We start from the raw sequence: 69,061 nt of genomic DNA on the forward strand, positions 1-69,061 counted from the left end.
TGCACGCATGCACACGTGTGCAGGCGGGGCATGCTTCCATGCACCCCTGTTTGCATGCACGCATGCACATGTATGCAGGCGGGGCACGCCTGCACGCGCCCCGGTTTGCATGCACGCGTGCACACGTGTGCAGGCGGGGCACGGTTCCACGCACCCCTGTTTGCATGCACGCATGCACACGTGTGCAGGCGGGGCACGCTTCCACGCACCCCTGTTTGCATGCACGCATGCACACGTATGCAGGCGGGGCAAGCTTCCACGCGCCCCGGTTTGCATGCACGCATGCACACGTGTGCAGGCGGGGCACGCCTGCAAGTGCCCCGGTTTGCATGCACGCATGCACACGTATGCAGGCGGGGCACGCTTCCACGCGCCCCGGTTTGCATGCACGCATGCACACGTGTGCAGGCGGGGCACGCTTCCACGCGCCCCGGTTTGCATGCACGCATGCACATGTGTGCAGGCGGGGCATGCTTCCACGCACCCCTGTTTGCATGCACACATGCACACGTGTGCAGGCGGGGCACGCTTCCACGCGCCCCTGTTTGCATGCACGCGTGCACACGTGTGCAGGCGGGGCACGCTTCCACGCGCCCCGGTTTGCATGCACGCATGCACACGTGTGCAGGCGGGGCACACCTGCACGCGCCCCTGTTTGCATGCACACATGCACACGTGTGCAGGCGGGGCACGCTTCCACGCGCCCCTGTTTGCATGCACGCGTGCACACGTGTGCAGGCGGGGCACGCTTCCATGCGCCCCTGTTTGCATGCACGCGTGCACACGTGTGCAGGCGGGGCACGGTTCCACGCGCCCCGGTTTGCATGCACGCGTGCACACGTGTGCAGGCGGGGCACGCTTCCACGCGCCCCTGTTTGCATGCACGCGTGCACACGTGTGCAGGCGGGGCACGCTTCCACGCGCCCCGGTTTGCATGCACGCATGCACACGTGTGCAGGCGGGGCACACCTGCACGCGCCCCTGTTTGCATGCACACATGCACACGTGTGCAGGCGGGGCACGCTTCCACGCGCCCCTGTTTGCATGCACGCGTGCACACGTGTGCAGGCGGGGCACGCTTCCATGCGCCCCTGTTTGCATGCACGCGTGCACATGTGTGCAGGCGGGGCACGCTTCCACGCACCCCTGTTTGCATGCACGCATGCACACGTGTGCAGGCGGGGCACGCTTCCACGCGCCCCTGTTTGCAAGCACGCATGCACACGTGTGCAGGCGGGGCACGCTTCCACGCGCCCCTGTTTGCATGCACGCGTGCACACGTGTGCAGGCGGGGCACGCCTGCACGCGCCCCAGTTTGCATGCACGCATGCACACGTATGCAGGCGGGGCACGCTTCCACGCGCCCCGGTTTGCATGCACGCATGCACACGTGTGCAGGCGGGTCACGCTTCCACGCGCCCCGGTTTGCATGCACGCATGCACACGTGTGCAGGCGGGGCACGCTTCCACGCGCCCCGGTTTGCATGCACGCATGCACATGTGTGCAGGCGGGGCACACCTGCACGTGCCCCTGTTTGCATGCACGCATGCACACGTGTGCAGGCGGGGCACGCTTCCATGCACCCCTGTTTGCATGCACGCATGCACACGCATGCAGGCGGGGCACGCTTCCACGCGCCCCGGTTTGCATGCACGCATGCACATGTGTGCAGGCGGGGCACGCTTCCACGCGCCCCGGTTTGCATGCACGCATGCACATGTGTGCAGGCGGGGCACACCTGCACGTGCCCCTGTTTGCATGCACGCATGCACACGTGTGCAGGCGGGGCACGCTTCCATGCACCCCTGTTTGCATGCACGCATGCACACGCATGCAGGCGGGGCACGCTTCCACGCGCCCCTGTTTGCAAGCACGCATGCACACGTGTGCAGGCGGGGCACGCTTCCACGCGCCCCTGTTTGCATGCACGCGTGCACACGTGTGCAGGCGGGGCACGCCTGCACGCGCCCCAGTTTGCATGCACGCATGCACACGTATGCAGGCGGGGCACGCTTCCACGCGCCCCGGTTTGCATGCACGCATGCACACGTGTGCAGGCGGGTCACGCTTCCACGCGCCCCGGTTTGCATGCACGCATGCACACGTGTGCAGGCGGGGCACGCTTCCACGCGCCCCGGTTTGCATGCACGCATGCACATGTGTGCAGGCGGGGCACACCTGCACGTGCCCCTGTTTGCATGCACGCATGCACACGTGTGCAGGCGGGGCACGCTTCCATGCACCCCTGTTTGCATGCACGCATGCACACGCATGCAGGCGGGGCACGCTTCCACGCGCCCCGGTTTGCATGCACGCATGCACATGTGTGCAGGCGGGGCACGCTTCCACGCGCCCCGGTTTGCATGCACGCATGCACATGTGTGCAGGCGGGGCACACCTGCACGTGCCCCTGTTTGCATGCACGCATGCACACGTGTGCAGGCGGGGCACGCTTCCATGCACCCCTGTTTGCATGCACGCATGCACACGCATGCAGGCGGGGCACGCTTCCACGCGCCCCGGTTTGCATGCACGCATGCACATGTGTGCAGGCGGGGCACGCTTCCACGCGCCCCGGTTTGCATGCACGCATGCACATGTGTGCAGGCGGGGCACACCTGCACGTGCCCCTGTTTGCATGCACGCATGCACACGTGTGCAGGCGGGGCACGCTTCCATGCACCCCTGTTTGCATGCACGCATGCACACGCATGCAGGCGGGGCACGCTTCCACGCGCCCCTGTTTGCAAGCACGCATGCACACGTGTGCAGGCGGGGCACGCTTCCACGCGCCCCTGTTTGCATGCACGCGTGCACACGTGTGCAGGCGGGGCACGCCTGCACGCGCCCCAGTTTGCATGCACGCATGCACACGTGTGCAGGCGGGTCACGCTTCCACGCGCCCCGGTTTGCATGCACGCATGCACACGTGTGCAGGCGGGGCACGCTTCCACGCGCCCCGGTTTGCATGCACGCATGCACATGTGTGCAGGCGGGGCACACCTGCACGTGCCCCTGTTTGCATGCACGCATGCACACGTGTGCAGGCGGGGCACGCTTCCATGCACCCCTGTTTGCATGCACGCATGCACACGCATGCAGGCGGGGCACGCTTCCACGCGCCCCGGTTTGCATGCACGCATGCACATGTGTGCAGGCGGGGCACGCTTCCACGCGCCCCGGTTTGCATGCACGCATGCACATGTGTGCAGGCGGGGCACACCTGCACGTGCCCCTGTTTGCATGCACGCATGCACACGTGTGCAGGCGGGGCACGCTTCCATGCACCCCTGTTTGCATGCACGCATGCACACGCATGCAGGCGGGGCACGCTTCCACGCGCCCCGGTTTGCATGCACGCATGCACACGTGTGCAGGCGGGGCACGCTTCCATGCACCCCTGTTTGCATGCACGCATGCACACGCATGCAGGCGGGGCACGCTTCCACGCACCCCGGTTTGCATGCACGCATGCACACGTGTGCAGGCGGGGCACGCTTCCATGCACCCCTGTTTGCATGCACGCATGCACACGCATGCAGGCGGGGCACGCTTCCACGCGCCCCGGTTTGCATGCACGCATGCACACGTGTGCAGGCAGGGCACGCCTGCACGCACCCCTGTTTGCATGCACGCATGCACACGCATGCAGGCGGGGCACGCTTCCACGCACCCCGGTTTGCATGCACGCATGCACACGTATGCAGGCAGGGCACGCTTCCACGCACCCCTGTTTGCATGCACGCATGCACACGTGTGCAGGCGGGGCACGCTTCCACGCGCCCCGGTTTGCATGCACGCATGCACGTCCGCACACACGCGCGCGCCCCGTGTCGCCACGCGGTGCCGGGGGCGGCCGCGGGAAGCCCCGTGACTCAGCGGCGCCGGCGGGAAGCGGAGGAGGCGGCCGGATTTCCCCCCGGCACCGCGGAGGCAGCGCCGGGAAACGTGGGGAGCAGTCGGGGGGCTCCGCAATGGGGCAGGAGCAACGCGAAGCGGAGCCGGGGCCCGGATGCGGCGGCTCCGTGCGGATGTGGCACTTGGTGGCCGCGTGTGGCGGGTGCCACGTGGCTTGTGGCCGCCACGGGTATCACGGGGTGCAAGCGCGTGCTGCAGCGTGCATGCGCTGCGTTTGCACTGCAAGAGTGCGCTGCACTGTGCGCACACTGCGGTGTGCATGCACTGAAGCGTGCGAGTGTGCACTGCAGCATTCGTGCACTGGGTTTGCACTGCAGCATGTGTGCACTGCAGTGCGCATGCTCTGCATTTGCACTGTGGCGAGCAAGTGTGCACTAGTGTGCAAGCGCGCTAACTGAGGTTGCACTGTGGCATGCTTGCATTGAGGCGCGCACTGCAGTGGGCTTGTGCTGCGTTTGCACTGCAAGTGTGCGCTGCACTGTGCGTGCATGGGATTTGCACTGTGGCGTGCATGCACTGAAGCATGTGTGTATTGCAGCATTCATGCACTGGGTTTGCACTGCAGCATGTGTGCACTGCAGTGCGCATGCTCTGCATTTGCACTGCGGCGAGCAAGTGTGCACTAGTGTGCAAGCGCGCTAACTGAGGTTGCACTGTGGCATGCTTGCATTGAGGCATGCACTGCAGTGGGCTTGCGCTGCAAGCGTGCAATGCAGTGTGCATGCACTGAGGTTGCACTGCAGCATGTGTGCATGCTCTGCATTTGCACTGCTGCGAGCAAGTGTGCACTAGTGTGCAAGCGTGTATAGAGTGCTTGCATTGAGGCTTGCACTGCAGTGGGCTTGTGCTGCGTTTGCACTGCAAGTGTGCGCTGCACTGTGCGTGCATGGGGTTTGCACGGTGGCATGCATGCACTGAAGCATGTGTGTATTGCAGCATTCATGCACTGGGTTTGCACTGCAGCATGTGTGCACTGCAGTGCGCATGCTCTGCATTTGCACTGCGGCGAGCAAGTGTGCGCTAGTGTGCAAGCACGCTAACTGAGGTTGCACTGTGGCATGCTTGCATTGAGGCATGCACTGCAGTGGGCTTGCGCTGCAAGCATGCAATACAGCATGCATGCACTGAGGTTGCATGCTTGCATGTGTGCATGCTCTGCATTTGCACTGCGGCAAGCAAGTGTGCACTAGTGTGCAAGCGTGTATAGAGTGCTTGCACTGCGGCGTGCTTGCATTGAGGCGCGCACTGCAGTGGGCTTGTGCTGCGTTTGCACTGCAAGTGTGCGCTGCACTGTGCGTGCATGGGATTTGCACTGCGGCGTGCATGCACTGAAGCATGTGTGTATTGCAGCATTCATGCACTGGGTTTGCACTGCAACATGTGTGCACTGCAGTGTGCATGCTCTGCATTTGCACTGCGGCGAGCAAGTGTGCACTAGTGTGCAAGCGCGCTAACTGAGGTTGCACTGTGGCATGCTTGCATTGAGGCATACACTGCAGTGGGCTTGCGCTGCAAGCATGCAATGCAGCATGCATGCACTGAGGTTGCATGCTTGCATGTGTGCATGCTCTGCATTTGCACTGCGGCGAGCAAGTGTGCACTAGTGTGCAAGCGTGTATAGAGTGCTTGCATTGAGGCTTGCACTGCAGTGGGCTTGTGCTGCGTTTGCACTGCAAGTGTGCGCTGCACTGTGCGTGCATGGGATTTGCACTGTGGCGTGCATGCACTGAAGCATGTGTGTATTGCAGCATTCATGCACTGGGTTTGCACTGCAGCATGTGTGCACTGCAGTGCGCATGCTCTGCATTTGCACTGCGGCAAGCAAGTGTGCACTAGTGTGCAAGCGCACAATGGAGTGTGTGCATTGAGGTTGCACTGCAGTGGGCTTGCGCTGCAAGCGTGCAATGCAGTGTGCATGCACTGAGGTTGCACTGCAGCATGTGTGCATGCTCCACATTAGCACTGCGGCAAGCACGCATGCACTAGTGTGCAAGCGTGTATAGAGTGTGTGCATTGAGGTTGCACTGCGGCGTGCTTGCATTGAAGCGTGCACTGCAGTGGGCTTGCGCTGCAAGCGTGCAATGCAGTGTGCATGCACTGAGGTTGCACTGCAGTGAGCAAGCGTGCACTAGTGTGCAAGCATGCTACAGAGTGCATGCACTGAGGTTGCACTGCGGCGTGCTTGCATTGAGGCGCGCACTGCAGTGGGCTTGCGCTGCAAGCGTGCAATGCAGCGTGCATGCACTGCAGCATGCATGCACTGTGGAGCGTGCACCAGCACACCAGCTTCGTCTGCAGCGCTGGCATCTGCCCACCCCTTCCCGGAGGCTTCGGGATCCCAAACTGCGGGATAACATTCTCCCGGGAATCCCGCGGATGGAGCGCACAAAGGACACGGAGGCCGATGGAAAAGCGAGGATTTAATGAGCGCGTCCTACAGGTCCCGGCGGCGGCTCCGCGGCGCCGGCGTGGGTGGCGCGTGGGGACACATATGCACGTGGGTGCACGTGGGTTAATGTATGTACAACTGGATGCACGGGGTGCACACGCATGCGCATCCAGGTGCAATTTACACCTGTAAGTGCACACACGTGCAGAAATGCACACGCAAATGGATGCACGCATGCAGTTTTGTGCACGTGTGCATGCACATGGATATGTGCACAGATGCATGCGCACGTGGGCCCATGCACATGCATGTGTGCACACAGTGGCTTATGCACAAGCGTGCACGCACATATGCGTCTGTGCACACATGGGCAGACACACGTGTGCACTTATGCACATATATAGAGACTTAAACATGTGTGAACACACTCACACACATGGGCCCACACATGTGCATGCGTGTGCATGCATGCAGACGTTTGTGCACGTATAGGCACATGCGTGCATGTACACAGACATACGCATGTTCATGCAAACATACATCCACACACAGACATATACATTCACACACAAACACATAGATTCACATACATGTACACAGACCCGTGCACACAGATTTATTCACACGTGTGCACGCGCAGGCATGCACACAAAGGCTTATGCACAAACGTGCACACGTAATGCATAGACACATGGACACAAGCATGCACACATACACATGCAGAGGCTTATGCACACGCATGCACACATATGCATGCACAGAGGCGCATGCACACATGTGCACGCATGTGCATGCACACATTGCCTTATACACACACATGCACACATATGCACGCATGCAGAGGCTTATGCACACGCATGCACACATATGCATGCACAGAGGCCTATGCACGCGTGTGCATGCACATCAACGTATCGGCTTATGCACATGCATGCACACATACGCATGCACAGAGACATATGCACACGTGTGCATGCATGCACATCCACACATCACCTTATGCACACGCGTGCACATATATGCACGCACAGAGGCTTATGCACACGTATGCACACATATGCACACATTGGCTTATGCACACATGTGCACACATGCATGCACAGGTTTATGCACATGCGTGCACACGCGTGTGCATGCACAGCGGCTTATGCACGCATGTGGATGTACATGCATGCACACATCAGCTTATGCACATATGCATGCACAGAGGCTTATGCACACGTGTGCACACATCGGCTTATGCACACGTGTGCACGCATCGGTGCGTGCACATGCGTGCACACGCGTGCATGCACAGAGGCTTATGCACACGTGTGCATGCACACATCGGCTTATGCACATGCGTGCACACGTGTGCACGCACAGAGGCTTATGCACACGTGTGCACGCGTGCACACATCGGTTTATGCACATGCATCCACATATGCATGCACAGAGGCTTATGCACATGTGTGCACACGTGTGCATGCACAGCGGCTTATGCACGCATGTGGATGTACATGCATGGACACATCGACTTATGCACACGCATGCACACATGCATGCACAGAGGCTTATGCACACGTGTGCACACATCAGCTTATGCACATGCGTGCACACATATGCACGCACAGAGACTTATGCACGCATGTGCATGCATGCACGTGCACACATCGGCTTATGCACACGCGTGCACACATATGCACACACAGAGGCTTATGCACACATATGCAGACATTGGCTTATACACGTGTGCACACAGGCATGCACAGAGGCTTATGCACACGCGTGCACACATCGGCTTATGCACACGTGTGCACACATGCATGCACAGAGGCTTATGCACATGTGTGCACACATCGGCTTATGCACATGCGTGCACACGCATGCATGCACAGCGGCTTATGCATGCATGTGGATGTACATGCATGCACACATCGGCTTATGCACACGTGTACACACATATGCACACATTGGCTTATACACGTGTGCACACAGGCATGCACAGAGGCTTATGCACACGCGTGCACACATCGGCTTATGCACACGTGTGCACGCGTGTGCATGCACAGAGGCTTATGCACACGCGTGCACACATATGAACACACAGAGGCTTATGCACGCGCATGCACACATTGGCTTATACACGTGTGCACACAGGCATGCACAGAGGCTTACGCACATGCATGCACACATCGGCTTATGCACACATATGCACACATGCATGCAGAGGCTTATGCACACGCGTGCACACATGCGCATGTGTGCACGCATGCACACATCGACTTATGCACATGCATGCACACATGCATGCACAGAGGCTTATGCACACGTGTGCACGCGTGTGCATGCACAGAGGCTTATGCACACGCGTGCACACATCGGCTTATGCACACATATGCACACATGCATGCAGAGGCTTATGCACACGTGTGCACGCGTGTGCATGCACAGAGGCTTACGCACATGTGTGCACACATCAGCTTATGCACACATATGCACACACGCATGCACAGAGGCTTATGCACACGCATGCACACATCGGCTTATGCACACGCGTGCACGCATGCACATGTGTGCACGCATGCACACATCGGTTTATGCACACGCATGCACACACGCATGCACAGAGGCTTATGCACACGCATGCACACATCAGTTTATGCACATGCATGCACACACGCATGCACAGAGGCTTATGCACACGCGTGCACGCATGCACATGTGTGCACGCATGCACACATCGGTTTATGCACATGCATGCACACACATGCACACGTACCAAGGCTGCGCACACCCCCCCGTACCGCACGCCGCGCCGCTCACACCGACGTGGTGCAGTCCCCCACCGGCCCCACTGCCAGCGGCACCGGTGGCACCGGCGGCGTCCCCCGTCCCCCCGCGTCCCCGCGCCGCCGCCGTTGCCGCCGTTGCCAGCAGCAGAGCATCCTGCGGAACTCGCGCCGCATGTCCTTGCTGCGCAGCGTGTAGATGAGCGGGTTGGCGGCCGAGTTGAGCGTGGCGAAGGCGAACACGTAGTTGGCGCGGCGCAGCAGGCGCGCGGCGCGCGCCGGGCAGCACGCGTCCAGCAGCAGCACCACGAAGGCGGGCAGCCAGCACACCACGAAGGCGCCCAGCACCAGCGTCACCGTCTTGAGCAGCGGCAGCGCCGGCGCGGCGGCGCCGCGGCTACCGCGCACCACGCAGTAAATGCGCCCGTACAGCGCGACCACGGCCAGCAGGATGAGCGTGAGCGCCGCCGCCACGAACAGCACGTAGCGGCGCGAGTAGAGCGGCAGCACCGTGGAACAGTCGGCGCGGTCGCGGAGGCAGTTCCATCCTAACGCCGGTAGCCCGCCGACCGCCGCCGCCACGGCCCAACAGGCGGCCACCAACAGCGCCACGCGGCGCCCGCCGCCGCCGTACAGGCGCACGCGCGTCACCGCCACGTGCCGCTCCACGGCGATGGCCAGCAGGCTGAACACGGAGGCGGCGAGCGCCGCGAAGGCCGTGCCCTCCCGCGCGAACCACTGCAGCGGCGTCAGGCGGAACGTGGCCGCGCCGGACAGCAGCACGTTGGCCATGAAGGCCAGGCCGGCCAGCAGGTCGGAGGCCGCCAGGTTGCCGATGAAGACGAACATGGCCGAGCGCAGGCGCTTGCTGCGGCACACGGAGGCCAGCACCAGGAGGTTCTCCAGCACCACGAGGCCGCACAGGAGGAGGATGAGCGCGGAGGCGGCGCGGCGCGCCGGGCCCGCGGCGCCGTCGGGGCCGCGCCGGGTGTAGTTGTAGTGCTCCCGGACCTTGTCCGGGTCCAGGTATTCCCGGTAGATGCTGCCCATGGCGGTGGGTGGGGGTCAGCGGCGCATGGCGGAGGCGGGATGGAGGGGAGGGCTGGGCCTCCGGGAGGGTGGAGTGGATGGAGGGGCTGGGGGGAAAGAGGGGAAATGTGGGAATGGGAATGGAGATGGGGACGTTGTGGGGATGGGGACAGGGACACCATGGGGATGGGAATGGAGATAGGGATGGGGACAGGGACATTGTGGGAATGGTGGGATGAGGGTTGAGGGCTCGGCCTCCGGGAGGCTGAAGTGGATGGAGGGGCTGGGGGAAAAGAGGGGAAATGTGGGAATGGGAATGGAGATAGGGATGGGGACACCGTGGGGATGGGAATGGAGATAGGGATGGGGACAGGGACACTGTGGGGATGGGGACACCGTGGGGATGGGAATGGAGATAGGGATGGGGAAAGGGAGACCATGGGGATGCGGGATGAGGGTTGAGGGCTCGGCCTCCGGGAGGCTGGAGTGGATGGAGGGGCTGGGGGAAAAGAGGGGAAATGTGGGAATGGGAATGGAGATGGGGAGACCGTGGGGATGGGGACAGGGAGACCATGGGGATGATGGGATGAGGGTTGAGGGCTCAGCCTCCGGGAGGCTGGTGCGAGAGGGAGGAAATGTGGGAATAGGAATGGAGATAGGGATGGGGACAGGGACACTGTGGGGATGGGGACACTGTGGGGATGTGGGATGGTGGGATGAGGGTTGAGGGCTCGGCCTCCAGGAGGCTGGTGTGGATGGAGGGGCTGGAGGAAAAGAGGGGAAATGTGGGAATGGGAATGGAGATGGGGATGGGGACAGGGACACCGAGACTGTGGGGATGGGGACACCGTGGGGATGCGGACACCGTGGGGATGTGGGATGAGGGTTGAGGGTTCGGCCTCCAGGAGGCTGGCGCGAGAGAGAGGAAATGTGGGAATGGGAATGGAGATGGGGAGACCGCGGGGATGGGAACACCATGGGAATGGGAATGGAGATAGGGATGGGGACAGGGAGACCATGGGGATGATGGGATGAGGGTTGAGGGCTCGGCCTCCGGGAGGCCGACGTGGATGGAGGGGCTGGGGGAAAAGAGGGGAAATGTGGGAATGGGAATGGAGATAGGGATGGGGACAGGGACACCGAGACTGTGGGGATGGGGACACCGTGGGGATGGGGACACCGTGGGAATGGGAATGGAGATAGGGATGGGGAAAGGGAGACCATGGGGATGATGGGATGAGGGTTGAGGGCTCGGCCTCCGGGAGGCTGGTGTGGATGGAGGGGCTGGGGGAAAAGAGGGGAAATGTGGGAATGGGAATGGAGATAGGGATGTTGTGGGGATGGGGACAAGGGGACCGTGGGGATGGGGACACCCTGGGGATGGGAATGGAGATAGGGATGTCATGGGGATAGGGACGGGGACACCATGGGGATGGGGACACCGTGGGGATGGGAACGGAGATAGGGATGGGGACAGGGAGACCGTGGGGATGGGGACAGCATTGGGATGGAGATGGAGGTGGGGATAGGGAATCCACAGGGATGAGGACACCATTGGGATGAGGATGGAGATACAGATAGGAAATCCATGGGAATGGAAACACTATGGGGATGGGAATGGAAATAGGAACGGGGACAGGGAGACCACGGAGACGGGGACAAGGAGACCATGGGGATGGGGACACCACTGGGATGGGGATAGAGATGGGGATAGGGAATCCATGGGGATGGGAATAGAAATAGGGCTGGGGACAGGGAGACCACGGGGATGGGGACAGGGAGAGACCATGGAGATGGGGACACCATTGGGATGGGGATAGGGAATCCATGGGGATGGGAATGGAGATCATGGGAAGGGAGATCATGGGGATGGGGACAGGGAGACCACGGAGATGGGGACCCCATTGGGATGGGGACAGCATTGGGAGGAGGATGGAGGTGGGAACAGGGAATCCATGGGGATGGGGATAGGGATGGGGACACCATTGGGATGAGGAAGGAGATGGGGACAGGGACACTGGGGGATGGGGACAGGGACACCATGGGGATGGGGACAGGAAAGGGGACATTACGGGGACAAGGACAAAGACGAGGTTGGAAACGCCATGGGGATGGGGACAGGGACACCGTGCGGATGAGGACCGGGACGGGGACACCGTGGGACGGGGACATCACGGGGATGGGGAGGGAGATGCCAGGCGGATGGGGACACCATGGGGACAGGGATGAGGCCAGCGGGGTGACAGGGACACCATGGGGACAGGGACACCCTATGGGGACAGGGACCCCCTATGGGGACAGGGACCCTCCATGGGGACAGGGACCCCCTATGGGGACAGGGACCCCCTATGGGGACAGGGATGAGGCCAGCAGGGTGACAGGGACACTATGGGGACAGGGACACCCTATGGGGACAGGGACACTCCAAGGGGACAGGGACACTATGGGGACAGGGACACCCTATGGGGACAGGGACCCTCCATGGGGACAGGGACCCTCCATGGGGACAGGGACCCCCTATGGGGACAGGGATGAGGCCAGCAGGGTGACAGGGACACTATGGGGACAGGGACACCCTATGGGGACAGGGACACTCCATGGGGACAGGGACACTCCAAGGGGACAGGGACACTCCAAGGGGGGGACAGGGACCCTCCATGGGGACAGGGACAGTGCAAGGGGGGGACAGGGACCCTCTATGGGGACAGGGACCCCCTATGGGGACAGGGACCCTCCATGGGGATGGGCAGGAAGCCCAACCCCCCCCCCCATTCCAGCCATTCCAGCCCCATCCCGGCAGCTCCCGGGATCCGGAGGAGGAGGAAGGGGGAGGAAGGGCCCCCGCCCCCGCCCCGCGGGCCCGTTCGGGTCCCGGCCCCGCCCCGAGGCCCCCCCCGGGACCGGGAACCGAACCCGGACGGAACCGGGACCCCCCCCCCCCGCCCCCGGTACCGGGAGGGGGCGGCTGGATCCGAACGGAGCCGCCGCCGTCGGAACCGGGATCCCGGGTGGAGGGGTCCGTCCCCCCCCGCCCCGGTCCCGTCGGGGGTCCCGGTACCGTCGGGGTCCCGGTCCCGTCGGGGTCCCGGTACCGTCGGGGTCCCGGTCCCGCCGCGGGTCCCGGTCCCGTCGGGGGTCCCGGTCCGTTAGGGCCGTTGGGCTCTTGCACAACCCGGGTCCGCTCGGGAGCGGGAAGTTCCCGGTGGCGGCGGCCGCCGCTCGGGCTCCCGTTTCCCGCCGCGGGACGGAGCGGGAAGGAGGGGAGCGGGCCGGACCGAACCGAACCGAACCGGGAGGGGCGGAACCGGCGCGGAGGGAGCCGCCACCGGAGGCCCCGGTACCGGGAGCTCCGTCCCGGTACCGGGAGCCGCGCGGGGATGGGGGGGGGGGTACGGGGTGGGGGCTCTTACCGGCCCCGGTAGCAGCGACGCTCCCGCCCGGCGGCCCCGGTTGCAACATGTGCGGCGGGGGCGGCGGGCGGGGCGGCCCCGGGCCCTCCCCCCACCCCCCCCCACGGCCCGTCCCGTCCCCGGACGCCTGGGCCCCCGAGGAGGGGGGAGGGGCGGGAGGGGGCGGGAGCGCCCGGACGCCGGGGCCCCCTGCCCGGGGCGGGGGGGGGGGGAGAGAGGAGGGAGGGGGGGGGAGCCCGGACACCGGGGCCCCTCGGGAGGTGGGGGGAAACGAGGGGGGGGGGGGGGGCCGGACACCGGGGCCCCTCGGAACGGGGGGGGAAACGGGGGGGGGGGGTCCCGGACGCCGGGGCCCCTCGGGGGGGGGGGTGGAGGGGGCGGGGGAGGGGCCCCGGACGCCTGGGCCCGCCCCCCCCCCTTCCTTGGTCCCCGGGACCGGGGGCGGGGCCGCTCTTCCCTCTCCCCCCCCCCCCGCGGGATCGGGCGCTTCTTCTCGCCACGCCCCCTCCTGCTCGCCACGCCCCCCTCTGGTTGCTCCGCCCCCGCCCTCCTCTCCCCGCCCGCCTCGTTCGCCCCGCCCCCTTCTAAGCCCCGCCCCCCCGCTCCCTCCCCCGCCCCCCTCCCCTCGCAGGCCGGAAGCGGCGCCCAGCTGACGTCATCGCCGCGCGACGCGGCGCCCCGCGCGCTCCTCGCCGCCCGCCTGCGCCGAACCGGAACCGGATCGCAGCGGACCGGAACCGGACCGGAACCGGAACCGGAACCACGATGCTGGCGAGGCCGCGGGCCGCGCTCTGGGCCTGGGCCAAGGCCGCCGCCTCCCGCCTGAGCAGCGGGGGGGCGGCGGGGCCAGGGGTCGGAGGTCAGGGGTCAGAGGTCAGCCGGTCTCCCCCCTCCCCGGCTCCGAGCGGCCCCCCCGGCCCCCCCAGCGCCCCCTGGAGCCGTGAGTTGGGGGGGCGGGGCCAATAGCGGGGGGCGGGGCTATGGGGCTGGGGGCGGGGCTATGGGGCTGGGGGGGCTCTGGGGGGATCGGGGGGTTCTATGGGGCGGGGGGGGATGGAGGGGGGATCTGTGGGGCTGGAGGGTCCCTGGGGGGATAGAGGGGGGGTCTATGGGGCTGGAGAGGGGTCTATGGGGCTGGGGGAGTGGAGGGGAGTCTATGGGGCTGGAGGGGGTGAGGGGGCTCTGGGGAGGATGGAGGGGGGTCTATGGGGCAGGGGGTCTATGGGGGGCTGGAGGGGGGGTCTATGGGGCAGGGGGCTTCTGTGGGGCTGGAGGGGGGATCTGTGGGGCTGGGGGGATGGAGGGGGGATCTATGGGGCTGGGGGTCTATGGGGGGATGGAGGGGGGTCTATGGGGCAGGGGGGATGGAGGGGGGTCTATGGGGCTGGGGGGCTGGAGGGGGGATATATGGGGCAGGGGGTTTCTGGGAAGATGGAGGGGGGTCTATGGGGCAGGGGGTCTGTGGGGCTGGAGGGGGATCTGTGGGGCTGGGGGGATGGAGGGGGGATCTATGGGGCTGGGGGTCTATGGGGGGATGGAGGGGGGTCTATGGGGCTGGGGGTCTATGGGGAGATGGAGGGGGGTCTATGGGGCTGGGGGGCTGGAGGGGGGATCTATGGGGCAGGGGGTTTCTGGGAAGATGGAGGGGGGTCTATGGGGCAGGGGGTCTCTGTGGGGCTGGAGGGGGGGGTCTGTGGGGCTGGGGGGATGGAGGGGGGATCTGTGGGGATGGGGGTCTATGGGGGGCTGGAGGGGGGGTCTATGGGGCAGGGGGTTTCTGTGGGGCTGGAGGGTCCCTGGGGGTATAAAGGGGGGGGGTCTATGGGGCAGGGGGTCTGTGGGGGGCTGGAGGGGGGAGTCTATGGGGCTGGGGGTTTCTGTGGGGCTGGAGGATCCCTGGGGGTATAAAGGGGGGGGGGGCTATGGGGCAGGGGGTCTGTGGGGCTGGAGGGGGGATCTGTGGGGCTGGGGGGATGGAGGGGGGATCTATGGGGCTGGGGGTCTATGGGAGGATGGAGGGGGGTCTATGGGGCTGGGGGTCTCTGTGGGGCTGGAGGGGGGATCTATGAGGCAGGGGGTTTCTGGGAAGATGGAGGGGGGTCTATGGGGCAGGGGGTCTCTGTGGGGCTGGAGGGGGGGGTCTGTGGGGCTGGAGGGATGGAGGGGGGATCTATGGGGCTGGGGGGATGGAGGAGGGTCTATGGGGCTGGGGGTATGGGTGGTGGTCTATGAGGCTGAGGGTCTATGGGGGGCTGAAGAGGGGGTCTATGGGGCAGGGGCTGGAGGGTCCCTGGGGGTGTAAAGGGGGGGGGTCTATGGGGCAGGGGGTCTCTGGGGGGCTGGAGGGGGATCTATGGGGCTGGGGGGATGGAGGGGGGTCTATGGGGCTGGGGGGGTCCCTGGGAATGGGGTCCCGGGATCCGGGCGCTCCATGGGGCAGCGGAACAACCGGCAGGGACGGGGGTCTGGGCAATCTATGGGGCAGGGGGACCAACAAGGGGGTCCCGGGGGGGCCCCGGGGGTGTCGCTGTCCAGGCAGGGGGGGCAGCACCGGGATGTCCCCCCCCCGCAGAGCGGCCCCCCCCGGTGCTGCGGGGCTGCTCCGCCCCCCTCCCGCCCGGACGCCGGGGCCCCGCGCAGGCCTGGGTGGAGTCGCTGCGGAGCCCCCGGGACACGCGGAGCGGCCTGGCCGAGCTGCACCCGGACGTGTTCGCGGTGACACCGCGGTGAGCGGGGACATGGGGGGACATGGGGACATGGGGACACCATGGGGACATGGGGACATGGGGACATCATGGGGACATCATGGGGACATGGGGACATCATGGGACACCCGGAGCGGCCTGGCCGAGCTGCACCCGGACGTGTTCGCGGTGACGCCGCGGTGAGCGGGGACATGGGGGGACATGGGGACATGGGGACATGGGGACATGGGGACACCATGGGGACATGGGGACACCATGGGGACATCATGGGGACATGGGGACACCATGGGGACATGGGGACATGGGGACATGGGGACATGGGGACACCATGGGGACATGGGGACATCATGGGGACATGGGGACATCATGGGACACGCGGAGCGGCCTGGCCGAGCTGCACCCGGACGTGTTCGCGGTGACACCGCGGTGAGCGGGGACACGGGGACATGGGGACACCACGGGGACACCATGGGGACATGGGGACATCATGGGGACACCATGGGGACATCATGGGGACATGGGGACATCATGGGACACGCGGAGCGGCCTGGCCGAGCTGCACCCGGACGTGTTCGCGGTGACACCGCGGTGAGCGGGGACACCATGGGGACACCATGGGGACATGGGGACATGGGGACATGGGGACATGGGGACATGGGGACATCATGGGACACCCGGAGCGGCCTGGCCGAGCTGCACCCGGACGTGTTCGCGGTGACGCCGCGGTGAGCGGGGACATGGGGACAGCATGGGGACATCATGGGGACACCATGGGGACAGCATGGGGACATCATGGGGACATCATGGGGACATCATGGGGACACCATGGGGACATCATGGGACACCCGGAGCGGCCTGGCCGAGCTGCACCCGGACGTGTTCGCGGTGACACCGCGGTGAGCGGGGGGACCATGGGGACATGGGGACACCATGGGGACATGGGGACACCACGGGGACATGGGGACATCATGGGGACATCATGGGGACATCATGGGGACATCATGGGGACATGGGGACATGGGGACATGATGGGGACATCATGGGACACCCGGAGCGGCCTGGCCGAGCTGCACCCGGACGTGTTCGCGGTGACACCGCGGTGAGCGGGGGGACCATGGGGACACCATGGGGACATGGGGACATCATGGGGACACCATGGGGACATGGGGACATCATGGGACACGCGGAGCGGCCTGGCCGAGCTGCACCCGGACGTGTTCGCGGTGACACCGCGGTGAGGGGGGACATGGGGACATCATGGGGACATGGGGACATCATGGGGATATGGGGACATGGGGACACCATGGGGACATGGGGACACCACGGGGACACAGGGACATGGGGACATGGGGACATCATGGGGACACCATGGGACACCATGGGACACCCGGAGCGGCCTGGCCGAGCTGCACCCGGACGTGTTCGCGGTGACACCGCGGTGAGGGGGGACATGGGGACACCATGGGGACACAGGGACATGGGGACACCATGGGGACATGGGGACATCATGGGACACGCGGAGCGGCCTGGCCGAGCTGCACCCGGACGTGTTCGCGGTGACACCGCGGTGAGCGGGGACATGGGGACACCATGGGGACATGGGGACAGCATGGGGACATGGGGACATGGGGACATCATGGGGACATCATGGGGGCATGGGGACACCATGGGGACATGGGGACATCATGGGACACGCGGAGCGGCCTGGCCGAGCTGCACCCGGACGTGTTCGCGGTGACACCGCGGTGAGAGGGGACATGGGGGGACCGCGGGGACACAGGGACCGCACAGGGACACCGGGACCCGTGGGGACACCTGGGGACACCTGGAACCACAGGGACCGCACAGGGACACCGGGATCTTGGGGACACCTGGACCCACGGGGACCCCAGAGACACCCCCGCAGAGCCCCCACCTCGTCCCCACGGCCCCCCTGTCCCCATGTCCCCCCCCCGTGTCCCCATGCCCCCGTGGGGACCCCGTGTCCCTCCCCGCAGTCTGGACGTGCTCCACGCCGTGGTCACCTGGCAGAAGAACTACAAGCGCATCGTGAGTCCCCCGCGTGTCCCCATGTCCCCTCCGTGTCCCCTCCGTGTCCCCTCCGTGTCCCCGTGTCCCCCTCGTGTCCCCTCCGCATCCCCGAGTCCCCCCCGCGTCCCCTCTGCGTCCCGCTGTGTCCCCATGTCCCCTCCGCGTCCCCATGTCCCCTCCGTGTCCCCTCTGTGTCCCCTCCGCGTCCCCACATCCCCGAGTTCCCTCCGTGTCCCCTCTGTGTCCCCTTCTGTCCCTATGTCCTCCCATGTCCCCTCCGTGTCCCCTCCGCGTCCCCACATCCCCGAGTCCCCTCCGTGTCCCCTCTGTGTCCCCTTCTGTCCCCATGTCCCCATGTCCCCTCTGTGTCCCCTCCGCGCCCCCATGTCCCCCTGCGTCCTTGTGTCCCCTCTGCATCCCCGTGTCCCCCCCGTGTCCCCTCCACGCCCCCCCATGTCTCCCCCGTGTCCCTGTGTCCCTTTCTGTCCCCGCATCCCCTCTGTGTCCCCTTTGTGTCCCCTCCAGCCCCCATGTCCCCCCACATGTCCCCGTATCCCCCCTATGTCCCCGTGTCCCTGTGTCCCCCCCATGTCCCCGTGTCCCCATGTCCCCCCCACGTCCCCGTGTCCCCTCCATGTCCCCGTGTCCCTCCATGTCCCCGTGTCCCTTCCGTGTCCCTGTGTCCCCGTGTCCCTCACCGTGTCCCCATGCACCTTCATGTCCCCGTGTCCCCCCACATCCCCGTGTCCCCGTGTCCCTCCATGTCCCCATGTCCCTCCATGTCTTCATGTCCCTGTGTCCCTCCACGTCGCTGTGTCCCCTCCCCACGTCCCCATGTCCCACCATGTCTCCATGTCCCCATGTCCCTGTGTCCCCCCCCACATCCCTGTGTCCCTGTGTCCCTCCCCGTGTCCCCACGTTCCCCCGTGTCCCCGTGTCCCTCCACGTCCCCGTGTCCCTCCCATGTCCCCGTGTCCCTCCCATGTCCCCGTGTCCCTCCATGTCCCCATGTCCCCGTGTCCCCCCCACATCCCGATGTCCTTCCACGTCCCCGTGTCCCCACGTGTCCCCGTGTCCCTCCACGTCCCCATGTCCCCATGTCCCTCCATGTCGCCGTGTCCCCCCCATGTCCCTGGGGCCCCCCACGTCCCCGTGTCCCCCCCATGTCCTCCCCACATCCCCTGTCCCTCCATGTCCCCGTGTCCCTGTGTCCCCCCCGTGTCCCCACGTCCCCGTGTCCCTGCACGTCCCTGTGTCCCTTCATGTGCCTGTGTCCCCCCTGTGTCCCCATGTCCCTCTACATCCCCGTGTCCCCCCATGTCCCCGTGTGCCCCCATGTCCCTGTGTCCCTCTATGTCCCTGTGTCCCCTCATATCCCCCCATGTCCCCGTGTCCCTCCATGTCCCTGTGTCCCCCCATATCCCCCCATGTCCCTGTGTCCCCCCATGTCCCCGTGTGCCCCCATGTCCCCGTGTCCCTCCATGTCCCTGTGTCCCCTCATATCCCCCCATGTCCCCGTGTCCCTCCATGTCCCCGTGTCCCCCCGTGTCCCTGTGTCCCCCCATGTCCCTGTGTCCCCCCATATCCCTCCATGTCCCTGTGTCCCCCCATATCCCCCCATGTCCCTGTGTCCCTCCATGTCCCCGTGTCCCCCCCATGTCCCTGTGTCCCCCCATATCCCTCCATGTCCGCGTGTCCCCCCATGTCCCCGTGTCCCTCCATGTCCCCGTGTGCCCCCATGTCCCTGTGTCCCCCCCATGTCCCTGTGTCCTCCCATATCCCTCCATGTCCCTGTGTGCCCCCATGTCCCCGTGTCCCTCCACGTCCCCGTGTCCCCCCCACATCCCCATATCCCTCCATGTCCCTGTGTGCCCCCATGTCCCCATGTCCCTCCACGTCCCCGTGTCCCCCCCACATCCCCGTGTCCCTCCATGTCCCTGTGTTCCCCGGTGTCCCCACGTCCCCGTGTCCCTGTGTCCCCCCCGTGTCCCCCCGTGTCCCCACGTGTCCCCGTGTCCCCGCAGAGCCACGCGCGGGTGAAGACGCGGGCCGAGGTCCGGGGGGGCGGCCGGAAGCCCTGGCGCCAAAAGGGAACGGGAAGAGCCCGGCACGGGAGCATCCGCTCCCCTATATGGAGAGGAGGTGAGCGGGAATACCGGGAATACCGGGAATGGGAGCGCAACGGGAGCATCCGCTCCCCTATATGGAGAGGAGGTGAGCGGGAATACCGGGAATACCGGGAATGGGAGCGGCATGGGAGCATCCGCTCCCCTATATGGAGAGGAGGTGAGCGGGAATACCGGGAATACCGGGAATGGGAGCGGCACGGGAGCATTCGGTCCCTTATATGGAGAGGAGGTGAGCGGGAATACCGGGAATACCGGGAATGGGAGCGGCACGGGAGCATCCGCTCCCCTATATGGAGAGGAGGTGAGCGGGAATACCGGGAATAGCGGGAATGGGAGCGGCACGGGAGCATCCGCTCCCCGATCTGGAGAGGAGGTGAGCGGGAATACCGGGAATGGGAGCAGCGCGGGAGCATCCGCTCTCCCATATGGAGAGGAGGTGAGCGGGAATACCGGGAATGCCGGGAATGGGAGCGGCACGGGAGCATCCGCTCCCCTGTGTGGAGAGGAGGTGAGCGGGAATACCGGGAATAGCGGGAATGGGAGCGGCACGGGAGCATCCGCTCCCCGATCTGGAGAGGAGGTGAGCGGGAATACCAGGAATACCGGGAATGGGAGCGGCACGGGAGCATCCGGTCTCCCATATGGAGAGGAGGTGAGCGGGAATACCGGGAATGGGAGCGGCACGGGAGCATCCGCTCCCCCGTGTGGAGAGGGGGTGAGCAGGAATACCGGGAATACCGGGAATGGGAGCGGCGCGGGAGCATCCGGTCCCCTATATGGAGAGGAGGTGAGCGGGAATACCGGGAATACCGGGAATAGCGGGAATGGGAGCGGCACGGGAGCATCCGCTCTCCCATATGGAGAGGAGGTGAGCGGGAATACCGGGAATACCGGGAATAGCGGGAATGGGAGCGGCACGGGAGCATCCGGTCCCCTATATGGAGAGGAGGTGAGCGGGAATACCGGGAATACCGGGAATAGCGGGAATGGGAGCGGCACGGGAGCATCCAGTCCCCTATATGGAGAGGAGGTGAGCGGGAATACCGGGAATAGCGGAAATGGGAGCGGCACGGGAGCATCCGGTCCCCTGTATGGAGAGGAGGTGAGCGGGAATACCGGGAATAGCGGGAATGGGAGCGGCACGGGAGCATCCGGTCCCCTATATGGAGAGCAGGTGAGCGGGAATACCGGGAATACCGGGATGGGAGCGGCACGGGAGCATCCGGTCCCCGATCTGGAGAGGAGGTGAGCGGGAATACCAGGAATACCGGGAATGGGAGCGGCACGGGAGCATCCGCTCCCCGATCTGGAGAGGAGGTGAGCGGGAATACCGGGAATACCGGGAATGGGAGCGGCACGGGAGCATCCGGTCTCCCATATGGAGAGGAGGTGAGCGGGAATACCGGGAATGGGAGCGGCACGGGAGCATCCGCTCCCCCGTGTGGAGAGGGGGTGAGCAGGAATACCGGGAATACCGGGAATGGGAGCGGCGCGGGAGCATCCGGTCCCCTATATGGAGAGGAGGTGAGCGGGAATACCGGGAATACCGGGAATAGCGGGAATGGGAGCGGCACGGGAGCATCCGCTCTCCCATATGGAGAGGAGGTGAGCGGGAATACCGGGAATACCGGGAATAGCGGGAATGGGAGCGGCACGGGAGCATCCGGTCCCCTATATGGAGAGGAGGTGAGCGGGAATACCGGGAATAGCGGGAATAGCGGGAATGGGAGCGGCACGGGAGCATCCAGTCCCCTATATGGAGAGGAGGTGAGCGGGAATACCGGGAATAGCGGAAATGGGAGCGGCACGGGAGCATCTGGTCCCCTATATGGAGAGCAGGTGAGCGGGAATACCGGGAATACCGGGATGGGAGCGGCACGGGAGCATCCGGTCCCCGATCTGGAGAGGAGGTGAGCGGGAATACCGGGAATACCGGGAATACCGGGATGGGAGCGGCACGGGAGCATCCGCTCCCCGATATGGAGAGGAGGTGAGCGGGAATACCGGGAATAGCGGGAATGGGAGTGGCACGGGAGCATCTGCTCCCCGATCTGGAGAGGAGGTGAGCGGGAATACCGGGAATACTGGGAATGGGAGCGGCACGGGAGCATCCGCTCCCCTATATGGAGAGGAGGTGAGCGGGAATACCGGGAATACCGGGAATGGGAGCGGCGCGGGAGCATCCGCTCTCCCATATGGAGAGGAGGTGAGCGGGAATACCGGGAATAGCGGGAATGGGAGCGGCACGGGAGCATCTGCTCCCCCATGTGGAGAGGGGGTGAGCGGGAATGCCGGGAATGCCGGGAATACCGGGAATGGGAGCGGCACAGGAGCATCCGCTCCCCCGTGTGGAGAGGGGGTAAGCAGGAATAACGGGAATAGCGGGATGGGAACAGCGGCACGGGAGCATCCGCTTGCCCATCTGGAAAAGAGGTGAGCGGGAATAACAGGAATAACGGGAATAACGGGATGGGAGCGGGAATGGCGGGATGGGAGCGGGAACAGCTGGAATGGTGGGATGGGAGAGGGAGCAGTGGAATGCAAGTGGTGGGATGGGAGTGGGAATGGAGGCATGGGAACGGGAATGGCGGGATGGGAGTGGGAGCGGGAGAATGGGAGAGGGAATGGAGGAATGGGAGAGGGAGTGGTGGAATGAGAGAGGGAATAGCAGGATGCGAGCAGCAGGATGGGAGCGGGAATGGAAGGATGGGAGTGGGAATGGGAAGATGGGAGAGGAAGCGGTGGAATGGAAGTGGTGGGATGGGAGTGGGAATGGAGAGATTGGAGTAGTGGGATGGGAGTGGGAATGGAAGGATGGGAGCGGGAATGGCGGGATGGGAGAGGGAACAGTGGAATGCAAGTGGCGGGATGGGAGTGGGAATGGAGGGGTGGGAGCAGGAACAGCGGGATACAAGTGGGAACGGCGGGATGGGAGAGGGTATGGAGGAATGGGAGAGGGAGCAGTGGGATGGGAGCGGGAATGCAAGGATGGGAGCGGGAATGCAAGGATGGGAGCGGGAACGGCAGGATGGGAGAGGGAGCAGCAGGATGTGAACGGGAGCAGCGGGAGCGGCTCCATCCCGGCGGCGTTCCCGCTCATCCCGCGGCGTTCCCGCTCATCCCGCGGCGTTCCCGCTCCGCAGGCGGAATCGCGCACGGCCCGCGCGGCCCCACCAGCTATTTCTACATGCTGCCCATGAAGCTGCGGGCGCTGGGGCTCAAGGTGGCCCTCACCGTGAAGCTCATGCAGGTGGGCGGCATTCCCGGGAATGCCGGGATCCCGGCGCGGAGCCGCTCGGGATCCCAGTGTGGAGCCTCCCGGGAACACCGGGATCCCGACGGGTGGGCAGGATCCACGGTGCGCGGAGCCTCTCGGGAATGCCGGGATCCTGGCGCGGAGCCTCCTGGGAATGCCGGGATCCCGGCGCGGAGCCTCCTGGGAATGCCGGGATCCCGGCGGGTGGGCGGGATCCACGGTGCGCGGAGCCTCTCGGGAACACCAGGATCCTGGTGCGGAGCCTCCTGGGAATGCCGGGATCCCGGTGTGGAGCCGCTCGGGAACACCAGGATCCCGGTGCAGAGCCTCCTGGGAATGCCGGGATCCCGGTGTGGAGCCGCTCGGGAAGCCGGGATCCCGGCGGGTGGGTGGGATCCACGGTGCGCAGAGCCTCTTGGGAACGCCGGGATCCTGGCGCGGAGCCTCCCTGGAATGCCGGGATCCCGGCACGTGGCGCCTCCTGGGAATGCCGGGATCCCGGCACGTGGAGCCTCCCGGAAACGCTGGCATGCGGAGCCTCCCGGGAACGTCAGGATCCCGGCGCACAGAGCCTCCTGGGAATGCTGGGATCCCGGTGCACGGAGCCACCCGGGAATGCTGGGATCCCATGTGCAGAGCCTCTCGGGATCCCAGCACGCGGAGCCTCCCGGGAACGCCGGGATCTCGGCGCGCGGAGTCCCCCGGGAATGCCGGGATCCCGGAGCCTCCCGGGAACGCCGGGTTCCCGGCGCACAGAGTCTCCCGGGAACGCCGGGATCCCGGCGTGCGGAGCCTCCCGGGAACACTGGGTTCCCGGCACACGGAGTCTCCCGGGAACGCCGGGATCGCAGTGGGCAGAGCCTCCCGGGAACGCTGGGATCCCGGCGCGCGGGCCGGATCCACGGCGCGCGGAGCTTCCCGGGAACGCCGGGATCCACGCCGGGCTCTTCCCGCCTCCAGGACGACCTGCACGTGGTGGAGAGCCTGGAGCTTCCCACTCCGGATCCGCGGTACCTGCTGGAGCTGGCCCGGCACCGGCGCTGGGGGGAATCCCTGCTCATCGTGGACGTGTGAGCGGCGCCGCGTTCCGTGTGGGATTCCGTGTGTGCATCCGTGTGCATCCGTGTGCATCCGTGTGTGCATCTGTGTGCATCTGTGTGCTTCCATGTGTGCATCCGTGTGCATCCGTGTGCTTCCATGTGTGCATCCGTGTGCTTCCATGTGTGCATCCGTGTGCTTCCATGTGCTCCGTGTGTGCTCCGTGTGTGCTCCGTGTGCTTCCATGTGCATCCGTGTGCTTCCATGTGCATCCATGTGCTTCCATGTGTGCATCCGTGTGCTTCCATGTGTGCTCCGTGTGCTCCATGTGTGCATCCGTGTGCTCCTGTGTGCTCCCGTGTGCATCCGTGTGCTTCCATGTGCATCCGTGTGCTTCCATGTGCATCCATGTGCTTCCATGTGTGCATCCGTGTGTTTCCATGTGTGCTCCGTGTGCTTCCATGTGCTCCATGTGCTCCATGTGTGCATCCATGTGCTCCCGTGCGCTCCCGTGTGCATCCATGTGCTTCCATGTGCTCCGTGTGTGCTTCCAAGTGCATCCGTGTGCTTCCATGTGTGCTCCGTGTGCTTCCGTGTGCTCCATGTGTGCATCCATGTGCTCCTGTGCGCTCCCGTGTGCATCCATGTGCTTCCATGTGCTCCGTGTGTGCTCCCATGTGCATCTGTGTGCTCCCGTGTTCTTCCACGTGTTGCGTGTGCACTTCCATGTGCACCGCGTGTGCTCCATGTGTGCTTCCGTGTGCTCCACGTGTGCTCCGTGTGCTCCACGTGTGCTCCACGTGTGCTCCACGTGTGCTCCACGTGTGCTCCCGTGTGCTTCCGTGTGCTCCATGTGTGCTTCTGCATGTGCTCTACGTGTGGGTTCCGTGTGTGCTTCTGCATGCTCCGTGCATTTCCACGTGCTCCATGTGTGTTTCCACATGCTCCGTGTGTTTCTACGTGCTCCATGTGTTTCCATGTGCGTTTCCACGTGCTCCATGTGCATTTCCATGTGCTCCATGTGTGTTTCCACGTGTTTCGTGTGTTTCCACCTGCTCCATGTGCATTTCCATGCCCTCCATGTGCGTTTCCACGTGCTCCATGTGTGTTTCCACGTGCTCCATGTGTTTCCATGCATTTCCACATGTTCCATGTGCGTTTCCACGCGTTCCATGTGCATTTCGATGTGCTCCATGTGTTTCCACGTGCTCCATGTGCTTTTCCACATGCTCCACGTGTGTTTCCACGTGCTCCATGTGTTTCCACGTGCTCCATGCGTTTCCACGTGCTCCATGTGCCTTTCCACATGCTCCATGTGTGTTTCCACATGCTCCATGTGCATTTCCACATACTCCATGTGCGTTTCCACATACTCCATGTGTGTTTCCACGCGCTCCATACATTTCCACGTGCTCCATGTGCGTTTCCATGTGCTCCAAGAGCGTTTCCACATGTTCCATGTGCCTTTCCACATGTTCCATGTGCGTTTTCACATGCTCCATGTGCGTTTCCACACGCTCCACGTGCATTTCCACATGCTCCATGTGTGTTTCCACGTGCTCCATGCGTTTCCACATGCTCCATGTGTGTTTCCACGTGCTCCATGTGCGTTTCCACGTGCTCCATGTGTTTCCACATCCTCCATGTGCATTTCCATGTGCTCCATGCATTTCCACATGTTCCATGTGCATTTCCACGCGTTCCATGTGTGTTTCCACACGCTCCATGTGCGTTTCCACGTGCTCCATGTGTTTCCATGTGCTCCATGTGCATTTCCATGCCCTACATGTGCATTTCCACATGCTCCATGTGCGTTTCCACATGCTCCATGTGCATTTCCACGCGTTCCACGTGCGTTTCCACATGCTCCACGTGTGTTTCCATGTGCTCCATGTGCGTTTGCACGTTCCATGTGCGTTTCCACATGCTCCATGTGCGTTTCCACGTGCTCCATGTGTTTCCACATGCTCCATGTCCATTTCCACGTGCTCCATGCATTTCCACGTGCTCCATGTGTTTCCACATGCTCCATGTGCGTTTCCACGTGCTCCGTGTGCTTTTCCACATACTCCATGTGTGTTTCCACGTGCTCCACGTGCGTTTCCACGTGCTCCATGTGCATTTCCACGTGCTCCATGTGTGTTTCCACATGTTCCACGTGTTTCCACCTGCTCCATGTGTTTCCACGTGCTCCATGTGTTTCCACGTGCTCCATGTGCGTTTCCACGTGCTCCATGTGCATTTCCATGCGTTCCATGTGCATTTCCACGCGTTCCATGTGGGTTTCCACGTGCTCCATGTGCGTTTCCACCTGCTCCATATGCGTTTCCACATGCTCCGTGTGCATTTCCACGTGCTCCATGTGTTTCCACGCGTTCCATGTGTGTTTCCATGTGCTCCATGCATTTCCACATGCTCCATGTGCATTTCCACGCGTTCCATGTGTGTTTCCACGTGCTCCATGTGCGTTTCCATGTGCTCCATGTGTTTCCACGTGCTCCATGTGTTTCCACACGCTCCATGTGCATTTCCACGTGCTCCACGTGTGTTTCCACGCGCTCCATGCCCATCTCCCTGCCCTCCGCGCGCATTCCCGCCTGCTTCCCGCTCTTCCCCACGCTTCCCGCTTCCCTCCGCAGCCACGACCCTCCGGAAAACATGGCAGCAGCGGCGGCCGCGCTCAAGACGGTGACGCTCATCCCGGCGCTAGGTGAGCTCCGCGGGATGCGGAATTCCGGAGTCGGAGCGGCCGGAGCGCTCCGTGTCCGCGTTCCCGCAGGTCTCAACGTGCACAGCATGCTGAAGCACCAGACGCTCATCCTGACCTTGGATACCGTGGAATTCCTGGAGGAAAAGCTGCTCTGGCAGGACGCCCGCTTCACTCCGCTCTATCCCTTCTCCATGCCCTACCGGGACTTTCCATAGCCGGGATGCGCTGTGGGATACTGGGATAATAAAGCCGGGGAATGCGTGCGGAGCGTGTCCGTTCCACGCGGGGCGGCATTCCCCAAATCCCAGGGGGTTGCGCATGGATTATCCGGCTTCGGAGTGCGGGGAAAGTGCCGGGCGGCTTCCTGGCGCTCGCGTGGCCGGGATCGGCTCCGCTGGGAAGTTCCGCTGCCGGATGGGCAGCGTCGGGCGCGCGCGTTCCCCGGAACGCCGGCGTGCTCCCGGGATCGCCGGGGCGGATAAACAGGAGGCGCCGGGAAGGAAGGAGCCTCTTTCCGTGGGCGGCTCCGCTCCCGGCTCCGCTCCCGGTGCTCCGCAGGGCCGGATCCTGCTCCAGAATGTGTCCTGGGGCAGGGATAGATCCTGGAACAGGGATAGATCCTGGGGCAGGGACAGATCCTGGGACAGGGAAAGATCCTGGGACAGGGACAGATCCTGGGACAGGGGCAGATCCTGGGACAGGGGCAGATCCTGGGACAGAGATAGATCCTGGGACAGGGATATATCCTGGAGCAGGGATATGTACTGCTCCAGGGCCAGATCCTGTTCCAGAACATGTCCTGGATCAGGGATATATCCTGGGACAGGGATAGATCCTGGAACAGGGAAAGATCCAGGGACAGATCCTGGAACAAGGATAGATCCTGGGACAGGGATAGATCCTGGGACGGGGACAGATCATGGGGAAGGGACAGATCCTAGAACAGGGATAGATCCTGGGACAGGGATATATCCTGGGGTAGGGATACATCCTGCTGCAGGGCTGGCTCCTGCTCCAGAAAATGTCCTGGATCAGGGATATATCCTGAGACAGGGATAGATCCTGGAACAGGAACAGATCCTGGGGCAGGGATGTGTCCTGCTCCAGGGCCAGATCCCGTTCTGGAACATGTCCTGGATCCGGGATATATCCTGGGGCAGGGATATATCCTTCTCCAGGGCCCGGCTCCTGCTCCAGAACATGTCCTGGGACAGGGACAGATCCTGGAACAGGGATAGATCCCAGGACAGGGACAGATCCTGGGAGAGGGAAAGATCCTGGGACAGGGACAGATCCTGGAACAGGGAAAGATCCTGGGGCAGGGACAGATCCTGGGACAGGGATATATCCTGGAGCAGGGATATATCCTGCTCCAGGGCCAGATCCTGTTCCAGAACATGTCCTGGATCTGGGATATATCCTGGAGCAGGGATATATCCCGCTCCAGGGCCCAGCTCCTGCTCCAGAACATGCCCTGGGACAGGGACAGATCCTGGGACAGGGATAGATCCTGGAACAGGGAAAGATCCAGGGACAGATCCTGGGGCAGGGATAGATCTTGGGACAGAGACCAATCCTAGGACAGGGACAGATCCTGGGACAAGGATAGATCTTGGAAGAGGGACAGATCCTGGGACAGGGAGAGATCCTGGAACAAGGATAGATCATGGGGCAGGGACAGATCCTGGAACAGGGATAGATCCTGGGACAGGGATAGACCCTGGGACAGGGATAGATCTTGGGACAGAGACCAATCGTAGGACAGGGATAGATCCTGGGACAAGGATAGATCTTGGAAGAGGGATAGATCCTGGGACGGGGACAGATCATGGGACAGGGACAGATCCTGGAACAGGGATAGATCCTGGGACAGGGATAGATCCTGGGACAGGGGCAGATCCTGGGACAGGGATATGTCCCGCTCTAGGGCTGGCTCCTGCTCCAGAACATGTCCTGGGACAGGGACAGATCCTGGGACAAGGACATATCCTGCTCCAGGGCCAGATCCCGTTCTGGAACATGTCCTGGATCCAGGATATATCCTGGGGCAGGGATATGTCCTGCTCCAGGATCAGATTTCGTTCTGGAACATGTCCTGGAGCAGGGATATATCCTAGAGCAGGGATAGATCCTGCTCCAGGGCCCGGCTCCTGCTCCAGAACATGTCCTGGAGCAGGGATATATCCTGGGGCAGGGATAGATCCTGGGACAGGGACAGATCCTGGGGCAGGGATAGATCCTGGGACAGGGACAGATCCTGGGGCAGGGATAGATCCTGGAGCAGGGATAGATCCTGGAGCAGGGATATGGCCTGCTCCAGGCCTGGCTTCTGCTCCAAAACATGTCCCGGATCAGGGATATATCCTGGGGCAGGGATATATCCTGCTCCAGGGTCAGATCCCGTTCTGGAACATGTCCTGGATCAGGGATATATCCTGGGGTAAGGATATATCCTGCTCCAGGGCCGGCTCCTGCTCCAGAATGTGTCCTGGGACACGGATACATCCTAGGTCCGGGCTGGATCCTGCTCCGGGGCTGGATCCCGCTCTGGGATATGTCCCGTTCCAGGGCTGGCTCCTGCCCCGGGGCACATCCTGGATCCCATCCAGCTCCTGCTCCGGGGCCGGATCCTCCCTGGCTCCCGGTGCCAGGGCGGCAGCTCCGGCCGTGCCAGGAGGGAGAACGGCCCGGAATTTCCTGACATTCCCCACCCAGAGCCCGAGTCGGGAAGCGGGGGCTGCCAGGGAGCGGGAACGGGGCCCATCCAAGGGCTCCGGCCTTTCCCACATCCCCCATGGATCATCCTGGAGAAGGGGGGATCCCGGTACTGCTTCCCTGCGGATCCCCATGGGAATAGGGCTGATCCCCCTCCCAATCCAAAGATCCTATGGGACCAAGCTGTAGGGAATCCCATAGGACTGATCCACGGGATCCTGCAGTATCGATCCGGAGGATCCCACGGCACCGATCCGGGGGGAATCCCGCCGCCCCTATCCAGGCCACGTCATTCCGGGTCGCATCCCTATTCCGCTTCCCCCACGCGCCAGCTCCGGCTGCCGGAACCTCCCTGGCGGCGCCGGCTCCGGGGCCACTTCCCAAATCTGCGGCGGCGCCGGGGGGACAAGAGGGAAGTGGAAGGGACCGGGATGGGGACGGATCCATCCATGTGCCCCATTATCCCATCCCCTTTGCTCTTAATCCCTGTGTTCCCGAGTGCTGACACAGCAGGATGCTCCGGACCGGATCCAAGGCCCCGGGAAGGCTTGGAGCGCTCCCGGATAAGCGGTTTCTCCGGAATCCGGCACGCGGCCAAGGGAGCTGAGGCCGTGGCAGCTCAGCGCACGAGTGCCCTGGGAAACGCAGAAGTGAAACCGCTCCGAGCGGCCGGACTTTCCGGGGACGGAAGGAGCCGGAGGTGCCGGAATGGCCCCGGGTGCAGAGGGAAAACCCTGGGAGCGGATGGAGTGCCCCTTCCCTGCCCCCATTCCCGGCTCCGATGCGGATCCAGTCGCTGGATCCCGATCCCAGAGCAGCTCCAGGGGCCTCCCGGGCAGGGGTCATCGGAGCATCCGGCCTCCCCTGCGGAGCCTCCAGCTGCTTCCCGGCTGGATGCAGCTGGATCCTGGTCGAGGGGGGGTCCCGGGCATTGGGAAGGGGAAGTGGGACCCGCTGGAGAGTGGGAAAATTGGGGGGGGGGGGCAACGACCCCCCCCCGTGGGGCCACCCAGTCCTGCAAAGGGACAGGGGGGACAATGGAAATGGGGGGGACAATGGGGATAGGGGGGACAAAAGGGATGGGGGACAATGGGGATGGAGGGGACAAGGGGGATGGAGGGGATGGGGGGACAATGGGGATGGGGGGACAATAGGAATGGGGGACAATGGGGATGGGGGGGACAAGGGGGATGGGGGGACAATGGGGGGGATGGGGGGACAATAGGGATGGGGGGACAAGGGGGATGGGGGGGGACAAGGGGGATGGGGGGACAATGGAGGGGATGGGGGGACAATAGGGATGGGGGGACAAGGGGAATGGGGGGACAATGGGGATGGGGGGACAATAGGGATGGGGGGACAAGGGGAATGGGGGGACAATGGGGATGGGGGGACAATAGGGATGGGGGACAAGGGGGATGGGGGGACAATGGGGGGGATGGGGGACAATAGGGATGGGGGGACAAGGGGGATGGGGGGGACAATGGGGGGGGTGGGGGGACAATAGGGATGGGGGGACAAGGGGGATGGGGGACAAGGGGGATTGGGGACAATGGGGATGGGGGGACAAGGGGGATGGGGGGGACAAGGGGGATGGGGGGGACAAGGGGCATGGGGGGACAATGGGGATGGGGGGACAAGGGGGATGGGGGGGACAATGGGGATGGGGGACAAGGGTGTTGTAGAGGACAAGGGGGAGGATGGGGGGACAAGGGGGATGGGGGGACAATGAGGAGAATGGGGGGGGACAAGGGGAATGAGGGGGACAAAGAGGATGGGGGGATGGAAGGGACAATGGGGATGGGGGGGAGGACAAGGGGGATGGGGGGGACAAGAGGGATGGGGGACAACGGGCCTGGGGGGGACAATAGGGATGGGGGGACAATGGGGACGGAGGGGGGACAGGGGGGCACGAGGCAGCCTCGCGGGGCGGGGGTTGGGCCGGACCGGGGGGGGCGGACCGGGGCGGGGGCGGTGTCGCCGAGTCCCCGCGCGGCCGGAATTCCCCGTGGGGGCGGCGGGTTCTTAAAGAGCCACCGCCCCCCGCGCCGCGACACGGGACCGGGAGGGACCGCGCGGGACCGCGAGAACCGCGCGGAGCCCAACGGGACCGGCAGAACCGCGTCGGGACCGGGCGGAACCGCGCAGAGCCCAACGGGACCGCGAGGGACCGCGCAGAGCCCAACGGGACCGGGAGGGACCGCGCAGAGTCCAACGGGACCGGGCGGAACCGCGCAGAGCCCAAAGGGACCGCGAGGGACCGAGCGGGACCGCGAGAACCGCGCAGAGCCCAACGGGACCGGGCGGAACCGCGCAGAGCCCAACGGGACCGGGCGGCACCGGCAGAACCGCGCAGAGCCCAGCGGGACCGGCAGAACCGCGCAGAACCGCGCCGGGACCGGGCGGAACCGGGCAGAGCCCAACGGGACCGGGAGGGACCGAGCGGGACCGCGAGAACCGCGCAGAGCCCAACGGGACCGGGTGGCACCGGCAGAACCGCGCAGAGTCCAGCGGGACCGGCAGAACCGCGCAGAACCGCGCCGGGACCGGGCGGCACCGGCAGAACCGCGCAGCGCCCAAAGGGACCGGGCGGCACAGGCAGAACCGCACCGAGACCCGGTGGCACCGACAGAACCTCTCAGAGCCCAACGGGAGCGGGTTCCGAGCCCAGCGGGACCGGGAAGAGCCGCGCGGAGCGGCCCCGAACCGGGCAGAGCGGCCCGGAAGCCACCGGAACCGGGCGGCACCGCGTGGAGTTGAACGAGCGGGGCTAGAGCGGCCCGAGCCCGGCGGAACCGAGCGGAACCGAACCGGAGCCGGGGCGGGGGGGGGGGCGAGCCCAGCGGAACCGAGCGGAACCGAGCGGAACCGAGCGGAACCGGACCATGCGCCCCCCGGCCACGCTGCTACCGGCCCTGTGTGCCCTGGGCGCCCTGGCAGGTGAGGGGACATTGGGGACATCGGGGACATTGGGGACATTGCGGGGGGGGGGGGGTCCGGGGACCCGGGGGGGGTTCCCGAAGGTTCGGGGGGGGCCCAAAGGGGAAGCGGAAAAGGGGCCCGTGAGCGGATGCGGTTGTGTCGCGGCGCCTGTTTGTCACCGTCACCTGGCGGGTGTCACCGTCACCCGGCGGGTGTCACCGTGTGGGTGACGCGTGGGGGGGTTGATGGGACCCACTGGGCCCCATCGGGCCATTCCGGACCGTCCTGGGCCAGCCCGGAGCAGCCCTATCCCATCCCGGGACATGCCCGCTCATCCCAGGACATTCCCGCTCATCCCGGCACATGTCCCTCTATCCCGGAACACGCTCCCCCATCCCGGGACATGCCCGCTCATCCCGGAACATGCCCGTCTATCCCGGGACATGCTCCCCATCCCGGGACATGCCCGCTCATCCCGGGACATGCCCCTCTATGCCAGGACATGCTCCCCATCCTGGGACATGCCTGCTCATCCCAGGACATTCCCGCTCATCCCGGGACATGTCCCTCTATCCCGGAACACGCTCCCCCATCCCGGGACATGCCCACTCATCCCGGGACATGCCCCTCTATGCCAGGACATGCTCCCCATCCCGGGACATGCCTGCTCATTCCAGGACATTCCCACTCATCCTGGGACATGTCCCTCTATCCCGGAACATGCTCCCCATCCCAGGACATGCCTGCTCATCCCAGGACATGCTCCCCATCCCGGGACATGCCTGTCTATCCCAGAACATGCTCCCCATGCCAAGACATGCCCGCTCATCCCAGGACATGCCCATCTATCCCGGGACATGCCCATCTATCCCGGAACATGCTCCCCATCCCGGGACATGCCCGCTCATCCCGGAACACGCCCATCTATCCCGGGACATGCCCGCTCATCCCAGGACATACTCCCCATCCCGGGACATGCCCGCTCATCCCGGGATGTGCCCGCTCATCCCAAGCCCCTGGACACTCCCCCCCCTTGCCGAGTGCCTGGATCCAGCCCCAGCTCCCCAAAACAGGGGGGGGAATTCCAGCTGCCCGGGTCACGATCCCGATTTTTTCTGCACCCTCCAATTCTGGGAAATGATTCAGGCTCCGGTCCCAGCTCCGCAGGCGGCGGGGGAGGAAGATGCGGGGGACGGACCGGGAAACTCCCACCGTTTTCCCAGCCGGCCCCTCGGGAGCAGCGGGGAATTCTGCGTGGATAGGGGGGTGTTTTCCCACCCTCCGGACACGCCGCGTATCCCGCAGGGCGGCTGTGGGGAGCCGGGATGCCCCTGGAAGGAGCCGGGATGCCCCTGGAATCGCCGGTGCTGGCGGTGGAGCACGGAGGCTCCCGGCTCCTGACGTGCCGGAGCGCCTGCCCGGAGCCTGGCGCCTCCGGAGACCCTTGGGAAAGCTCCGTGGGGCCGGAAAACGGCTCCGAGTGGCGCTTCCGCCTCCTCTGCTTCCTAAACTGCAACGGCTTCCAGGAAAACGTCTCGGCCGATCTCATCGCTTACCGTAAGCCGACATTCCCAGGGGTGCCGGACGTTTTCCCGGGATACTGGGCACATTCCGGGGGCGGGAGGTTGGTGTTATCCACGTTCCTGGGCACATTCCCAAGGATGCTGGCCATGCTCCTGCAATGCTGGCAGCATTCCCATCGCTTCCCAGGGGATGCTGGCAACATTCTTGGTACGTTCTCCGGAATGCCAAGCCCACTTCCTGCTGGGCCAGTATCATTCCCGAGTAAATTTCCAAGCGGTTCTCCCCAGGTTCATTCCGGGGGATGCCGGCGGCATTCCCGGGAGCGCCGCGGTCACTTCCCGGCCTCTCCCGCAGATTCCCCGGAGCAGCCGCCGGTGCTGTGGATGCAGGAGGGCAACGGGAGCTGCCCGCCGCTGGCTCCGGAGCGGAACCTCTCCGTGTCGCTGTCCTGCGGCAACGCGACATTCCCGGATGCGGATCCCGCGTCCTGCGGGAATGCCGGGAGCCGCTCCAATGTCACCTGCGTCCCGGAGCTGCGGCTGGGCCCGCGCGGTCCCCCCCTGCGCCGGGATGCCGTCCTGGCCCTCTACAGTGAGTGCGGAGCTCCGGGATGGATCCCGGCGGGAGCAGGCGCTTCCAGCGCCAGCTGCTCCCGTCCCGCCTCCCCAGGCTCCTATGGCATCCTGGATCCCAGGGCTTCCTGCATTCCCAAGGCTTCTGCATCCCCACAGCATCCTGCATCCCCCTATCATGCTTCCCAACATCCCAGTGTCCCACATCCTTTGCAATTCCCTAATAACCTGCATCCTGCGCCATCCTCCATTCCCGTAGCATCCTGTATCCCAAGGCATCCTGCATCCCTCCAGCATCCCCTCAGAATCCTCCCCAACGTCCCAGGGTCCCGTATCCTTTGCAATTCCCCGGCATCCTGCATCCCGCATCATCCTGCATTCCCTGGCATCCTGCATCCCTCCAGCATCTTTCATCCCCCCTCCAAATGCTCCTCAATGTCCCACATCCTTTGCCATTCCCTGGCATCATTTGCCATTCCCTGGCATTCTGCATCCCACATCATCCTGCATCCCAAGGTATCCTACATCCCGTGCCCCCCCCCCCAGAATGCTCCCCAATGTCCCAGTGTCCCACATCCCTTGCCATTCCCTGGCATCCTGCATCCCAAGGCATCCTGCATCCCTCCAGCATCCTGTATCCCTGCAGAATGCTCCCCAGTGTCCCACATCCTCTGCCATTCCCTGGCATCCCGCATCATCCCGCATCCCAAGGCATCCCACATCTCCCCCAGAATGCTCCCCAATGTCCCACATCCTTTGCCATTCCCTGGCATCCTGCATCCCGCATCATCCTGCATCCCAAGGCATCCTGCATCCCTCCAGCATCCCGTATCCCTGCAGAATGCTCCCCAATGTCCCACATCCTCTGGCATTCCCCGGTATCCCACATCATCCCGCATCCCAAGGCATCCTGCATCCCCCAGCTCATCCCTCCTCCCGGGATCTCCCGGCTCTCACCACGGCCCTTTCCCATTCCCGGCTCCAGACTTCCCGTCCGACCCGGAGCTGGATGCTGAGCTGCACCTGGAAGCCTCGGAACGGGCCAACGTCACCTGCAGCATCCGCGGCGCATTCCCGGCTCCGCGCATGGAGCTCTCCCTGGCCGGCATCCCGCTCCCAGCATCCGTATCCATGGATGGGCAGCGCGCGGATGCGGAGCTGCCTCCTCGGCGCCGCGGGACCCACAGGCTGCTGTGCGTGGGGCGCGTGGGGCCCCGCGAGCGCCGCGCCGGGGCCACCATCCACATCCACAGTGAGTCCCGGGAATGGGAATGGGAATGGGGAATCTGGGAGCTGCTTCCGAGCTTCCCGCTTTCCCGCAGGCCTTTCCAAGCCGCGCATGGAGCTGGATGCGGAGATGCCGGAGGGCGACCGCGTGGAGCTGACGGCCGGGGACACCGTGAAGCTGCAGTGCACGGCGGCCGCGGAGCCGCCCGCGCAGCTGCGGCTGCGGATGCTCAACGGAACCGGCACCGGGAACAGAACCGGCACCGGGAACGGAACCGGTACCGGAGGCTTCGCGCTGACGCCCTGGACCCTCCTGCAACTTCCCTTCGTCCTGGCCGCCCGCGAGGAAGACGACGGCGCCGCCATCGTGTGCGACGCCGAGATCTCCGTGGGCGCCCGCACGCTGCGCCGGAGCTCCGACGCCATCCGGCTGGATATCCGCTGTGAGTGCGGAGAATGGGATGGGAAAAGGGAGGCCCGGGATGCACAGGATGGGAAAAGGGAGGCCCGGATGCACAGGGTGGGAAACGGGAGGCCCGGGATGCACAGGATGGGAAAAGGGAGGCCCGGATGCACAGGGTGGGAAAAGGGAGGCCCGGGATGCACAGGATGGGAAAAGGGAGGCCCGGATGCACAGGGTGGGAAAAGGGAGGCCTGGATGCACAGGGTGGGAAAAGGGAGGTCCGGGATGCACAGGGTGGGAAAAGGGAGGCCTGGATGCACAGGGTGGGAAAAGGGAGGTCCGGGATGCACAGGGTGGGAAAAGGGAGGCCCGGGGTGCACAGGGTGGGAAAAGGGAGGCCTGGATGCACAGGATGGGAAAAGGGAGGCCCGGGATGCACAGGGTGAGAAAAGGGAGGCCCGGATGCACAGGGTGGGAAAAGGGAGGTCCGAATGCACAGGGTGGGAAAAGGGAGGCCCGGGATGCACAGGGTGGGAAAAGGGAGGCCCGGATGCACAGGATGGGAAAAGGGAGGCCCGGGATGCACAGGATGGGAAAAGGGAGGCTCGGATGCACAGGATGGGAAAAGGGAGGCCCGGGATGCACAGGGTGGGAAAAGGGAGGCCCGAATGCACAGGATGGGAAAAGGGAGGCCCGGGATGCACAGGGTGGGAAAAGGGAGGCCCGGATGCACAGGGTGGGAAAAGGGAAGCCCGGGATGCACAGGGTGGGAAAAGGGAGGCCCGAATGCACAGGATGGGAAAAGGGAGGCCCGGGATGCACAGGGTGGGAAAAGGGAGGCCCGGATGCACAGGGTGGGAAAAGGGAAGCCCGGGATGCACAGGATGGGAAAAGGGAGGCTCGGATGCACAGGGTGGGAAAAGGGAAGCCCGGGATGCACAGGATGGGAAAAGGGAGGCTCGGATGCACAGGGTGGGAAAAGGGAGGCCCGGATGCATAGGATGGGAAAAGGGAGGCCCGGATGCACAGGATGGGAAAAGGGAGGCCCGGATGCACAGGGTGGGAAAAGGGAGGCCCGGATGCACAGGATGGGAAAAGGGAGGCCCGGGATGCACAGGATGGGAAAAGAGAGGCCCGGGATGCACAGGATGGGAAAAGGGAGGCCCGAATGCACAGGATGGGAAAAGGGAGGCCCGGGATGCACAGGGTGGGAAAAGGGAGGCCCGGGATGCACAGGATGGGAAAAGGGAGGCCCGGGGTGCACAGGGTGGGAAAAGGGAGGCCCGGGATGCACAGGATGGGAAAAGGGAGGCCCGGGATGCACAGGGTGGGAAAAGGGAGGCCCGAATGCACAGGGTGGGAAAAGGGAGGCCCAGGATGCACAGGGTGGGAAAAGGGAGGCCTGGGATGCACAGGGTGGGAAAAGGGAAGCCCGGATGCACAGGGTGGGAAAAGGGAGGCCCGGGATGCACAGGATGGGAAAAGGGAGGCCCGGGATGCACAGGATGGGAAAAGGGAGGCCCGGGATGCACAGGGTGGGAAAAGGGAGGCCCGGATGCACAGGGTGGGAAAAGGGAGGCCCGGGATGCACAGGGTGGGAAAAGGGAGGCCCGGATGCACAGGGTGGGAAAAGGGAGGCCCGGGATGCACAGGATGGGAAAAGGGAGGCCCGGGATGCACAGGGTGGGAAAAGGGAGGCCCGAATGCACAGGGTGGGAAAAGGGAGGCCCGGGATGCACAGGATGGGAAAAGGGAGGCCCGGGATGCACAGGGTGGGAAAAGGGAGGCCCGGGATGCACAGGATGGGAAAAGGGAGGCCCGGGATGCACAGGGTGGGAAAAGGGAGGCCCGGGGTGCACAGGATGGGAAAAGGGAGGCCCGAATGCACAGGGTGGGAAAAGGGAGGCCCGGATGCACAGGGTGAGAAAAGGGAGGCCCGAATGCACAGGGTGGGAAAAGGGAAGCCCGGGATGCACAGGGTGGGAAAAGGGAGGCCCGGATGCACAGGGTGGGAAAAGGGAGGCCCGGGATGCACAGGGTGGGAAAAGGGAGGCCCGGGATGCACAGGATGGGAAAAGGGAGGCCCGGATGCACAGGGTGGGAAAAGGGAGGCCCGAATGCACAGGATGGGAAAAGGGAGGCCCGGGATGCACAGGGTGGGAAAAGGGAGGCCCGGGATGCACAGGGTGGGAAAAGGGAGGCCCGAATGCACAGGATGGGAAAAGGGAGGCCCGAATGCACAGGATGGGAAAAGGGAGGCCCGGGATGCACACGGTGGGAAAAGGGAGGCCCGGGATGCACAGGGTGGGAAAAGGGAGGCCCGAATGCACAGGGTGGGAAAAGGGAGGCCTGAATGCACAGGGTGGGAAAAGGGATGCACAGGGTGGGAAAAGGGAGGCCCGAATGCACAGGGTGGGAAAAGGGAGGCCCGGATGCACAGGATGGGAAAAGGGAGGCCCGGGGTGCACAGGGTGGGAAAAGGGAGGCCCGGGGTGCACAGGATGGGAAAAGGGAGGCCCGGGATGCACAGGGTGGGAAAAGGGAGGCCCGGGATGCACAGGGTGGGAAAAGGGAGGCCCAAATGCACAGGGTGGGAAAAGGGAGGCCCGGATGCACAGGGTGGGAAAAGGGATGCACAGGGTGGGAAAAGGGAGGCCCGAATGCACAGGGTGGGAAAAGGGAGGCCCGGATGCACAGGGTGGGAAAAGGGAGGCCCGGGGTGCACAGGATGGGAAAAGGGAGGCCCGGGATGCACAGGGTGGGAAAAGGGAGGCCCGGGATGCACAGGATGGGAAAAGGGAGGCCCGGATGCCTGGGCCCTCCCCTTGCACGGAGGGAATTCCCGCAGACGCGCCGCGCTTGGATGAGGGCGGATGCCCCGCGGAGCAGCGCTGGATCGAGGGCCGGGAAGCGGCGCTGCGCTGCGCGGCGCGCGGGAATCCCGCGCCAAGCGTGGAATGCCGCCGGGAAGGCCGCCCATTCCCTGTGGATGAGCCGCGGGCGGCGGAGCGGGGACACCGGGGGATCTACCGGTGCCGCGCGGCCAACGGGATGGGGGAGGCCGAGCGCGACGTGGAGGTGCTCGTGGAATGTGAGTGGGATGCGCCGGAATGGGAGGCGCTGGAGGGAGGGAGCGGGGAGGGATGCGTGGGAATGGAGGCGCCAGGATGGGAAGGAATTAAGTGGGATGCTCAGGGATGGATGCGCCAGGCTGGGAAGCAATGGGGTGGGATGCGCCAGGACGGGACGCTCGGGGATGGATGCACCAGGATGAGATGCAATGGGGTGGGATGCTCAGGAATGGATGCACCAGGATGCGATGCACCAGGATGGGATGCTTGGGAATGGAGGCACCAGGATGGGAAGCAACAGGATGGGATGCACCAGGATGGGATCCGTGGGGACGGATGCATCAGGGTGGGAAGCAATGGGGAGGGATGCACGGGAATGGATGCGCCAGGCTGGGAAGCAATGGGGTGGGATGCACCAGGATGGGAAGCAATGGGGTGGGATGCACCAGGCTGGGATGCTTGGGAATGGAGGTGCCAGGATGGGAAGCAATGGGGTGGGATGCACCAGGACGGGATGCTCAGGGATGGATGCACCAGGATGAGATGCAATGGGGTGGGATGCACCAGGATGAATGCATCAGAATAGGAAGCAATCGGATGGGATGCCCCAGGACAGGAAGCAATAGGATGGGATGCTCAGGGATGGATGCACCAGGATGGGATGCACCAGGATGGGATGCTTGGGAATGGATGCACCAGGATGGGAAGCAATGGGGCGGGATGCTCAGGGATGGATGCACCAGGCTGGGATGCTTGGGAATGGAGGTGCCAGGATGGGAAGCAATGGGACAGGATGCTCAGGGATGGATGCACCAGGATGGGATGCTTGGGAATGGAGGTGCCAGGATGGGAAGCAATGGGACAGGATGCTCAGGGATGGATGCAGCAGGATGAATGCATCAGAATAGGAAGCAATGGGATGGGATGCACCAGGACAGGAAGCAATAGGATGGGATGCTCAGGGATGGATGCACCAGGCTGGGATGCACCAGGCTGGGATGCACCAGGCTCGGATACTTCGGGATGGATGTAACAGGATGGGAAGCACTGGGATGGGATGCTCGGGGCAGGATGCACCGGGCTGGGAAGCAATGGGGCAGGATGCATGGAATGCTTGGAGATGGATGCACCACACTGGGAAGCAATGGGGCGGGATGCACCAGGACGGGATGCTCGGGGATGGATGCACCAGGATGGGAAGCAACAGGACGGGATGCACCAGGATGAATGCATCAGAATGGGAAGCAATGGGGCGGGATGCACCAGGATGGGATGCTCAGTGATGGATGCACCAGGATGGGAAGCAATGGGGCGGGATGCACGAAGCTGGGAAGCAATGGGGCAGGATGCACCAGAACGGGATGCTCAGGGATGGATGCACCAGCATGGGATGCACCAGGATGGGATGCACCAGGATGGGAAGCAATGGGGCGGGATGCACCAAGCTGGGAAGTAACGGGGCGGGATGCACCAGGACAGGATGCTCGGGAATGGATGCACCAGGCTGGGAAGCAATGGGACGGGATGCACCAGGACGGGATCCTCGGGGCCGCCCCCCGATCCCGCTCCATCCCTCCAGTCTCCGACTTCCCGGTGCTGCTGGTGACGCTGCTGCTGGTGGCCGCGGTGGCCGCGGTGGCCGCGGCCGGTGCCGCCTACGGCCTCTACTACCGGAAAACCAAGATCCGGCGCTACCGGCTCCGGGAGCAGCAGCGGCGGCTGCAGCTCCAGCCCCTGGTGGGACCCTCTCCGGCTCCCAACGGATCCGCCGCCGCTCCCAACGGATCCGCCGGGAATGCCGAGCCGCTCCCGCCGTGACGCTGCCGGCGCTCCGGGAGCGAACACTACAGGCTTGGAATGGGCGCCGGGATAGCGCCCGGAATGGGCGCCGGCGTCGTCTTTCCCACGGGAGCCCCATCATTCCCATGCTGGGAATTGCTGCCGGCGTCGTCTCGCACCGGGCTCCGTGCCCGGCGTTCCTGCACTGCGGATCCGGCATTCCCAGGCCGGGAATTGGCTCCACACGGGGCTCAGTGCCCGTTGTTCCCGTGCCAGCGCTCTGGCCTTCCCACACCTGGATTCGGCACTTTTGGGAGCCGGGATTGGACTTTCTTCCCTGTCGGGGCTCTCTGTGCTTCCCGGGATTCCCTATATCCCTGCAGGGGCTGGAGCAGCTCCCATTGCCCATTAAACATCCTTGTGGAAACTTCCAGCCCCAGAGTTTTCCAGGATGAGGATCCTGTGGGATTGCAGCCCGGGATCGGGGCCAGGACACCCTGGAGACCGGCCGTGTGCCCCGGCAGCTCCATAGGGATGGATCCAAGCGTCCCGCTGGGATGTGCCGTGTATCCCAACCCAATTCCACCAAGGAACCCACATTCGGGCTCTCCCTCTCTCCCCGTGCTCCCGCTTTGCTCCCAGATCCCCCTTTTTCCCGGTGCCGCCGCCGCTTCCCGGCATCACTCCATCCCTGCCGGCATCACGGAATGCCGGGCGGCTCCGGAGGCGGGAATGCGGCGCCGCAGCTGGAGCAGCGGGAACGGGGCCGGCGGCCGCGCCGGGGAACGTTCCAGCAGCGCCGGCACCGCAGCCGGTACTTCTTGTACCTGCGGGAACGGGAATGGGAGCGGGAATGGGAATGGCACCGGGAATGGGGATGGGAGCGGGAACGGGAATGGGAAGCGCATCCCGTTGGGAAGCGGCGCTCACCGGATGCCGCACGCGTTGCAGAGCCGCGTCCCGGCGCCCACCCAGCGCCACAGCGGCGTCCGCCGCGTCCTGCAGGACACGCAGCGCCCGGAGCCTGCGGAGCCGCGGGAAGAGCCCATGGAGCCGCGGGAAGAGCCCATGGAGCCGCGGGAAGAGCCCGTGGAGCCGCGGGAAGAGCCCACGGAGCCGCGGGAAGAGCCCACGGAGCCGCGGGAAGAGCCGCACGGCCCCAGCCCGGCTCCCCATCCCATTCCCATCCCCATCTCATCCCCATCCCCGATCCCTATTCCCATTCCCAATCCCTGACCCCGCACCCATCCCCAATCCGCATAGCCACCCCATTCCCATCCCCAATCCCTGATCCTGCACCCATCCCTGATCCCCATCCCATTCCCATCCCCGATCCCTATTCCCATTCCCAATCCCTGATCCTGCACCCATCCCCGATCCCCAGACCCACCCCATTCCCAATCCCTGGTCCACATCCCCATTCCTGATCTCCAGTCCCCATCCCATTCCCGATCCCTGATCCTGCACACATCCCTGATCTCCAGACCCACCCCATTCCCAATCCCTGATCCCCATCCCCATTCCTGATCCCCAGTCCCCATTCCTCATCCCCATCCCCTGTCCAATCCCTGATCCCCATCCCCATTCCTGACCCCCAGTCTCCATCCCATTCCCATCCCCAATCCCTGATCCTGCACCCATCCCTGATCCCTAGACCCACCCCATTCCCAATCCCTGATCCCCATCCCTGATCCCCATCCCCATCCCCTTCCCAATCCCTGATCCCCATCCCCATTCCTGATCCCTGATCCCCATCCCCATTCCTGATCCCTGATCCCCATCCCCTGTCCAATCCCTGATCCCCATCCCCTGTCCAATCCCTGATCCCCATCCCCATTCCTCATCCCCAGTCTCCATCCCATTCCCATGCCCAATCCCAGTCCCCACCTCATCCCCAATCCCTGATCCTGCACCCATCCCATCCCCAATCCCTGATCCCCATTCCCAATCCCTGATCCCCATTCCCCACCCAATTCCCATCCCCAGTCCCTGATCCCCATTCCCAATCCCTGATCCCCATTCCCCACCCCATTCTCATCCCCAATCCCTGATCCCCATCCCCATTCCTGATCCCTGATCCCCATCCCCTGTCCAATCCCTGATCCCCATCCCCATTCCTCATCCCCAGTCCCCACCTCATCCCCAATCCCTGATCCTGCACCCATCCTATCCCCAATCCCTGATCCCCATCCCCAATCCCTGATCCCCATCCCCAATCCCTGATCCCCATCCCCAATCCCTGATCCCCATTCCCCACCCCATTCCCATCCCCAATCCCTGATCCCCATTCCCCGCCCCATTCCCAATCCCTGATCCCCAGTCCCCATCCCGATCCTCACCTGTCGGAGGCTCCGTGTCCTCTTCGGAGCTGCTGGATACCCCGAGCTCCCCTCCGAAGGCGCCTCCTTCCTCCTCTCGCTTCCCAACAGCTTCTCTATGGATCGTCGGGATGAGCCTGGTCCCACCGGAGCGCGTGTCCATCCTGCAGGAACGCCGGAGCGGTCGGGATCCCACTGCCACCAACTTCCCATCCTCCGGCACCCGCGTTGGGATGCAAGGAGGATACTGGGATGGGGCAGCAGGAGAGCTCCGGGTGCATCCGGATGGATGAGGAGCAGGGACGGGGAGTGCAGGGATGCTCCGGATGGATGGGGAGAAGGGATGGGGAGTGCAGGGATGCTCCGGATGGATGGGGAGAAGGGATGGGGAGTGCAGGGATGCTCCGGATGGATGGGGAGCGCAGGGATGCTCCGGATGGATGGGGAGAAGGGATGGGGAGCGCAGGGATGCTCCGGATGGATGGGGAGAAGGGATGGGGAGCGCAGGGATGCTCCGGATGGATGGGGAGAAGGGATGGGGAGCGCAGGGATGCTCCGGACGGATGGGGAGAAGGGACGGGGAGCGCAGGGATGATCCGGACGGATGGGGAGAAGGGACGGGGAGCGCAGGGATGATCCGGACGGATGGGGAGAAGGGATGGGGAGCGCAGGGATGCTCCGGATGGATGGGGAGAAGGGATGGGGAGCGCAGGGATGATCCGGACGGATGGGGAGAAGGGATGGGGAGCGCAGGGATGATCCGGACGGATGGGGAGAAGGGATGGGGAGCGCAGGGATGCTCCGGATGGATGGGGAGAAGGGATGGGGAGCGCAGGGATGCTCCGGATGGATGGGGAGAAGGGATGGGGAGTGCAGGGATGATCCGGATGGATGGGGAGAAGGGATGGGGAGCGCAGGGATGCTCCGGATGGATGGGGAGAAGGGATGGGGAGCGCAGGGATGCTCCGGATGGATGGGGAGAAGGGATGGGGAGTGCAGGGATGATCCGGATGGATGGGGAGCGCAGGGATGATCCGGATGGATGGGGAGCGCAGGGATGATCCGGATGGATGGGGAGAAGGGATGGGGAGCGCAGGGATGCTCCGGATGGATGGGGAGAAGGGATGGGGAGCGCAGGGATGCTCCGGATGGATGGGGAGAAGGGATGGGGAGCGCAGGGATGCTCCGGATGGATGGGGAGAAGGGATGGGGAGCGCAGGGATGCTCCGGATGGATGGGGAGAAGGGATGGGGAGCGCAGGGATGATCCGGATGGATGGGGAGAAGGGATGGGGAGCGCAGGGATGCTCCGGATGGATGGGGAGAAGGGATGGGGAGCGCAGGGATGCTCCGGATGGATGGGGAGAAGGGATGGGGAGCGCAGGGATGATCCAGATGGATGGGGAGAAGGGATGGGGAGTGCAGGGATGCTCCGGATGGATGGGGAGAAGGGATGGGGAGCGCAGGGATGCTCCGGATGGATGGGGAGAAGGGATGGGGAGCGCAGGGATGATCCAGATGGATGGGGAGAAGGGATGGGGAGCGCAGGGATGCTCCGGATGGATGGGGAGAAGGGATGGGGAGCGCAGGGATGATCCGGATGGATGGGGAGAAGGGATGGGGAGCACAGGGATGATCCAGATGGATGGGGAGCGCAGGGATGATCCGGATGGATGGGGAATGCAGGGATGGGGAGCACAGGGATGCTCCGGATGGATGGGGAGAAGGGATGGGGAGTGCAGGGATGCATCCAAACGGATGCCTGGTGCAACCAGGGGAGCCAGGGATGCATCCGGGGGTTGGATGTGCAGAAATGGAGATGCAGGGACACAGGGGGGACACAGGGACACGTGTCCCATGGGGACACAGGGACATGAGGGGGACACAGGGACACATGGGGGACACAGGGGGGGACGGGGGGGACACAGGGAGGACACAGGGACACGTGTTCCATGGAGACACAGGGAGGACACATGGGGGACACAGAGGGGACACGAGTCCCACGGAGACACAGAGGGGACATGAGGGGACACAGGGGGGTACACAGGGGGACATGGGTCCCATGGGGACACAGGGAGGGACGGGGGGGACACATGGGGGACACAGGGACACGCGTCCCATGGGGACACAGGGGGGACAAATGGGGGACACGTGTCCCATGGGGAGCACAGGGACACATGGGGGACACAGCAGGGACACAGGAGGGACACGTGTCCCATGGGGACACAGGGGGGACACAGGGAGAACACATGGGGGACGTGTCCCATGGGGACACAGGGACATGAGGGGACACGGACACAGAGGGACACAGGGACACATGAGGGGACACAGCGGGGGACACAGGGACACGTGTCCCATGGGGATACGGAGGGACACAGGGACACATGAGGAGACACAGGGGGGACACAGGGGGACACAGGGACACACAGGGGACACGGGGGGACACAGGGACATGGGGACACACAGGGACATAGGGGGACACAGGGAGGACACAGGGGGGACACAGGGACATGGGGACACACAGGGACACAGGGGCGGACACACAGGGACATAGAGGGACACAGGGAGGACACACAGGGGGACACAGGGACATGGGGACACACAGGGACATAGAGGGACACAGGGAGGACACACGGGGGACACAGGGACATGGGGACACAGGGGGACACAGGGACATGGGGACACACAGGGACACGGGGGGACACACAGGGACATAGGGGGACACAGGGGGGACACACAGGGGGGACACAGGGACATGGGGACACACAGGGACACGGGGGGGGACACACAGGGACATAGGGGGACGCAGGGAGGACACAGGGGGGACACAGGGACATGGGGACACACAGGGACACGGGGGGGACAGGGAAGACACACGGGGGGCACAGGGACATGGGGGACACACAGGGAGGACACACAGGGGACATAGGGACATGGGGACACACAGGGACACAGGGGGACACACAGGGACATAGGGGGACACAGGGGGGACACACAGGGGGGACACAGGGACATGGGGACACACAGGGACACAGGGGACACGGGGACACACAGGGACACAGAGGGGACACAGAGGGGACACATGGGGACACGAGGGACACAAGGGACACAAGGGACACCCCATCCGTGTCCCCTACCCGTGCGCTCGTGCCCGGACGCGCAGCCGGGGCCCGCGGGGCCCGGGACGCAGCCGCATCCGCAGCGTCACCCCCCTCGACACGTGTCCCATGGGGACACACAGGGGACACAGGGGGACACACAGGGGGGCACAGGGACACGGGGACACACAGGGACACACAGGGACACAGAGGGGACACATGGGGACACATGGGGACACAGGGGGACACACAGGGGGACACCCCATCCGTGTCCCCTACCCGTGCGCTCGTGCCCGGACGCGCAGCCAGGGCCCGCGGGGCCCGGGACGCAGCCGCATCCGCAGCGTCACCCCCCGGAACGTCGCGTCCCCCCCCTCGGCCCCCCGGCGCGGAGCCTCCTGCTTGCGGCGCCGCCGGCTGCCCCGGAGCCCGGGAATGCCGGAGCCGGGAATGCCGGAGCCGGGAATGCCGGAGGGGGCCGGGGATCCGGGGATCTCCGAGGGTCCTGGGAATCTGGGGATGCTGGATGGTCCTGGGGATCCAGTGATGTCAGAGGGCCCCGGGAATCCTGGGATCTTGGAGGGTCCTGGGAATCCTGGGATGTCAGAGGGGCCCGGAGATCCTGGAATGTCAGAGGGTCCTGGGAATCCTGGAACACTGGAGGGTTCTGGGAATCCAGGGATGTCGGAGGGTCCCGGGGATCCTGGAACGTTGGAGGGTCCTGGGAATCCGGGGATGTCAGAGGGTCTCAAGGATCCTGGAATGTCGGAGGGTCTCGGGGATCCGGGGATGTCGGGGGGTCTCGGGATTCCTGAAGTGTCGGACAGTCCTGGAAATCCAGGGAAGTCGGAGAGTCTCAGGGATCCAGGAATCTCGGAGGGTTCTGGGGATCCAGGGAAGTCGGAGGGTCTCAGCCATCCAGGAATGTTGGAGGGTCCTGGGAATCCTGGAATGTCGGAGGGTCCCAGGGATCCTGGGATGTCAGAGGGTCTCAGAGATCCAGGGATGTCAGAGGGTCCCAGGGATCCAGGGATCTCGGAGGGTCCCGGGGATCCAGGAAAGACGGAGGGTCCTGGGAATCCAGGGATGTTGGAACGTCCTGGGGATCCTGGAATGTTGGAGGGTCCCAGGAATCCAGGGATGCCGGAGGGTCCCGGCTCCTCGGGGGGATCCAGCAGCCGGACCGACTCCTGCAGGAATCTCAGGCCGAGGACGGGGGGTCCCGGCGTTCCCGGCGTTCCCGGTGATCCCGGTGATCCCGGCTCCGCGGTGCCGCTGTGTCCGGTGGGAGACGTCAGGAGGGGGGAACCGGGATGGCTCCTGGATCCAGATTCCCCCCCCCACGATCCCAGGACCCCCCCAGGTCCCGGTTCTGGTTCTCCAGGTCCAGGTGTCCCTAATCCCAGGGCTGATCCTGCCCTCGGTCCTGGATCCACCTGGTCCCGGTTCGGTTGCCTCCAATCCCTATCCCGGTGCTGGTCCTGGATCCCGCGGTGCCGGTTCCTCCCCATCCCGGCTCCTCCCGATCCCGATCCCAGTTCCGGTCCAGCCCCTCCTCAGCCCCGGTCGCGGCTCCCCCTGGTTGGTCCCGATTCCCCCGTCCCGGTCCCGGTTCCCCCATCCCGGTTCCGATTCCCCCATCCCGATCCCGGTTCCCCCTGGTTGGTCCCGGTCCCCCCGTCCCGGTCCCGATTCCCCCATCCCGGTCCCGGTTCCGGTTCCCCCGTCCCGGTCCCGGTTCCCCCGTCCCGGTCCCGGTCCCCTCGTCCCGGTCCCGGTTCCCCCGTCCCGGTCCCGGTCCCGGTTCCCCCGTCCCGGTCCCGGTCCCGATTCCCCCGTCCCGGTTCCGGTCCCGATTCCCCCGTCCCGGTCCCGGTCCCGGTTCCCCCGTCCCGGTCCCGGTCCCGATTCCCCCGTCCCGGTTCCGGTCCCGATTCCCCCGTCCCGGTCCCGGTCCCGATTCCCCCGTCCCGGTTCCGGTTCCCCCGTCCCGGTCCCGGTCCCGATTCCCTCGTCCCGGTTTCCCCATCCCGGTCCCGGTCCCCCCGTCCCGGTCCCGATTCCCCCGTCCCGGTCCCGATTTCCCCCGTCCCGGTTCCCTCGTCCCGGTTCCCTCGCGCCGGTCCCGGTTCCCCCGTCCCGGTCCCGGTTCCGATTCCCCCGTCCCGGTCCCACCTGGCGGCAGCGGCGCCCGCAGGCGGCAGCACCGACCCGCGTTCGGGCCGGGCCGGTTCGGACCCCGCGGCGCCCCGGGCCGGTTCGGCCGGTTCGGCCGGTTCGGCCCCGCCGGGTTCCAGGCAGAGCAGCCGCTGGAGCAGGGAGAAATCCGGGATCTGCCCCTCGAGGAAGAGCGGCTCCGCCATGGCCCGAACCGGAACCGGCACCGGGGCCCGAACCGGAACCGGCACCGGGACCCGAACCGGAACCGGCACCGGGACTCGAACCGGAACCGGCACCGGGACCCGCCTAAGGCGGCGGCACCTGCGGGGGGGCCGGGCCGGGCTCCCCCCCCCCTCCCGGACGCCGGGGCCCCTGCGGGAGGGGGCGGGGCCGGGACCTCCCCCCTGGAATCGCATTCCCAGATCCCAGCCCGAATCCTGCTGCAAATCCCGTTCCAGGATCGCGTTCCCACTCTGGGTGCTCCAGCCCTGGACGTTGTCCCTGTTCCAGGCGCTCCATCCCCGGATATGGTCCCCATTCCAGATGCTCCATCCCTGTATCCCATCCCTGTTCCCAGTGCTCCATCCATGGATATCGTCCCCATTCCAGGTGCTCCATCCCTCCATCCCATCTCTGCTCCCGGTGCTCCATCCATGGACAATGTTCCCATTCCAGGCGCTCCATCCCTGCTCCCAGTGCTCCAACCCCGGATATGGTCCCCATTCCAGACGCTCCATCCCTGCATCCCATCTCTGCTCCCAGTGCTCCATCCATGGACAATGTTCCCATTCCAGGCGCTCCATCCCTGCTCCCAGTGCTCCAACCTCGGATATGGTCCCCATTCCAGATGCTCCATCCCTGCATCCCATCTCTGCTCCCAGTGCTCCATCCATGGACAATGTTCCCATTCCAGGTGCTCCATCCCCGAATATGGTCCCCATTCCAGACGCTCCATCCCTGTATCCCATCCCTGCTCTCAGTGCTCCGTCCCTGGCCATCATCCCCATTCCAGGCACTCAATTCCCTGTATCCCATCCCCACTCCATCTGCTCCATCCCTGGACATCGCTCCCATTCCAGATGCTCCATCCCTGTATCCCATCCCTGCTCCCAGCGCTCCATCCATGGACAATGTTCCTATTCCAGGTGCTCCATCCCTGCTCCCAGTGCTGCATTCCTGGATATTGTCCCCATTCCAGACACTCCATCCCTCCATCCCATCTCTGCTCCCGGTGCTCCATCCATGGACAATGTTCCCATTCCAGGCGCTCCATCCCTGTATCCCATCCCTGCTCCCAGTGCTCCATCCATGGACAAGGTGCCCATTCCAGGTGCTCCATCCCTGCTCCCAGTGCTGCATTCCTGGATATTGTCCCCATTCCAGGCACCCCATCCCTGTATCCCATCCCTGCTCCCAGTGCTCCATCCCTGGCCATCATCCCCATTCCAGGCACTCCATCCCTGTATCCCATCCCCACTCCATCTGCTCCATCCCTGGACACCATCCCCATTCCAGATGCTCCATCCCTGTATCCCAGCCCTGCTCCCAGTGCTCCATCCATGGATATCGTCCCCATTCCAGGCGCTCCATCCCTGCTCCCAGTGCTCCATTCCCGGATATGGTCCCCATTCCAGGCGCTCCATCCCTGTATCCCATCCCCACTCCATCTGCTCCATCCCTGGCCACCGTCCCTATTCCAGACGCTCCATCCCCGTATCCCACCCCTGCTCCCCGCGCTCCCTCCCCATTCCCATTCCCATTCCCAGCACACGCAGCCGCCTCCGTCCATCCCTGCTCCCAGCTTTATTCCCGAGGGGCCGTGGGGCGCCGTGGGGCGCTATGGGGCGCGCGCGGCCCCCCGGGCGCCGTCAGTGGGGCCGGGGGACGTGTCCGTCCACGTAGAAGTTGCGGCTGATCCGGGGCAGCCGGAATTCCGCCCCTTCCAGCTCCGGCGTCAGCAGGATCTGGCAGCCCAGGCGGGAATTTTCCCGGAGCAGCGGAGCCGCGTCCAGGAGATCCTCCTCCCTGCGGGATGGGGGACGTGTGGGGTGGCCCCATAGGGGCCATGGGGGGACGTGTGGGGCGGCCCCATAGGGGCCATGGGGGACGTGTGGGGCGGGAGGAACAGGGGCCATGGGGGGACGTGTGGGGCAGCCCCATAGGGGCCATGGGGGACGTGTGGGGCGGCCCCATAGGGGCCATGGGGGGCGTGTGGGGCAGGAGGAACAGGGGCCATGGGGGACGTGTGGGGCGGCCCCATAGGGGCCATGGGGGACGTGTGGGGTGGCCCCATAGGGGCCATGGGGGGACGTGTGGGGCAGCCCCATAGGGGCCATGGGGGGGGACATGTGGGGCAGCCCCATAGGGGCCATGGGGGGACATGTGGGGCAGCCCCATAGGGGCCATGGGGGACGTGTGGGGCAGCCCCATAGGGGCCATGGGGGACATGTGGGGCGGGAGGAACAGGGGCCATGGGGGGGGACGTGTGGGGCAGCCCCATAGGGGCCATGGGGGGCGTGTGGGGCAGGAGGAACAGGGGCCATGGGGGGACGTGTGGGGCGGGAGGAACAGGGGCCATGGGGGGACGTGTGGGGCGGCCCCATAGGGGCCATGGGGGACGTGTGGGGCAGGAGGAACAGGGTCCATGGGGGGTGATGGGGGTTCCAGAGGGTCCCATAGGGGCGATGGGGGGACGTGTGGGGCAGGAGCGACAGGGGCCATGGAGGGGACTGGAGATCGGGGGGGATCCTGGGGGCACTGGGGGGCTGCAGGGTCCCCATGGAGGTGGGGGGGGGGGTCCTGCCATGGGGCTGAGGTTGCTGTGGGGCCAGGGGTTCCCACCGTGGGGCCGGGGCTGCTGTGGGGCCAGGGCAGGTCCCGCCATGGGGCAGGTCCCGCTATGGGGCCGGGGGTGGTTCCCGCCATGGGGCAGGGGTTCCCACTATGGGGCAGGGGGTCATTCCCGCTATGGGGCAGGTCCCGCTGTGGGGCAGGGGGTGGTTCCCGCTGTGGGGCAGGTCCCGCTATGGGGCAGGGGGTGGTTCCCGCTATGGGGCAGCCCCGTTCCCGCTATGGGGCAGGGATTCCCGCCGTGGGGCAGGGATTCCCCCTATGGGGCAGGGGATCGTTCTCGCTATGGGGCAGGTCCCGCCGTGGGGCAGGTGGTTCCCGCCGCGGGGCAGCCCCGTTACCGCTATGGGGCAGGGGGAGGTTCCCGCTATGGGGCAGGGATTCCCGCCATGGGGCCGGGGGTCATTCCCGCTATGGGGCAGGGGGAGGTTCCTGCTATGGGGCAGGTTCCCGCTATGGGGCAGGTCCTGCTGCGGGGCAGGGGGTCATTCCCGCTATGGGGCGGGGGGTTGTTCTCGCTATGGGGCAGGGGGTCATTCCTGCCATGGGGCAGGGATTCCCGCTATGGGGCAGGTTCCCGCTATGGGGCAGGTTCCCGCTATGGGGCAGGGGGTGGTTCCCGCTATGGGGCAGGAGGTTCCCGCCGCGGGGCAGCCCCGTTACCGCTATGGGGCAGGGGGTTCCTGCCATGGGGCTGGGTCGTTCCCGCCATGGGGCAGGTCCTGCTATGGGGCAGGGATTCCCGCTATGGGGCAGCCCTGTTACCGCTATGGGGCAGGGGGTCATTCCTGCCGTGGGGCAGAGGTGGTTCCCGCTATGGGGCAGGGGGTCATTCCCGCTATGGGGCAGCCCCGTTCCCGCTATGGGGCAGGGAGGTTCCCGCTATGGGGCAGGGGGTCATTCCCGCTATGGGGCAGGGGGTGGTTCCCGCCGTGGGGCAGGGGTTCCCGCTATGGGGCAGCCCCGTTCCCGCTATGGAGCAGGGGTTCCCGCTATGGGGCAGGTCCCGCCATGGGGCAGGTCCCGCCATGGGGCAGGGGGAGGTTCCCGCTATGGGGCAGGTCCTGCCATGGGGCAGGGGGTCATTCCCGCTATGGGGCAGGGAGGTTCCCGCTATGGGGCAGCCCCATTCCCGCCATGGGGCAGGTCCCGCTATGGGGCAGGTCATTCCCGCTATGGGGCAGCCCCGTTCCCGCTATGGGGCAGGGGGTCATTCCCGCTATGGGGCAGGGATTCCCGCTATGGGGCCGGGGTCATTCCCGCTCTGGGGCAGCCCCGTTACCGCTCGCCGGGGGGCGGCAGCCGCTCCAGGTGCGCCCGGCCCACGTACACGTGGCAGGTGGAGCAGGCGAGGGAGGCGTCGCAGGCGCCTGGGGGGGCGGGGCTGGGAGCGGGACCCCAAAAACACCCGGGGACCCCAAAAAACACCCGGGGGGCCCAAAAAACACCCGGGGGGCCCAAAAAAAACCCCGGGGACCCCAAATACCCCCCGGGGACCCCAAAAAACACCCGGGGGGCCCCAAAACCCCCCGGGGGGACCCAAAACAGGCACCGGGGACCCCAAAAACCCCCAGAGACCCCAAAAACCCCCCGGGGTCCCTAAAAGCCCCTCGGGGGGTCCCCAACTGCCCCCGGGGACCCCCCAACCCCCCCCGGGTCCCGATCCTGCCCCCAGGGCCCCTCCCGCCCCCCCAGGCCCCGCCCCCCCAGGCCCCGCCCCCGGTCCCGACCCGGCCCCGCCCCCCCCCAGGCCCCGCCCCCGGTGGCGGTTCCGCTCTGGCCCCGCCCCCAATCCCCTCCCCCCCCAAGGCCCCGCCCCCGGTGGCGGCTCCGCCCCCCCAGGCCCCGCCCCCGATCCCCGCCCCCCCCAAGGCCCCGCCCCCGGTGGCAGTTCCGCTCCGGCCCCGCCCCCCCAACCCCCGGCCCCCCAAGGCCCCGCCCCCGGCCCCGCCCCATCCAATCCCCGGCCCCGCCCCCCCAGGCCCCGCCCCGGTGGCAGTTCCGCTCTGGCCCCGCCCCATCCAATCCCCGCCCCCCGGTTCCGCCCCCCCAGTCCCCGCCCCTCCCGGTCCCGGTCCCGGTTCCGGTTCCGGTCCCGGTTCCGGTTCCGGCGCGCACCCTCCAGCTCCAGCCCGTTCCGCTGCGCCAGCTGCAGGACGTTGTCCCCGACCCGGCCCCGAACCGGGACCCGGCGGCCCGCGCGGTCCACGAACACCACGTTCACCCTGGGGGGACCCGGGACCGGTAACGGCGGCGGGACCAGAACCGGAACCGGCACCGGCTCCGGTAACACCCCCGGAAGCGGAACCGCCCCCGCTGTTACCCACACGGCGGCCTCGGCCTCCGCTTCCGCTTCCGGCGCGGCGGGGCCGCCGCTTCCGCCCGCCCCGCGCAGGCCCCGCGCCGCCCCCCGCAGCAGCCGCCGCGCCGCCGTGGAGGCCGCCATGACGGCGTCACGTGGGCGGCGTCACGTGGGCGCCGCCTCCGTCACGTGGGCACCGCCGCCGCGGGAGTCACGTGGGCGCCGCGCGGGCGGGGGCGAGGCCTAGAGAGGGGGCGTGGCCAGGACGAGGGGGCGTGGCCCCAGGAGGGGGCGTGGCCAGAGGGGGCCGCTCCAGGCGCCGCCCGCGCTCCGCTAATCATTAACTATTAATTAATTACCATTTACTATTAATTACTAGTGACTATTAATTATTAAATTATTTAGATTTAATTCATTAACTTCATTAATTCATTCACTAGTAATGAGATCAATAATTATTAAACATAATTTTTAGTAATTAAACATAATTACTAAACGTAATTATTAGTAATTACTAGTCACTGCTATTAAATTATTAATTTCGATTTATTAATTTAGATTATGATTTAATTGTTTGCTAACCAGTGATTATTAGTAATCAATAATTATTAATAATTTAATAATAGTGACCAATTTTTGACTTTTAATTTTAAATTTAGATTGTAAATTACTATTTAATTATTAAAAATGATTAGTAATTAGTGATGGTTAGTTGATTAGTGAACCTGTAATTAAGCAAGGGCCCCAATTAGCCCTCCCAGCAGCCCAGGACACCCCTGGGGTCCCCCCCACCCAGCGCAGGGTCCCCAACAGCCCCCGGGGTCCCCTAATACCCCCCTGGGGTCCTTAATACCCCCCTGGGATGCCCTAATAGCCCCCTGGGGGTCCCCAATACCCCCTTGGGATCCCTAATACCCCCTTGGGGTCCCCTAATACCCCCCTCAATCTCTAATACCCCCTTGGGATCCCTAATACCACCCCCCCGGGGTCCCTAATACCCCCCTGGGGTCCTTAATACTCCCCTCGATCCCTAATACCCCCCTGGGGGTCCCTAATAGCCCCCTGGGGGTCCCCAATACCCCCTTGGGATCCCTAATACCCCCCCTGGGGTCCCCTAATACCCCCCTGGGATCCTTAATACCCCCCTCGATCCCTAATACCCCCCTGGGGTCCCTAATACCCCCTTGGGATCCCTAATACCCCCCTGGGGGTCCCTAATACCCCCTTGGGATCCCTAATACCCCCCTCGATCTCTAATACCCCCTTGGGATCCCTAATACCCCCCTGGGATCCCTAATACCCCCCTGGGGGTCCCTAATACCCCCTTGGGATCCCTAATACCCCCCTCGATCTCTAATACCCCCCTGGGATCCCCAATACCCCCCTGGGGTCCTTAATACCCCCCTCGATCCCTAATACCCCCCTGGGGGGGGTAAAGGGGCATGAGGGGGCACAGAGGGACCCCCCGGGGTGTCCCCAAACAGGGGACAAGGGGGGGGGTCACAAGGGGATGGGGGGGCTCTGGGGCCCCCCACATTTAGCACCGGGGGGGGCCCTTTAAGAGATGATAATAACTGAATAAAAGGGCAATTTGTTGGAAAAAAGGAACTTCCACAGCTTCATTATCCAATAAGAGCAAAATCCGGGGGGGAAATTAAAATTAGGAAGGAAAAAGGGGGATTGGGGGGGGCGGGAGCGGCGGATCCGGAATGTCCCGCATGGAAAAAGCACCCAAACACGGCAAGGAAATGGGAAAATCACCAAAAGAGAGGAAAATACAGGAAAAAAAAAAGAAGAAAACAAGAAAACACGATAAAAAAAAGGGGAAAGAAAACATGACAAAAAGGGAGAAAATAGAATAAAAAAAGGGAAGAAAGTGCAATAAAAGAAGAAAATAGAATAAGAAAAGGAAGAAAATAGAATAAGAAAAGGAAGAAAATAGAATAAGAAAAGGAAGAAAATAGAATAAGAAATAAGAAAATAAAAAGGGGAAGAAAATAGAATACAAAAGGGAAGAAAATAGAATAAAAAAGGAAGAAAATAAACTAAAAAAGGAAGAAAATAAAATAAAAAAGGAAGAAAATAAAATAAAAAGGAAGAAAATAAAATAAAAAGGAAGAAAATAAATAAAAAAAGGAAGAAAATAGATTAAAAAAGGAAGAAAATAGAATAAAAAAGAAAATAAAATAAAATAAAAAAGAAAAAATAAAATAAAATAAAAAGGAAGAAAATAAAAAAGGAAGAAAATAGAATAAAATAAGGAAGAAGACACAATAAAAAAAGAGAAGAAAACACAATAAAAAGAAGAAGGAAATACAATAAAAAAGAAAAAAATACAATTAAAAAAAGAAAATACAATTAAAAAAATACAATTAAAAAAGAAAATACAATTAAAAAAAGAAAATACGATTAAAAAAAGAAAATACAACTAAAAAATACAATTAAAAAAAGAAAAAAATACAATTAAAAAAGGAAAAAGGAAAGAAAGAAGGAAAGAAGCTGAGGTGGAGGCAGCTGCAGGAGCTGGATTCGGGAATCCCGCGGCATTCCGGTGTTCCGGCGTTCCGGATCCCGGCATTCCGGATCCCGGCATTCCGGATCCCGGCGTTCCGGCGTTCCGGATCCCGGCGTTCCGGCATTCCGGATCCTGGCATTCCGGCGTTCCGGCATTCCGGATCCCGGCGTTCCGGCATTCCGGATCCCGGCATTCCGGCGTTCCGGCTACAGGATCCGCTGGCGCTTGAGCACGGACTCCGCGTAGTGGCCGCCCAGGCCCTGCGAGTGCTGCCCCACGTAGGGACCCTCCGGGCTCCGCTCCGGAGCCGGCGGGAACCGGGAAAAGGCCCTTTTGTGCGGAGAGCCGGGAACGCCGCCCGGAGCGGGGCCGGCGCGGAGCCGGGAGGCGGCCGGGGACACCTTGGGAACGCCGGGAATGCCGGAGGAGGAGCCCGCGGGAGGCGGCGCCGGAGGCTGCGGTGGGATGGGAGAGGGGGAGTGAGCGTGTGGATGAGCCCGGAGCGCCGCGGGATAGCGGGAATGCGGCCGGAGCGCGCCGCGGGATAGCGGGAATGTGCCTGGAATGCACCGTGGGGTAATGGGAATGTGCCCGGAGTGCGCCATGGGATACCAGGAATGTGTCCAGAGCGCATCACGGGATACCGGGAATGCATCCGGAGCACGCCATGGGATAACGGGAATGTGTCCAGAGCGCACCGCGGGATAACGGGAATGCATCCGGAGCACGCCATGGGATAACGGGAATGTGCCTGGAGCGCACCGCAGGATACCGGGAATGTGCACGGAGTGCCACAAGATAGCGGGAATGCATCCGGAGCGCGCCATGGGATAACGGGAATGTGCCCGGAGCACACCATGGGATAATGGGAATGTGCCCGGAGCACACTTCAGGATACTGGGAGCATGCCGAGCGCCATAGGATATTGGGAGCGTTTCCGGAGCGCAACATGGGATACTGGGAATGCACCTGGAGTGCACCGCAGGATACCGGGAACGCACCCGGAGCAATCACGGGATACCGGGAATGCGCCCGGAGTGCACCGTGGGATACCAGGAGTGTGTTGGGATGTAGCTGAAGTGGGATACCCGGAATGTGCCCGGAGCGATCGTGGGATACTGGGAACGCGTCCGGAGCAATCACAGGATACCCGGAATGTGCCTGGAGCGATCGTGGGATGCCCGGAATGATCATGGGATACCGGGAACGCATCCGGAGCAATTGCGGGATCCCGGGAACGTGCCCGGAATGATCGTGGGATCCCGGGAACGCGCCCGGAGCGATTGTGGGATACTGGGAACGCGTCCGGAGCGATCGCGGGATCTCGGGAATGCTGGTGGGATCCCGGGAACGCATCTGGAATGATGGTGGGATCCCGGGAACGCATCTGGAATGATCGCGGGATCCCGGGAACGCGTCCAGAGCGATTGAGGGACCCCGGGATCCCGGGAATGCCGGCGGGATCCCGGGAACGCGTCCGGAGGGATCGCGGGATCCCGGGAACGCCGGCGGGATCCCAGGAACACGTCCGGAGTGATCGCGGGATCCCGGGAATGCCGGCGGGATCCCGGGAACGCTCCGCGCTCACCTTTCCCAGGTGGCTCTGCCGGAGCCCGGCCTGGAGGCCGCTGGTGAAGTAGGATCCGGGCGATCCCGGCAGGAACGGCGCCAGCGCCGGGGCCAGGGCCAGGCCGGAGCGCTCCAATCCCTGCGGAAGCGGCTCCGGATCCGCGCGGACGCGCAGCGGGATTCCCGCCTCGCGCCGGCCCGGAACGGGATCCCGCGGATAAATCCGTGTCCCCGCCGCGTCCTGCCGGGAAAAGCGACGGATCGGGGCAGAATTCCCGGCTCCGGGAGCGCGGGGACGGGATGGGCGCGCGGATACCGGCTGGAAGTCACCGGGAAAGGCGTCCGCGGGGGATCCGGCGCTCCCGGCCTGGGCGAGCGGAGCGGGAATGGCGCGGATGCGGCGGGAAGGGGCCGGAGCGGCCGCGCCGCTTCCCGGGAGGAGGCTCCGCAGGTTCAGGTAGGGATTGAGCGGGATGCGGAGATCCTTGGGAGGCTCCCCCAGGAGCGAGGCCTGCGGGAACGCGCGGGAATGCGCGGGAATGCCGGGATTCCCATGTGGGAACGCCGGAATTCCCATGCGGGAACGCGCCGCGGTGCCGGATCTTACCGTGTTTTCCCGCTCCGGGAACGGCAGCAGCGGAGACTTGGCGGGAGCCGGCGGGGCCTCCATGGGGCCTCCTGTGGGGACAGGAGCGGATTCGGGAATGTCCCCGTGGCACCGGGAATATCCCTGTGGCTCCTCCGGGAATATCCCTGCAGCGCCAGGAATATCCCCATAGCTCTGGGAATATCCCTGTGGCACCGGGAATGTCCCCACGGCTCTGGGAATATCCCTGTGGCTCTGGGAATATCCCAATAGCTCCTCTGGGAATATCCCCGCAGCGCTGGGAATATCCCCATGGCTCCAGGAATATCCTCGCGGAGCCAGGAATATCCCCATGGCTCCGGGAATATCCCAGGAGCTCCTCCGGGAATATCCCCATAGCTCCGGGAATATCCCCATGGCTCTGGGAATATTCCCATGGCTCCGGGAATATCCCTGCGGTGCCGGGAATGTCCCCATGGCTCCAGGAATATCCCTGGGGCTCCAGGAATATCCCAGGAGCTCCTCCGGGAATACTCCCATAGCTCCAGGAATATCCTCATGGCTCTGGGAATATCCTTGTGGTGCCAGGAATATCCCCACGGCGCCAGGAATATCCCCACGGCGCCAGGAATATCCCCACGGCTCCGGGAATATCCCCACGGCTCCGGGAATATCCCCATGGCTCTGGGAATATCCCCATGGCTCTGGGAATATCCCAGGAGCTCCTCCGGGAATATCCCCGCGGCTCTGGGAATATCCCCGCGGCTCCGGGAATACCCCTGTGGTGCCGGGAATGTCCCCATGGTTCTGGGAATATCCCTGGGGTTCCAGGAATATCCCAGGAGCTCCTCCGGGAATATCCCCATAGCTCCAGGAATATCCTCATGGCTCTGGGAATATCCCCATGGCGCCAGGAATATCCCCATGGCTCCTCTGGGAATATCCTTGTGGTGCCAGGAATATCCCCACGGCTCTGGGAATATCCCCACGGCGCCAGGAATATCCCCATGGCTCTGGGAATATCCCCATGGCGCCAGGAATATCCCCATGGCTCTGGGAATATTCCTGCGGCTCCGGGAATATCCCTGCGGCGCCAGGAATGTCCCCATGGTTCTGGGAATATCCCCATGGCTCCGGGAATATCCCAGGAGCTCCTCCGGGAATATCTCCATAGCTCCGGGAATATCCTCATGGCTCTGGGAATATCCCCGCAGTGCCAGGAATATCCCAATGGCTCTGGGAATATTCCCGCGGCTCTGGGAATATCCCTGGGGCTCCAGGAATATCCCTGGGGCTCCAGGAATATCCCAGGAGCTCCTCCGGGAATATTCCCATAGCTCCAGGAACATCCTCATGGCTCTGGGAATATCCCCATGGCGCCAGGAATATTGCTATGGCTCCTCTGGGAATATCCCCATGGCTCTGGGAATATCCCCATGGCTCCGGGAATATCCCTGTGGCTCCTCTGGGAATATCCCCATGGCTCCGGGAATATCCCCATGGCTCCTCTGGGAATATCCCTGTGGTGCCAGGAATGTCCCCATGGTTCTGGGAATATCCCTGCGGCTCCGGGAATATCCCAGGAGCTCCTCCGGGAATATTCCCATAGCTCCAGGAATATCCTCATGGCTCTGGGAATATCCCCATGGCGCCAGGAATATCCCCATGGCTCCTCTGGGAATATCCCCGTGGCTCCTCTGGGAATATCCTTGTGGTGCCAGGAATATCCCCACGGTGCCAGGAATACCCCCATGGCTCCGGGAATACCCCCATGGCTCCAGGAATACCCCCATGGCTCCGGGAATCCCCCCATGGCTCCGGGAATCCCCCCATGGCTCCGGGAATACCCCCGCGGCTCCTCCGGGAATGCCGGCTCTTACCCAGCGCGCCGTGGGGCAGGGAGCCGAGCGGAGAATCCCCCAGGATCCCGGGTTTCTGCGGACACAGCGGCGGGTGGGAAGGAGCCGCCGCCTGCGGCCGCCCTCCCGCCGTCAGTAGGTTCCAGGGTGAACGCACCTGGCGCGCGGGCGCCTGCAGCGCCAGCTGGAGCAGCGCGGCCGACAGCGCCGGAGCGGGAAGGAGCGGCGGGGCCGGAGCGGCGCCCAGGAGCCCTGCGGGAAGGGGACGCTGGAGGCTCCGGAGCGATGCGGAGCGACGCGGAGGCTCCGGAGCGACACGGATCTTCCGGAGCGACTCGGATCTTCCGGAGCGACGCGAATGCTCTGGAGCAGGCACGGATGCTCCGGAGCCGGTGCGGAGGCTCCGGAGCGACGCGGAGGCTCCGGAGCGACACGGATGCTCCGGAGCCGGTGCGGAGGCTCCGGAGCGACACGGAGGCTCCGGAGCGACCTGGAGCGACGCGGATGCTCTGGAGCGACACGGAGGCAACGCGGAGGCTCCGGAGCCGATATGGAGACTCCGGAGTGGGCGCGGAGGCTCTGGAGCAACACGGAGCGACGTGGAGGCTCCGGAGCCAGCGCGGATGCTCCGGAGCGACACGGAGGCTCCGGAGTCAGCGCGGATGCTCCGGAGTGACTCGGATCTTCCGGAGCGACGCAAATGCTCCGGAGCGGGCACGGATGCTCCGGAGCCGGTGTGGAGGCTCCGGAGCAACCCAGATGTTCCGGAGCGACGCGGAGGCTCCGGAGTGACCTGGAGCGACGCGGAGGCTCCGGAGCCAGCGCAGATGCTCCGGAGCGATGCGGACTCTCCGGACCGATGCAAATGCTCCGGAATGGGCATGGATGCTCCGGAGCCGGCGCGGAGGCTCCGGAGCAACATGGAGGCTCCGGAGCGACACGGAGCAACGCGGATGCTCCAGAGCAGGCATGGATGCTCTGGAGCGACTCGGAGGCTCCGGAGCGACCTGGATGCTTCGGAGTGACCCGGATCGACGCGGAGGCTCCGGAGCGACGCGGAGGCCCCGGAGGGACCCGGATCGACGCGGATGGTTCCGGAGCCACGCGGAGGCTCCGGCCGCGCTCCTCACCCTGCTTCCCGGCGGCGGCTCCGCGGAGCAGCAGCTGGAGCGACGCCGGGTTCCCCAGGCTCCGCAGGATCTGCAGGACGTCCGGCTCCGGGAGCAGCCCCTTCCCGCGGTTCCGGGTCTGGGAACGGGAGAGGAGACGCGGACACCCCGTGAGGGCGACGGAGACCGACGGCTGCCGCTTTTCCCGGGAACGCCGGCTCCGGCGGCACGTGGTCCAGGGCGGCAAAGCCCGTGGGCATGGGGAGCACCATGAGTGCCATGAGTGCCACAAGTACCGCGAGTGCCACAAGTGCCACGAGCACCGTGAGTGCCGCGAGTACCGTGAGCGCCACGAGTGCTATGAGTGCCACAAGTGCCACAAGTACCACGAGCACCACGAGTGCCACAAGTACCACGAGCACCATGAGTGCCGCGAGTACCGTGAGCGCCATGAGTGTTGAGTGCTGCAAGTGCCATGAGCACCACAAGTGCTGCGAGTGCCGTGAGTGCTGTGAGTGCCACAAGTGCCGCGAGTGCTGCAAGCGCCACAAGTACCGTGAGCACCACGAGTGCTGTGAGTGCCACGAGTGCCATGAGCACCATGAGTGCTGCGAGTGCCATGAGTGCCACAAGTATCGTGAGTGCCGCAAGTGCCATGAGCACGAGTGCCATGAGCACCGTGAGTGCTGCGAGTGCCACAAGTACCGTGAGCGCCATGAGTGCCACGAGTGCTGTGAGTGCCATGAGTGCCACAAGTATTGTGAGCGCCACGAGTGCCATGAGTGCTGCAAGTGCCATGAGCACCATGAGTGCTGCGAGTGCCATGAGTGCCATGGGCACCACGAGTGTGGTGAGCGCCACGAGTACCGTGAGCGTCGTGAGTGCCGGGAGTGCCATGAGCACCACGAGTGCCATGAGCACCATGAGTGCTGCGAGTGCCACAAGTGCTGTGAGTGTCGCAAGTGCTGCGAGTGCCATGAGTGCTGCAAGCACCACAAGTACCAAGAGCGCCGCGAGTGCCATGAGCATCACGAGTGCCGCAAGTGTCATGAGCACCACGAGTGCTCCGAGCGCTGCAAGTGCGGTGAGCACCACGAGTGCCGTGAGCGCCACGAGTGCTGTGAGTGCCGCGAGTGTCATGAGCACCATGAGTGCTACAAGTGCCGCGAGTGCTGCAAGGGCCACAAGTACCGTGAACACCACGAGTGCCGTGAGTGCCACGAGTGTCGCGAGTGCTGCGAGTGCCGCAGGCACCACGAGTGCCGCGAGCGCCGGGAGCATGGCGAGCGCCACGAGTGCTGTGAGTGCCACAAGTGCCGCGAGCGCTGTGAGTGCCCCAAGTGCGCCCCGAGCGCGTTCCAAGCGCCCCATGTGCCCCTCCGCGCACCCCGAGCGCACCCCAAGTGCCCCCCAAGCTCCCACTGAGCACCCCCCGTGTGTCCCCCACGTCCCCCAAGTGCCCCCCAAGTGCCCCCCAAGTGCCCCATGTGCCCCCCAAGTGCCCCATGTGCCCCCCAAGTGCCCCCCAAGTGCCCCCCACGTGCCCCCCAAGTGCCCCCCAAGTGCCCCCCAAGTGCCCCCCAAGTGCCCCATGTGCCCCCCAAGTGCCCCCCAACTGCCCCCAAGCGCCCCCCACGTGCCCCCCAAGTGCCCCCCAAGTGCCCCCCCCCCACCTGTCTCCCGGCTCCTCCTCCCTGTTGCCGTCCCGGGCGCTGCAGGGGCCGCCGCGGGGGGGGGCGGCGCGGGGGGGGGGACGGAGCCGGATCCGGAACCGGAGCTGGAGCCATCCCGGGAACGGCGGGAACGGGAACGGCGGGAACGGCGGCTGCGGGGAACGGAGCCGGGAATGCCGTGGGATGGGGGAATCCCGCGGGATGGGGAGCCGGGAATGCCGTGGGATGAGGGAATCCCGCGGGATGGGGAGCCGGGAATGCCGTGGGGTGGGGGAATCCCGGGGGATGTGGGAATCCTATGGGATGGGGATGTGGGAATCCCACAGGGTGGGGATGCGGGATGTGGGAATCCCGTGGGATGGAGAGGCGGGAATCCCGTGGGGTGTGGAAATCCCGTGGGATGGGAATCCCGTGGGATGGGAATCCCGTGGGATGGGAATCCCGTGGGATGGGGATCTAGGGCTCAGGGGATGGGGAGGAGAATGTGGGAATCCTGCGGGATGTGGGAATCCTATGGGATGGGGATGTGGGAATCCCACAGGATGGAGACGTGGGGTCCAGGGGATGGGGAGAGGGATGTGGGAATCCCATGGGATGTGGGAATCCCGTGGGGTGGGGAGCCGGGAATCCCACGGGGTGGAAGCCAGGAATCCCGTGGGGTGGGAATCCTGTGGGAGAGGGATCTAAGGCTCAGAAAATGGGGAGAAAAATGTGGGAATCCTGTGGGATGTGGGAATCCCATGGGATGGGGATGTGGGAATCCCACAGGGTGGGGACGCGGGATGTGGGAATCCCATGGGAAGGGGGTCTGGGGCCCATGGGATGGGAAGGAGAATGTGGGAATCCCGTGGGATGTGGGAATCCCGTGGGATGGGGATGCGGGAATCCCCCAGGATGGGGACGTGGGGCCCATGGGATGCAGAGGGACACGGGATCGGCGGGATGGGGATGGGGATCTCCCATGGGATGTGCAAAGGGACAGGGAATCTGCGGGATGTGGGACATGAGACACCCGTGGGATGGGGACAGGGACCCATGGGATGCGGATACGGGATTTGTGGGATGGGAATGTGGGGCCCATGGGATGCAGAGGGACACGGGATCGGCGGGATGGGGACGCGGCCCCCGCCGTCTCCGCCGGTTTTCCCGCCCGCGGGAATTTTCCGAGCGGGATCCGCGCGCTCACCGGAGCCGTCCAGGGAGCAGGGCCGGAGCTCCAGGTCATGGAGCCGCTCCTGGACTTCCTGCGGGAACGCCGGGAAAAGCGGAACGGGGTCAGGGAGCGAACGGCGCTGGGAACGCCGGGAATGCCGGGAACGCCAGGAATGCCGGGCTGGACGAGCGCCCGGAGTTCCGGCGTTCCGGAGGCCGGGAAGGGCCGGAGCGGGAGCTGCCCCCGGGATCGGGATAACGTGGATCCGCATCCCGGTGCGGCCCCCAGGGCTGCCCCAAACCTGCCCCACGGAGACCCCGACTCAGCCCCACAGCCCGGCCCCACAGAGACCCCCATCCTGCCCCGGCCCCACAGCTGCCCCATCCTGCCCCACAGCCCCCCAGCCCGGCCCCACGGACCCCCCGTTCCGCCCCACAGCCCCCCTGCCCCACTCCAGCCCCACAGCCAACCCCGTGCCCCCCATTCCGCCCCAGCCCCACAGCCCCCCGTTCCCCACGGATTCCCCATCCAGCCCCATAGCCGGACCCACAGCGCCCCTGTCCTGCCCCACAGCCCCCCGTTCCCCATGGACCCCCTGTCCCGCTCCAGCCCCATAGCCCAGCCCCACAGCCCCCCCATTCCCCACAGATCCCCTGTCCAGCCCCATAACCGGCCCCACAGCCACCCCAGCCCCATAGCCGGACCCACAGCCTCCCCGTTCTGCTCCAGCCCCATAGCCGGCCCCACAGCCCCTCTGTACCCCACAGATCCCCCGTCCAGCCCCATAACCAACCCCACAACCCGGCCCCACAGCCCCCCATTCCCCATGGACCCCCCGTCCTGCCCCAGCCCCACAACCCAGCCCCACAGCACCCCGTCCTGCCCCACAGCCCCCCCGTCCAGCCCCATAACCAGCCCCACAGTCTCCCCGTTCCGCTCCAGCCCCACAGTCCCCCCAGCCCCATAACCGGCCCCACACCCCAGCCCCACAGCCCAGCCCCACAGATCCCCCGTCCAGCCCCATAACCAACCCCACAACCCGGCCCCACAGCCCCCCATTCCCCATGGACCCCCCGTCCTGCCCCAGCCCCACAACCCAGCCCCACAGCACCCCGTCCTGCCCCACAGCCCCCCCGTCCAGCCCCATAACCAGCCCCACAGTCTCCCCGTTCCGCTCCAGCCCCACAGTCCCCCCAGCCCCATAACCGGCCCCACACCCCAGCCCCACAGCCCAGCCCCACAGATCCCCCGTCCAGCCCCATAGCCGGCCCCACAGCCTCCTCGTTCCGCTCCAGCCCCATAGCCGGCCCCATAGCCCCCCCGTGCCCCACAGATCTCCCGTCCAGCCCCGTAGCCGCCCCATAACCCAGCCCCATAACCCAGCCCCACAACCCCCTATTCCCCACAGATCCCCCGTCCAGCCCCATAACCGGCCCCACATCCCAGCCCCACAGCCGCCCCACAGCCCCCCGTCCTGCCCCACAGCCCCCCTGTCCAGCCCCATAGCTGCCCCACAGCCCCCCCGTTCCGCTCCAGCCCCATAGCCGGCCCCATAGCCCCCCCGTGCCCCACAGATCTCCCGTCCAGCCCCGTAGCCGCCCCATAACCCGGCCCCACACCCCAGCCCCATAGCCGGCCCCACAGCCCCCCATTCCCCACGGACCCCCCGTCCCATCCCAGCCCCATAGCCGGCCCCATAGCCGGCCCCACAGCCCCTCCGTGCCCCACAGATCCCCCTTCCAGCCCCATAGCCGCCCCATAACCCAGCCCCACAACCCAGCCCCACAGCCCCCCATTCCCCACAGACCCCCTGTGCAGCCCCACAGCCGCCCCACAGCCTCCCCGTTCCGCTCCAGCCCCATAGCCGCCCCATAGCCCCTCCGTGCCCCAGAGATCTCCCGTCCAGCCCCATAACCGGCCCCATAGCCGCCCCACAGCCCCCCCGTGCCCCACAGCCGCCCCACAGCTCCCGCCCCCCCCGGTCCTCCAGCCCCCCCGCGCACCTCGGCGGGCGCCGCTTCCGCTTCCGCCGTTTCCGTTACCGGCGGCTCCGCGCCCGCCGCCGCCGCCATGTTGCCGCCCGCCACCTCCCCGCCAACACAGCGCCTCCCCATTGGCCCGCGGCGCCCGCGGCGGCAGCATCGGCCGCGCTCATTGGGCGAGCGCCAACGGCCGCGCTCATTGGCCGGGCGCCGCCTCATTTGCATGGCGCCTCCTGATTGGGCGCGGCGGGTCGAGGCGCGCTGGCGGCGCCGCCCCGCGCTTATTGGCTGGCTGGGGACACGCCCCCTGCCCGCGGACACGCCCCCGCGGCCGAGCCCCGCCCCCTGCCCCATAGTGACCCCTGCCCCATAGCGACCCCTGCCCCATAGCGACCCCTGCCCTATAGCGACCCCTGCCCCATAGAGACCCCTGCCCTATAGTGACCCCTGCCCCATAGCGACCCCTGCCCCATAGCGACCCCTGCCCTATAGCGACCCCTGCCCTATAGAGAACCCTGCCCCATAGCGACCCCTGCCCTATAGCGACCCCCTGCCCTATAGAGAACCCTGCCCCATAGTGACCCCTGCCCTATAGAGACCCCTGCCCCATAGTGACCCCTGCCCTATAGTGACCCCTGCCCTATAGCGACCCCTGCCCCATAGCGACCCCTGCCCTATAGTGACCCCTGCCCTATAGCGACCCCTGCCCTATAGAGAACCCTGCCCCATAGAGACCCCTGCCCTATAGCGACCCCTGCCCTATAGAGACCCCTGCCCCATAGTGACCCCTGCCCCATAGCGACCCCTGCCCTATAGTGACCCCTGCCCTATAGAGACCCCTGCCCTATAGCGACCCCTGCCCTATAGAGACCCCTGCCCCATAGTGACCCCTGCCCTATAGTGACCCCTGCCCTATAGCGACCCCGGCCCCATAGTGACCCCTGCCCCATAGAGACCCCTGCCCTATAGTGACCCCTGCCCTATAGAGACCCCGGCCCTATAGTGACCCCTGCCCTATAGTGACCCCTGCCCCATAGCGACCCCTGCCCCATAGAGACCCCTGCCCCATAGCGACCCCTGCCCTATAGAGACCCCTGCCCTATAGAGACCCCTGCCCCATAGAGACCCCTGCCCTATAGTGACCCCTGCCCTATAGCGACCCCTGCCCTATAGCGACCCCTGCCCTATAGAGACCCCTGCCCTATAGCGACCCCTGCCCTATAGCGACCCCTGCCCCATAGCGACCCCTGCCCTATAGCGACCCCCTGCCCTATAGTGACCCCTGCCCCATAGCGACCCCTGCCCCATAGCGACCCCTGCCCTATAGAGACCCCTGCCCTATAGAGACCCCTGCCCCATAGAGACCCCTGCCCTATAGAGACCCCTGCCCTATAGAGACCCCTGCCCTATAGTGACCCCTGCCCTATAGCGACCCCGGCCCCATAGTGACCCCTGCCCCATAGAGACCCCTGCCCTATAGTGACCCCTGCCCTATAGAGACCCCGGCCCTATAGTGACCCCTGCCCTATAGTGACCCCTGCCCCATAGCGACCCCTGCCCCATAGCGACCCCTGCCCCATAGTGACCCCTGCCCCATAGAGACCCCTGCCCCATAGCGACCCCTGCCCTATAGAGACCCCTGCCCTATAGAGACCCCTGCCCTATAGCGACCCCTGCCCTATAGCGACCCCTGCCCCATAGCGACCCCTGCCCTATAGCGACCCCCTGCCCTATAGTGACCCCTGCCCCATAGCGACCCCTGCCCCATAGTGACCCCTGCCCCATAGAGACCCCTGCCCCATAGCGACCCCTGCCCTATAGAGACCCCTGCCCTATAGCGACCCCTGCCCTATAGCGACCCCTGCCCCATAGCGACCCCTGCCCTATAGCGACCCCCTGCCCTATAGTGACCCCTGCCCCATAGCGACCCCTGCCCCATAGCGACCCCTGCCCTATAGAGACCCCTGCCCTATAGAGACCCCTGCCCCATAGAGACCCCTGCCCTATAGCGACCCCTGCCCCATAGCGCCCCCCCAGCCCCATTTCCCCTATAGCCCCCCCGGCGCAGCCGGAGCCTCCGGAGCCGCTTCCTCCTTTATTGGGATCCGGAGCCGCGGGGGGGGGGCCCGGCCCCCCATCCCGAGCGGATCCCGAGCGGATCCGGAGCCGCTTCCCCCCCCCATCCCGCAGGATCCCGAGCGGCTCCGGGATCCCGAGCGGCTCTTCCCAAGGGAGCGGCTCCCGGAATCCCGTGGGAAGCAGCGGGATCATCCCCGTCCCTGTCCCAA

The 69,061-nt window shown here is 64.8% G+C and overlaps 5 protein-coding genes across 5 annotated transcripts; 2 read left to right on the forward strand and 3 right to left on the reverse strand.

The window, feature by feature from the left end:
• Window positions 1-9,109: 9,109 nt before the first annotated feature.
• Window positions 9,110-10,129, reverse strand: S1PR2 (sphingosine-1-phosphate receptor 2). The gene has a single exon (XM_088528166.1). The coding sequence runs from the start codon at window positions 10,127-10,129 to the stop codon at window positions 9,110-9,112; it is 1,020 nt and encodes a 339-aa protein (XP_088384292.1).
• A 13,392-nt stretch (window positions 10,130-23,521) lies between these two features.
• On the forward strand, window positions 23,522-27,602 carry MRPL4 (mitochondrial ribosomal protein L4). The gene is made up of 4 exons (XM_088528167.1): window positions 23,522-23,633; window positions 24,600-24,709; window positions 27,317-27,387; window positions 27,457-27,602. Exons 1-4 carry the CDS (start codon window positions 23,571-23,573, stop codon window positions 27,600-27,602), a joined length of 390 nt encoding a protein of 129 aa, XP_088384293.1. The 5' UTR covers window positions 23,522-23,570.
• A 5,385-nt stretch (window positions 27,603-32,987) lies between these two features.
• LOC148594057 (intercellular adhesion molecule 5-like) lies at window positions 32,988-39,743 on the forward strand. Its single transcript, XM_088528168.1, has 6 exons — window positions 32,988-33,042; window positions 34,330-34,581; window positions 34,903-35,139; window positions 36,106-36,372; window positions 36,443-36,790; window positions 39,640-39,743. Exons 1-6 carry the CDS (start codon window positions 32,988-32,990, stop codon window positions 39,741-39,743), a joined length of 1,263 nt encoding a protein of 420 aa, XP_088384294.1.
• Window positions 39,744-50,979: 11,236 nt separating this feature from the next.
• On the reverse strand, window positions 50,980-54,477 carry FDX2 (ferredoxin 2). The gene is made up of 4 exons (XM_088528171.1): window positions 54,353-54,477; window positions 54,144-54,250; window positions 53,308-53,395; window positions 50,980-51,200 (listed from the first exon to the last, which is right to left on the reverse strand). Exons 1-4 carry the CDS (start codon window positions 54,469-54,471, stop codon window positions 51,044-51,046), a joined length of 471 nt encoding a protein of 156 aa, XP_088384297.1. The 5' UTR covers window positions 54,472-54,477; the 3' UTR covers window positions 50,980-51,043.
• A 2,571-nt stretch (window positions 54,478-57,048) lies between these two features.
• LOC148594059 (ribonucleoprotein PTB-binding 1-like) lies at window positions 57,049-62,417 on the reverse strand. Its single transcript, XM_088528169.1, has 8 exons — window positions 62,307-62,417; window positions 61,987-62,104; window positions 61,014-61,108; window positions 60,878-60,932; window positions 59,019-59,089; window positions 58,728-58,922; window positions 58,431-58,550; window positions 57,049-57,297 (listed from the first exon to the last, which is right to left on the reverse strand). Exons 1-8 carry the CDS (start codon window positions 62,415-62,417, stop codon window positions 57,049-57,051), a joined length of 1,014 nt encoding a protein of 337 aa, XP_088384295.1.
• Window positions 62,418-69,061: the final 6,644 nt, after the last annotated feature.

This window comes from Tinamus guttatus, unplaced genomic scaffold (genome assembly GCF_059628265.1).
Source record: "Tinamus guttatus ecotype Peru unplaced genomic scaffold, ASM5962826v1 Tinamus_guttatus_pri_ptg000305l, whole genome shotgun sequence".
NCBI lineage: Eukaryota > Metazoa > Chordata > Aves > Tinamiformes > Tinamidae > Tinamus > Tinamus guttatus.

Bases quoted from the DNA above. Each gene is read 5' to 3' on its own strand.
- S1PR2 (XM_088528166.1), bottom strand. From the start codon at position 10,129: ATGGGCAGCATCTACCGGGAATACCTGGACCCGGACAAGGTCCGGGAG.
- MRPL4 (XM_088528167.1), top strand. From the start codon at position 23,571: ATGCTGCCCATGAAGCTGCGGGCGCTGGGGCTCAAGGTGGCCCTCACC. The intron at 24,710-27,316 runs GTGAGCGGCGCC...TTCCCTCCGCAG, and splicing joins TCCCTGCTCATCGTGGACGT to CCACGACCCTCCGGAAAACA. The intron at 27,388-27,456 runs GTGAGCTCCGCG...GCGTTCCCGCAG, and splicing joins GACGCTCATCCCGGCGCTAG to GTCTCAACGTGCACAGCATG.
- LOC148594057 (XM_088528168.1), top strand. From the start codon at position 32,988: ATGCGCCCCCCGGCCACGCTGCTACCGGCCCTGTGTGCCCTGGGCGCC. The intron at 34,582-34,902 runs GTAAGCCGACAT...CCTCTCCCGCAG, and splicing joins GGCCGATCTCATCGCTTACC to ATTCCCCGGAGCAGCCGCCG. The intron at 35,140-36,105 runs GTGAGTGCGGAG...TCCCGGCTCCAG, and splicing joins TGCCGTCCTGGCCCTCTACA to ACTTCCCGTCCGACCCGGAG.
- FDX2 (XM_088528171.1), bottom strand. From the start codon at position 54,471: ATGGCGGCCTCCACGGCGGCGCGGCGGCTGCTGCGGGGGGCGGCGCGG. The intron at 53,396-54,143 runs GTGCGCGCCGGA...CCGCCCCCCCAG, and splicing joins GAACGGGCTGGAGCTGGAGG to GCGCCTGCGACGCCTCCCTC. The intron at 51,201-53,307 runs GTAACGGGGCTG...CCCATCCCGCAG, and splicing joins CTGCCGCCCCCCGGCGAGCG to GGAGGAGGATCTCCTGGACG.
- LOC148594059 (XM_088528169.1), bottom strand. From the start codon at position 62,417: ATGGCGCTCACGGTACTCGCGGCACTCATGGTGCTCGTGGTACTTGTG. The intron at 61,109-61,986 runs GTGAGGAGCGCG...CCCTTCCCGCAG, and splicing joins AGCCGCCGCCGGGAAGCAGG to GGCTCCTGGGCGCCGCTCCG. The intron at 57,298-58,430 runs GTGAGCGCGGAG...ATCCCACCGCAG, and splicing joins GGCAGAGCCACCTGGGAAAG to CCTCCGGCGCCGCCTCCCGC.